We start from the raw sequence: 72,089 nt of genomic DNA on the forward strand, positions 1-72,089 counted from the left end.
AACAGACAAAACGCAACCCAATATTTCCTTTTTCCTCGAACTGTAAATGATTTTAACCCACCCGATAACTGAGCAACATATTCTAAACTCCAGGGATTAACGGCCAAACCTATTTCTTTTTATTGATTTTGTGCTTGTATTTCATGCCTGTATGTTATTGTGCATAAATACCTTACTTTTTATTTTCAATTTTTTGATGTTTGCTTTTTCGAGCAGTTCATGGCTGTACTTCATGCTTGTTCTAAATGTGTCATAGTACCACACCATTTTTTCTACTGTATAAATTATCCTCCTACGCCATTCCAACTCCTGTGCGACGATTGTTTCGTTTGTCATAGATTTGCTGTAAAACTTCTCTTTTTTGATGTTTCGCGTATGCCCATCCTGCTTGGGCTTCGGCATGCAGTATTCCTGAAATAAACTAATATGTGATAAATGAGAAATACCCACTACACCGGAAGGAAGCTCTACTGCTTTGTGCTTTACAGGAGCTATGAAAAAAATCTATATCAGGGACGATGTTTGGGGCAGAACCATGATTCGTGTCTTTATGGTTTGGTTTATGGTTTATGAGTGGTTAACGCTTCCAAAGCGACTCGGGCTATGAGCGACGCTGTAGTGGAGCGCTCCAGAAATTTCGACCACCTGGCGTTCTTTAACGTGCACTCACATCACGCAGTACACGAGCCTTTAGGATTTCGCCTCCATCGAAATTTGACCGCCGTGGCGGGATCGAACCCGCGTCTTTCGGGTCAGCAGCTGAACGCCATGAACACTGAGCTACCGCGGCGGCGGGTCTTTATGCGCAGGGATCCCGGGAGCCCACGCAGCGCTCTGCTGGTATTTTTTTTCTTTCTTAAATGGGCAGGTAAGGAGGGCATCATGAAAAAGGAATAAAAGTAACTACCCTGAGGACCCGAGGTGTGGTGGAGCAGAGGGCAGCAAACAATTGGGGACTGCCAGATGCTGGCAGCTGGCAGGATATCCGGCAAATGCATAGCAACGGTTGAAAGTGGCACACACAGTATCAGAAATAATGACGAGGGAATAGATTTAACAGAATAAAAGAAAGATGGCGCGTTTTATTCATGGCACAAGAGATTATTCATTCCATGCGACCGCTTTCTTTTCGCTGCTGCGAAATATATCATAAACAACGAATTTCCACGGAAGCCCCGATATACCTGCTGACTACGTCCTATACGAATATGCATGCTGCGAGAAGAGGCAGTGTAAGGCCGCGCTTCACCAACGAGTACATTTTTTTTATTCCCTTGGCTCTCGGTCCCTTCGGGCCTCCGGTGTACGCTCCCCCCCCCCCCCCCTACCCGCGTGACTCCCCCTCCCCCTACCCCCGCAAGCAGTGGCAAATGCGCAGCTGGTTTTGTTAAGCGCACCAGGAAAGCATGCGAGGCCACAACGAGCACGTGGAGCCGCTTGGTCTTAGGCAGCATACCCACTGCGGCAGGATGCGGACCACCTCGCATTCAGCGATGGGTTCTTTTTTCTTCTTCTTTTTTTGGCATTCTCGATGGCACCGAAGCGTCGCGGTTCCCCGCCGTCTAACATTCCTGGGGCGAGCCAGTGGGTCAGTGGTCCCGCCAATTAGCTGAAAACAACTTTTCATCCTTAGAGAGGCGCCGCGCGGGCGCGGCAGGGAAAGGGAAAGGATCAAGCACTAAGGCTGAGAACTCCCCTCGGGGAGAGGGTTTTCGGAATGTTTTTGTACGTGTTTTTTTTTTTTAGCCAAGCCCTGGGCTCGAAGTTGGGCCCAACCTTCAGGGGCTGTGGCTACTTCCATTGGTTATCGAAGCTTAGGGCGGGCCTCGAATATGACCGCCCTAACTTCTTTGTTTGCAAAAGTTTTAAAATTGCATGTAAAACCATTGTAGGGCAGCCTTGTCTAGTCTTGTATAGTTGAGCTAGAGGCTCCGTGCAGTGGCACGTAATTGTACAGACCTAGACTCTAACCTCGGGTCGATGAGTAAGGTCTTGTCGAGTTTCTCTGTGTGAGATCCTTTCTTTTAAGTTACAGTTCGACTGTCTGTGTGACTCAACTTGTAACGCAGTTTGCCCTTGTACATCCTGTAAATATATTTTCTCTTTGTCTTCATCATCTGGCGTCAATCATCGTCTGCTCCTTCAACACCGTCGAATTCACGTTTGGAGAGGTCCTGTGCCCCTCCGAAAAAACGCAAAGAACCATCTTTGAATTTACTGGCAGGTTGACTCGTACTCCAGATTCCCCGTTCTGAATCGCACAAAATTGCAGAGAAGAGATAACGAGCAAGCCAATCTTTTCTACAAGCGGCGAGAAGGGCTGAACTCTTTCAGTATGAGATGCATAGGTTGGCAGATGTTATCACAAAGATGCCCTGAAGCAGTGCCTAAGACATAATGAAATGGATGTGGACTGGTTTCTTTGTAAAAATTCAATGAAAAAGATACATGGATTGCGCACGAACAAGGCATACCACGTCATAACTTAGCGTAATGCAAAAATGTGCTCAATTCAACAAATCAGCATTGAAAAATAATTCAAATATTCACAAATAGCTCAGGAGAGAGATAAAGCTCAGATAAAGAAAGTACTTCCACTGGTGAAAGCAATGCAGAACAGAGCCGTTGGCAGGGTCATTGGCCTGGGAAGAATTGCTGGGTGCGAAGACTGCTGGTAGCACGCTTTGCAGGTAAACACCCAGGTAAAAACCAAGCAAACAAACAAACAAACGTTTGCCGGTGGCCAACGAGTTTAGAGCGGGGTGCACATCCAAGGCGCGTGCGGAAAAGAATAAAAGCTTATAAATGTAGGCAGAGTTGAATTCCTTATAGCTTGCACTGCTCACCATTGCAGCGAACCCGATCCTCGATGACTAAGACTCAAGTGACAGGCCGGGAAAGAACCTAAATTCAGGTCGTACTCTCTCGAATTCTAATAAAGTAAGCAAGCAGAAATGAGGTGTCTGGAATGAACTCGACTGGAAATATGCAGCAGGCTTTCTCGGTGGATTGTTGTCTAGAAGGGTATTTTGTGCCGAAAATTAACTGCGCTAAAGCAGACAGTGTGATTAAGTCCTCACGTGGGCTAGCATAATTATTTCTCACTGCACCTGAATACTGCGCGCACACGGAGACTTCAAGCGCAAAAACGGGCCACTTAAGCTGATACGCAGTTTTTTATCCCACATAATGTCTCAGGCGCTTGGACACTGGCTGGCTTCACTCACGTCCCTACAAAAGCAATCATAAGCAGATAATAAATATGTGTCAGAATACAGATAAACCGTGAAGAAGACTAACGCATGGCTCTCTACTGATGTCAATCCTTCAGTCGTCGTAAAACAACGCTCGAGTCTTTTCGTCCCCTTTCCAAAAGACCTTGCAGTGCTGCCTTTCTCCGCTGTTTCTGCTGCTCAAGCTTGTCAGTGTCGACAAAAACAAAAATTTTGATGGCATTCACTTCAAAAACGCGCATTTGCTATACTCTTCACATAATCAATACTTCAAATATGCCAGCCGCACAAGCACAGAAACAATGCCTAAAAAAGGTAAAATTAAAAGCGCAGACGACGATTAGTGACAACCGCTATTTTCTGGCGTTACCAATTAATAAATCCGTTGTTTTCGAGGATCTCCAGTACTTTAATTGTGTCGGACGAAGAAAAAACACTATGCATTTTAAAACTTTTTAGTTCATTGATTACTCAAAGTTGTTGTAGTTTTATTTGCTTTTTCGTATGGCGCAATCCCTCAGTCTCATCGTGCAGAGCACAGAGTGAGGCCTAGCAGACGACAAGCAGACGAAGAGTGGAGGTGACAGTGATGACTTAAAATTTCACTCTCTAGCGGCTGAAATCAATTAGCTCTGATGAAAAGCGAAGAGGTATATCGTATCTTAAGGTGGATAAGACAGCCGAATCTAAGTAAATCGTGCTCGAAATGGATTGCGGAATACTGCCAAATATAAAAAATGATAATATCTGAGTTTATGTGTAGTCCAGAAGCAGGATATGCATCCAGGCTGCAGAAGCCCTTCGTGCAAAAACATCGCGCTTTCCACATGCTGGTGGCGCACCTCTCGCTAGGAGGTGCTAGGCCTAACACACTTTGTATCGAAGCAATGTATGCTGCTTTTCAACTAGCTGCAGCCTATCATAGGAAGTATATTCCTGCTATCAGTAGACAATAAATAAAATTATTGCCTTTAAAATTAGAGAACACTCGGGTTCATGCATGCGTTCGGCGCTAAGCACTCTAGGGGTTGGCCGTAGCTAGACTTCTGTTCTGTTACTTTCAACATATGGCAGCGATGTCGACTGGGAAATGAGTACATGGGACCAAAGGCCTACTCCAGCGCACCCCACTTTCACCTCGTCACGTGGCTTCACAGTGCTTGCGTTGCCAACAGGTGCTCCTAGCCGTCGAGCAGACATTTCTTTACGTGCGAAAAGTGACCTAAAAGCGAGCACTACTTGCAGGAGCGTGGGGTGTCATTCGAACATCGAATTACCGGAGAAAGTAGAGTTAGGTAAACTGCGACAGTTTCATATCCTTTTACACTGAATGCTCTAGGGGATATAGGTGCGTTTCATAGCCCAGCAATTCGAAATTTCCTGAATTGATACATCCAGACTGAGCTGTACAACTTTTATGATCAGTTCGGATGACAAAAGGGAGACCAGCTTTGATGCAATTATCTGAAGGATAGTCTCGTCCTCACCATGCAACTACATAAAGCTGACAGCTAGACCTGCGGCCCATCATCGGGCGGATTGCTTTGGTACGAAAAGCAGTATAAAACTGCGGTGCTGATTTCGACGCTCATGTTCAAGAGAGAGCTCAGACACCCCGCATCCTGTTTCACTGCACTTAAAAAAACAGGAAGAGCTCGAACGCGGAGAGAGTCAGGTGTGTTTTTGAATTCACATTGTTCTCAGAACGCTGTGAAGGTTCTTTGCGCACGTGCAGTCATCCACGCAGCTGTTTAGAGCGCTCTGGCAGCGCGCTCGGTTTTACATTTTCTAGAAGCCGCACCCTGGTAGGCGCTATACAGCGTCTAAAGGAATGACGAGTTAAACGCCATCCATGTTAATGTACATGCGTGATGCGGTCTCGTTTCGAGCCCTAGGCCAGTCGTAAATTACGCCAGTATACCACCTGGTGCGTCTTTCCAGTGATCTACGCAGGTCCGTGGACGACTGCACGTGGACGATCAGAAGCCCTCCCAGCTCTGCGTCACGAAAGGTGAGGATCGCCTCGAAGACATATACTTACACAAAGCGTTCGACACCACTAGCCCATGGACGCAAAAAAGTTGTTTACCTTTTCTGAAACTGTTGCACTGAATATATGTACACTCCGCACCTTTTAAGAGGACTGAAGAGCTAACAGTGTTTAGAAATAAATAAACATCTAGAAAATTGCAATGACCATTTCTCAGCTAAACTTAAAAGCGTCATTTAAACTGGCAAATTTGCAATCTGTTAACAATAAAATTTTGAGCCACTATTGAGAAATAATAAACCAGGCACACTTAAAAAATATTCTCAACATCCAGCCCCCTGCACTTGGCAAAGGATCGAAGAGTGCGCGCTTTTTTTAATATTGCCACTAGGTAGCTTACACAACATGTACAAAATACTTGTATAACTGTAATGGTAGAAAAATTTTCTAAGCGTCTGCGATAGACAGCTGATTGTCTTACGGGTTCCTAGAGGTGCACTTACTGATCGTTCCTTGTTTTTTTATTCGAAGCTCATTGGGTAAAAATGTGTTCTACATTGCAAATTTGCATTTCTCGATTTCGCAGTGCTTTTCTGTTTACTAAAACTGCACGGTTTAAAATGGCGGTATTGTAAAGTCATATTGCAGCATAGAACGCTGAATCACAAAAAAAATTAATGTATAAAACACGGAAGTAGTAGGTATGCATGAACCATGCTGCTAAATGTTGTAGCATGTCACGTTGTTTTGTTCCATCTAACCAGAGGTACTAAGTGCGTGTCAAACGGGAAAGTGAATATACAAGCATATGATAGTATTTCCATATAGTTTACATCGAATAGTTACCAAAGCTATGTATTCTCCATTTAGTACCTTACCCTCAGGGCCCATAAGGTACTTTAAAGGGGGGGGGGGGGGGGGGGGGTCGGCCGAGGCAGTAAACAAGGAAACAGAAAAACTATCAGTCTAAAAAATACCACACGTGGCGTGTCTTACTGTATACGACAGTACGCCGTTCGAAGGTTGCAACATGAATCTTTATTGCTTCCGGCTCGGAGCGTATATATACGAAACAGAGAGGGGGGAAAGGGGAAAGGGAGAACAAGGGAAGGATATCAAACGATAAACGCACGTGCCGTCAGTGCTTGCAAGGCAGTCTGATTGCGGCTGACGTCACTTTACAACATCTCTTCTTCCTTAAGAGTGAAGTCGCTGTACTGGTTTTCTTTGACGTGTAGAGCGCCGCAAGGCTTGGGGTGATCTGACGGGTTCAGCGTTGCTCCCTGCGAGTTCCGGCTGAAGTTCATGCTCAGGTTCTGTTATGCCCCCTTGTTCGGCTGGCGTTCTCGGCAACAGTGGGTAGTCGCTAGGAGTACCTGTTCTCGAGTCGTTTTGCCGCTTCTTGGTCTTTACCAAACGGTGGCGTCGCATCTTCCCGGTCCCGCACCTGGTCAACATGTCTTACTGATCCGGCTGGTGTTCGAATGCTCACCATCCGAGAGCCTGTTGTAGACTCTACAATTCCTGGAGTCCATTTCACACCCCTTCCGAAGTTGCGGGCGTACACGGTAGCTTCAGGCAATGGCAGTGGCCACTCGTCTGCTTCGTTCGCTGGCCCTGCGTGTACAGGAGGGAAACATGTATCTAAACGGGATCGAATTTTATATCCGAAGAGCAGCTCTGACGGCGATTTTCCAGAGCGGTTAGGTGTCCTTCTGTAATTGAAAAGAAGCTTGTTTATATTATCTTCCAGCCGCCCCTCATCAATCTTCTTGAGGCCGTCCTTAATTGTCCTGACAGCCGTTTCTGCTAGGCCGTTCGATTGAGGGTGATATACAGCTGTGCGCAGATGCGTTATGTTGCTCCTCTTGACTAAAGTAGCGAACTCGTTAGCGGTAAACTGCGTTCCATAATCGGATACGATGGTTCGTGGCACGCCAAATCTGCAGAAGATACCGTGCAGGCAGTTGATTGTGCATGAAGCGTTTGCTTGTCGGAGTGGCACAGCTTCAATCCACTTACTGTATGCGTCCACGACCACGAGTATCATGTTCCCTGCAATAGGTCCCGCAAAATCGATATGTACCCTTGCCCATTATTCAACAGTGGCGGGCCAGCCTTTTGGCGTTGCTGTAGCTGGCATGGGCAGGTTTTGGACACAACTCTGACATGACGCTGTCACTGCCTCTATTTGGCGATCTAACCCTGGCCACCAGAATGACGATCTAGCAACCGCCTTCATAGCGGACGATCCCTGGTGCGTCTCATGCAAAAGGTATAAGATGCGACGTCGCGCCTCCATCGGAACGACTACTCGCCGGCCCCAGTATAACAACCCGTGGGCCAAAGAAAGCTCCATTTTTTTTTTGTCAAAAAAAGGTGCGACACTCGTGTTGAGGCTTTTCGCGCAGGGCGGCCAACCGTTCTTGGTGAATCGCATAACTTGACTCAGAGCAGGGTCGCCCGCAGTCAACTGCCTTAGTTTCTCAACTGACACAGTTTCCTCATCGAACACACTCAAGGCCAGCAGATAGTCTGGTGGGTCCGCTTCTGGTGGCTTGGGCCCAGACGTCTGTTGTGGCAGTCTACTAAGGGCGTCAGCGTTGAGGAGTTGTTTACCAGGAGAGTATTGAAGCTGATAGCGGAATCCGCCTAAGTACAGCGTCCAGCGCTGTATTCTGGCGGCTGCCAATGCTGGAGTTGGTCGATCCGCCTTCAGCAGGCCCACGAGCGGCTGGTGGTCGGTGACCAATACAAATTCTCGGCCTACGAGATAATCACAGAAGTTGTACACTCCAAACACAAGAGCAAGGGCTTCCCTCTCAAGCTGGGAATAATTTTTCTCAGCCCTTGTTAGCGTCCTAGAACGGAACCCGACAGGTTTGTTTACCTTTCCGAATGTATGGAAAAGCACGGCACCTATTCCGTCCTGTGAAGCGTCACACTCCAGCTTGAGGGGTCTCTCGGGATCATAGTGAGCCAGCACAGCCGCTTCCCGAAGGAAGTTTTTTGCTGCACGAAAAGCTGCTTCTTGCGCATGTCCCCAGAACCAACGTGTGCTGTTCTCCAATAACTTGTACAGCGGTGCAAGTACGGAAGACATGTTGGGCACGAACTTCGAATAAAATGTAATCATGCCCAGAAACGACCTCAACTGCTGAACATTTTGTGGGTTGGGGGCTTGCGCGATTGCTTCAACATGCATCTCTATCAGATGGAGACCTTCACGATGAATTTTATGACCCAGATACGTCACTGCCTCTTTGCGAAAGCTGCATTTCTCAAGTCTGAGCTTCACTCCATGCTCACGAAAACGCTGCAGTACTTGTCGTAATCTGTCGGTGCTACCAAGTTTTTCTGATACCAAAACGTCGTCAAGGTAAGCCTGAACACCTGTCAGGCCCTGCAGAACTTTTTCTATTTTCCGCTGGAAGATGGCAGGCGCGGAAGCTATGCCGAACGGCAGTCGGTTGTAGCAAAACAACCCGCGGTGTGTATTGATTACGCACATCTTCCTTGAGTCCTCATCGAGGGGGACTTGGTTATACGCGTCTCTTAAATCCAGCGTGCTGAAGTAGCCCCCACCGTTCAGGCATGCGAAGATGTCATCAATAGCTGGCAACGGGTACTACTCCAGTTCACAGACGGGATTCAAGGTCACCTTAAAATCAACTCAGATTCTAACCTCGCCGTTCTTCTTCATTACAGGCACAATGGGAGTAGCCCATTCGGCGTGCGTTACAGGTGACAGTACTCCAAGCGTTACGAGCCTATCAATCTCTTTGGAAACTTTGTCGCGTAAAGCAAATGGAAGGGAACGGGCCTTACAAAATTTCGGCATGGCGCCTTCCTTGAGCTTCAGATGAACAGGGTGTCCGTCAATTAGACCCAGCTCGGGGCTGAAGACGTCTTTGAACTCTGACAGGACGGCATGCATGGCGGGGGTATGGCTGCTTTCTGGACCAGAGTTTTGTTGCACTGACACGTTCAACACCGAGGTTCCTGCGTCATTGAACTTGGAAATCAGCTCCCGTCCACAAAGGCTCGTACCTGAACAGTTCAGAACCATCAAGGAACTCTTGACCTCCTTGTCGTTGTAGGACACTGACATACTCAGTTTCCCTAATACTGGAAGTTGTCCAAGATAACAGGACAGTTTAATGAATGCGGGTTCTAATTGCGGCCAATGTTCACGGTTTTTCTCAAAAATCTCTTTGGACACAACACAGACGGGTGAGCCGGTGTCCACAATCATAGGTACGTTAATGCCACACCATGTGAAAGTACGAAGAATAGGTGGTGGTAGCCGACCATTGAAGGGTGCGGTTAGTGTCCAAATGTGCGCATCGTCTCCATTTTCCTCAGTAACATCCGCTGTTACTGCAAACGCTTCTCCTTGCCTGCATTGTGAACGTGCCTTTGGGCGTCCTTTCCGCACGTCGCTTTGGCACATCTTCGCCAGATGGCCGTATACACCACAGCGGTAACACCTCGCTTTAGCCCAGCCGCAGGCGTTTCTGTTGTGTTTCTTACTTCCGCAACGCCCACATACTGACACCAGTTCATCGGCTTGTCGTGCATTGACCTTGAGTACGGGTTCAATGTCAGAAGACATCTTCTTTGTATCGTTTTCCGCTGCTTCTGCTGATATGGCAATTGTTTCAGCATCCTTCAACGTCAAATCTGTTTTCGCTAATAGCTGCTTCTGAATAGCGCTTGACCTCACGCCACAGACGATTCTGTCGCGAAGCATCCGGTCTAGCATGTCGCCGAAATTACAGCCATCCGCAATCCGGCGAACTTCAACGATGAACTGTTGAATGGGCTCACCTTCCAACTGGCAGCGATTGAAGAACCGATAGCTCTCCGTTATTTCATGACGCTTGGGGTCGAAGTAGGCATCCAAAACCTTGACTGCTTCCTCGTACGTCAGCGAGTTCGGCTTCCTCGGTGCAACCTGTCCTGAGTGCACTTGCACGGTGCACGTACTCAATGCTGCTACCAGCAAAGCCCTTTTCTTGCCCGAGTCGCTGACGCCAGTTGCCTCAAAATAAGCTTCTACCTTCGTGATGTAGGCCTTCCAGTTGTCAGACTGGTCATCGTATTCCGGTAGTTGATGATGAGCCATGGTCGGTATTTCCGCGGCCGCTGTTTCCTGCTTAACTGCCTGGCTTACATCATTTTTCACCTCAAGGGTTCTTTCTGGCCTCGTCGCTACTGTTACATCGTTACTACACACGTGGAGTGTCTTACTGTATACGACAGTACGACGTTCGAAGGTTGCAATATGAATCTTTATTGCTTCCGGCTCGGAGCGTATATATACGAAACAGAGAGGGGGAAAGGGAGAACAAGGGAAGGATATCAAACGATAAACGCACGTGCCGTCAGCGCTTGCAAGGCAGTCTGATTGCGGCTGACGTCACTTTACAACAGCAGGCAAGACGATAACGCAGCAAATTCATAAATGAGGTGAGCTTAAGCGCGCACTGCGTAGTGATAGCTTTTAGGTTAGTTTCAAGTGTGCGTCTAATCTGGTAGTTCATGCGTGTGTTTCTTCCTAAATGTTCTTATAAATTGTCGCTATGCAGCACAGCTACATTCTTCCACTACTACACCAACTAGTCCCAACACAAGCTGTATTTAATGGACTGTGTGCGGCCCTTCTTTGTAAAGCCCTCAATAAGGACTGAATTTGGTAGGTAGACCATGATGGTTTCCCCTAAACAGAATGCCAATGTGGTCTTACACAGCTTTTTTAATCTGTGCAAAGCGAAGTTCTTCATTTGAAATATCAAGACGACTTTCTAGCTGTCTGCAACGTCATTGCGAATTATTGAGGGAACCATATTGATTGAATAATGTTTTCTTCAAGCGTGGGAGCTGCATCGCATACAGCGCCCCATGTGCCAACGTAGGCGGGAAACTATTTCTTGTGCGATGGCTTGTACAGCATATCTTTAATAGTATTGTGTCCCACAACGATCCACCCGTGGATCCTTCCCATGGTCACATGACAACCCTCTGCACGTGCCTCACGTTGCCTTTATCGTCTAGACGGGGTGCATGCTAGAGGGCCTCACTCTGCGGGAACCCGCCTCTCACTTATTGCAGTCTTTGACGTCATCACGCAGCCAGCGGGATCCTGAGACGCCCCAAACGCTTCAAAGCACCTCTCAGACGCCGCACGCAGCAAGGCGAGAACCCAAACATATGCGTTGAGTTCATCATAGGTAGCTTGCACTGCGGACGCGCTGCCCGAAAAGGGATTATCGCCTGTCTTTGAATTTGGTAGTGCGAAACACCAGTTTTGCAAAAAAGGAGCACTTGCATAACACTGAGTAGCAGTGAAAAGCACACAAGCTTTAATATGTTATTTACATTTTAAAGATAACCTACTATTTTTATTATCTTTGTTCTGTTTTCCTAATTTCAACACTTTTTTCCGGCGAAGGGGCTGCGCTAGCGCTTGGCTGTGACGATGCCTGAAGTATGTCCGTTTGCCAGTGATTATTCTGTCTCTAATGATAATGAATATTATCTCGCGATGTTTTCGACATGAACTGTTCAGTATACGAAAACAAAAAAAAAATCGAAAACTCGCGTATTTGAACGTAAATAAAAACTGGCTTTTATATGGTTTTTTTTTAGAACATTGCCAAGTACAAGGTTAGGATGAAAAACTCATCTAGCTCTATCGGAGCAATAAACCCCGTACGACCAGCGAAAACAGGACTGCCTGGCTGCAAAGTTCATCGAAAAACCGGGAGTTTATAGAAAAAGTTTCAAGAATGTTACTACAGCTCTCATATGGTTAACTAATAACCATTAACAACTATTTAATATCAAGGAATACAATAACCTTGTTGGTTACCTCGTTTTTCTCGCTTTTATTGGCAGCATTGAGTTGTGGCGCCGTTTGGCAGCCTTCTCTCTCCGTTTCATAGCTATAAGACAGATATTAAGCAATGTTTTGTAAATTAATATAAATGAAAAATTTTATTTCATTTTCTACGTCGTACCATGCGTCTCGCAATTAATACGGCTATGATCCAAAAACAAAGGACGAGCCCAACGCGAATTCATGTGGTAAAGGTATATGTAATCAAGAAATGCTTGAAAGCGTTTACTGGATTACATAAAACACGAAATCCATCAATAACTAGAGTAAGGATGGTCATTTTCCAGAAACCTGCGCCATAGCACATCGTCCTGAATGCTCTCCCTCGCAGTACATTCAAGCTGCTCACACAAAACACGTGTTGTTACAGAAGGGTACATTTTTTTTTAGATGTATTAGTGTAATGCGTTAAGGGTTCGTCATTAATGAGACCACGGTGCGACGAAAAGAAGGTCATTTTACCCACAGCTGCTTTTGGCGCTTTCAATGGGCTCACTGAGAAAAGGAAACGTACCGCCGCTTCAGAAAGCGATGTGCTACCGCGATAAAAAATTTACGGGACAAGAGTGTGTGGAAGATTTATTGTAGCGGGAGCTACACTGAGCTACCAGTCGAGCATTTCGTGGTACATGGGAGAGGCAAGTTGTGCGGGCGCGCCGTTACCATGGCAACCGAAGAATAGCAAAGTGCGGCGTGCGCTTCGCCGTCGAAAGCGGCCGCTCGCCCGCTCCCCCGTCAAAGCCGAGCGTGACGTCACGCGGATGAGCAGTCATGCGCATGCGCCAGTACCATGGTAACCGAAGAGAACCCACAGCGGCGCTGCTTTCTTCGTCGCCGCCTCGCCGCACGCCGCTCTATCACCCGAACGCCGCGTCGCATGCGCAGGACTGCGTATAAAAGGCGGAGGTGTAGTGGGCGTCTGTATGACAGCGATTGGCATGCATGCAGAGAAGGAGAGTCCAGCCGCTGCTAAACGGCGTATATAGACAAAAGAATATAAACTCTTCTGATTATGAGGTTGTCTCCTGGCAGTTGACTTGACCCAAAAAAAGAACGCTGGTGTCTGTGTGTACGTGAAACAAGGTGTCACCACTGTCAGACATCTCCCTTCGATCGCGCGGTTAATAATGGTGAAGCCTACTGCGTGCAGCTTCTGGAAAGCGGCATTATCATACAAGGAAGCTACGTGGCACCCGGAGCACCTGTAAAGCAGACGACTGATGTGGTTGCCACGTGTATACGAGGCTACTGCATGGTTTCACAGTTGTGTGTGACTTTGGGTGATTTGGCATGAAAACAGGACACTCTTAGTCAGTGTATGAAAGAAAAGTGACTTTAATTTAGCTTCGGACCCATACGTCAGGACTACACAATGGGGAACTACTATAAAGGTTGTATACTAAAGAGGCTCTACCAAATCGAAATACTGTATCGACGAAATTGAGACCGCTGCGTGCTAGTTCACAGATCATCGGGCAGTCTTCGTCTCTTTCAAGCAAAATGAATAAAAGATGTCTATACTCAATATTTCTCATCGCTAAACATAGTGACCTCAACAAGCTCAGCCAGGGAAACATACACGTCGCTACGTATATCCTGGCATAACAGAGCTAAGCCACTGAAATTTTTTTTTTCTTCGCAATCACGCAATCTAGTCGCCTGAAATGTGTCACAGTATCATGCGCAAGTAATGTCTATCGGCGGACAACAATACCAGGCGACTGTGTGGCAATGTAGAGCTGCAATAAGCGTTTCTCAGAGAACATGCTTCTGTACCATTCTGATAGCGATAGCACTTGCCACCTGCACTGCCCATTCATGATAACGAGAATCGCAATTGATAACAATATGTGAAAAAGATTGATGCCATGTTTTTATCATTGGTGAAATGCGCCTGAACTGAAGGGCTTGTGCTAATGACCACATTTAAACTTTGTTTGCATGGAGTTAGCATTGCAAGGCACAATGAATTCTTTTTTTTTCAGAACTTTTGTCCTGAAGCTGCCGTGGCCGTCCGCAGCGTGGTGTACTGCTATCCGTCCTACTTGGTCCCTTGTGCTTCTTATTTGATCCAGTAGGACTGCGGTGTACTTAACTCTGATTTCAGGCACTAAATCTGCGCAAGTATGTTTATAGCTGTCCTTACGACGTCGATTTCGGCGTGCGTGCTGGGCTGGCTTGCATTGTTCCTTTGGAGGCGGCGAAGACGCGTTCTGCAAGGAGCAAGACTGCCTCCGATGCCACCGGCAAGCTCTATTTTTGGGCACGTAGAACTGCACCAAAGAGATTTTCATCGCACGAAGGCTATAGAGTGGGCCAGTAAATACGGCTCCATCTTCAGGTATGAAGCTTCTGAAAGAGAGCACTTTGAGGTTGTGATCTTTACAAGTGAACAGCTTGCTTACGTTACTACGTTTGCGTCTGCGCATTGCCCACAACCAGTCATTTTGTAGCACACTACAAAGGTTACAGACTTTATCTCATATGCTATTGATCGTAGAATTGCTTTCAGTAACGATTGTTGGGTGCAGCAAGCTTGATTTTTCGAGTCAAAGCCCATAAAATGTTCGCCGAAATCAGCAAACGGGGACGCCAGCACAAGCGACAGCCACATATTCTTCGCGTGCAGTGAAGAAACTACGTTCAAATTGAATTTATGGCCATGGCGCCTCAGGTGGCATGGCAAAAGTTGCTGTGAGGTCTTGTCAATAGACAAGGAAGTCTTTTCACTACCAGGCATGCAAACAAGAACGCATGCAGTGAACAAAAGAGGCACCCCTAACATTTCGAAGTGTTGCGAGACTCACCCTATTGGCGCAAACGATGAGGGTTTAGTTTGGTTTATGGGGGTTTAACGTCTCAAAGCGACTCAGGCTTTGAGGGACGCCGTTGTGAAGGGCTCCGGAAGTCTCGGCCACCTGAGGTTATTTAACGTGCACTGACATCGCACAGCACACGGGCCTCTAGAATCCATCGAAATTTGACCGCCGCGGCCGGCGAACTATGAGGACCTTTATTATATTTCATGACAGGTATACGTGAAGAACATATCCACGCGCCTATTGAGCGTTTAGTTTTTGTTGCTTTGCGTTTGGCACATGAGCGAATGTTGAAATCGAATGAAATAAGAGAGTCGTGGTGACCTCACTAGAAGGACATTATTAGCTATGTGGGGAAGGCGATCATATCGGTAATATTCTAGAGAGCATAGCTCGATGATTGGAGTCTAGAAGAAGTAAGAAGGTGAGGTTACTGCAAACGTAGTTCTATGATTACTCTGTCCCCTTTTGCGGACACCTTAACCATAGTGAAATAAAACTGTTACGTGATCCTCGGTGGATCGTTCGAGTGCATTGCAGTCAAATGTATCTTACGTTCCAAGTTAACGCACTCGAGTTTAGTATATACGAGGTGCTACACTCTGAGTCTTGCTGCACCTCAGACAACACACGAAAGTTAGTTTTACCCGAGTTTAAAACATCAAAGTTTATTGTATCAAAGGTTACATATGCAGGTTCAGTATATTCTAGGCTAACACTCGAAAAGTGCTTATGTCCAAGCAGGCATACTGAGGCTTGTTAAATCTTACGTGGTATAATAAGCTCTTATGAGTAGTATACCAGATACGTTCGTAACCCGGTGAGCAGAATGCCTCCGGTTCACTGTGGAAGATGGACCACCTGCACTGCCACCATTTTACGCTTTCAGTGACCCCTCTAATGCTAACGCATTAAATGTATGCAGGAGCGTCAAAAATTTTAAACTAAGTTTTCCCGCGGCGCCACTGCTCTGGCTCGAACTATTCGTTATTTTATGCGGCACAGCCACAACACAAATTCTCGTTGCATTTTTGTGTCGATCATCATTAAAAACAAGCACACCTTGTTAATAATGGGTCGCCGAAAGTAAATGAGGGTGTCAGAAGAATTGAACAAAAGACTGCAAATGAATGTGTAAAATGTAGCCAAGAGTACTGGCCGCCCTGAATACTAATGCCTGCTGATTCGACAGTGCCGGAATCTCGCCAAAACGATAACATTAGACCAGAAAAAAGAGGCGTTAAGGACTTAAAAATAATATTCTAATCACCATCTTGTCCGTCTTTTATAATAAAGTTACTCAGACAACTTCTGCTAGGTCAAGACGAACTTTAGAGTTCAGTGAACCAAGAACCGTCGTGACTATAAGAATTTCCTATCCGACAAGCTGCAATGTTCACAAGAACAAATAAATGAAATAAAAGAACACTGAATGGAACCAGCCACTATAGGTATTTTTCGTATATTGCGAGAACGGGTATCACTAAGCTGAAGTTCTCCAGCCAAGGACGCACTTCCTGATAAGTAATTTGAAGAGGAACATGTGAAGTTGCTGAAAAATATCTAAACCGGCTCCACAGCAACCGGAGTGCGGAAAGCGAAAAAATCTTAATCTTCAAGGGAGTTAGGCAAGGTGGCAGCATTTTCAAGTACTGCTTACCGCGTGTTCACAAGAGTTATTCTATAATAGCACTTGAAAGAATTGGGGTTACAAGTAAAGAAAGAATAGCTTAGCAAAATTGAGATTGCTGATAATATTGCCATGCTAGTACTAGGTTGGCATGCGGATGAATTGCAGAGCTTTAGTTCAGAGGACCAAGACAGGGAAATCTGAACGCTGGCAGTTTAATGGCAAATGTTTTTTATTTTGATTGCTCGCGAGACTGAGAGTTTGCCTGCAGTGGTAGCCTATAAGCCAATATTTTCAATTGCAATCAACTGATGTCTTGTGTAAGCAGCGAAATCAGAGAAATTGAGCAACGGTCGAAGTATTTTGCATCATGAAAACAACGAATGCTTCAGGCAGCTGTTTTTGTTATCTCTGCGTAAGGCAGAGATTTCTTTCAGAGAGCTTGGGTTACCAGCCAAAATTTTCGCACAATCTTTTCGCTTGTTTAATTGGGTGGCTGTCAGGCGTCGGCGATTTACCCAATATTTTAGCGTGGCAGCGTTAAGTCCCCCGTTCTGCAGAAAATCTGGCGGCGTCGTCGCCTGCTTTGAGAGCGGAAAATTACCGAAAAAGCACCATACGTGGGCCGCTTAGGTCACGTGGCTTTGTGACATTTTCACGAACAGCCCGCCGGATTGCGAGCGAACTCAAAACTGTGGCAGCTGGGAAAATAAGTCATGGTTAGTCGTGAAAGGTTGCTCAAGTGAGAGCAACTTGGGTCTCACAAGCCACGCCGGGGGCTGCACCTGCCACGGCAAGGCAGCGGCGAATGGGTTAACTGTCACACCACTGAGCCAGGTGTGGTGTGAGGACTACGTGATCTATGAATATAAAGTAGAGAATGACCAATTGCGCATATATGGTCACTGACGCATTGACGCTATCGCATCACAGCATTACGGTTGAGCTTGCGTGTCCCATAGAATTTTTTTCTTTGCCTAATGACTAGGTGTATTTGTAGAAAAAAGATTGTTCGTAACAATGGCCTTCCACGCTGACGTATTCAGCTGTTGGTGTACGTTTTTATGTGTATCGATTTAAGGCTAGCACATACGTGAAATATTTTATTGGAAAATTTATTCTTACCAAATTGTTAATATCATAATTGTCATTGATTTTTTGAAGTTTGTTATTGTTTGCAAAATCGCGCAAGCGTAGACAACAGACGTAATCGGTTAAATTGGATGTCTTTATTTTCAGGCGGAAATAAGCAAAACCTTAACGCGGCCCGTTCTACTGTAATCTCTCTCCTAAAACAAATTAGAACCACTGTCATAATTTTAACGATAAGAAAATATTTCAGCAAAGTTATTAAGAAAGAGCACATTCCTGAAAACTGGATAAACAATAAAAATCTTTTTAAAAAAACCTCTGTTTCGAGGCATAATACAATATATTATTCTTTGAAGGCTTTAAAACGTTCCGCTTTATATAGCATCTCTAAAAAGAACACTTTTAGAACACAGGCTACGAACAGCTAAATTTATTTTGCACTTTTTTAGCATTTTATTTGTAATTTACACGACATTTTATTCTTCTTAGCATACCGCTAATGAGTTTTTGTCTTTATTTTAGCTTCTCTTTTTGGAGCACAGGAATTTGTTATAGGATATTTGGAAGTTTTTATTTGATGAAATAAATTATAAGCTTTGCTAGTACGCGTTGCTTAGTATGCAGGCGGTCCACTGAACATTATAAAATTCAGCGATAATGCATTTATCTGGAAAGAAAATATTGCGCAATATTAAATAAAGCACGTTAGAAGAAATCTAGGACAGCTCGGAGCTTATTCCGCGAAGTCGTTCGGCCTATTGCTCTTGAAACGAGGAAGTGTGTTCGTGTAACCAGTTGTACAGAAAACGGAACGAGTTTTTCAACGCGATTTAGCTGCTAAGTAATCTCTCTCAGACGTAAAAGACAGAAGTGTCTCTGTGCCTCGTGAAGCGCCGGCTGAATGAAACGCAGGCTTTATCAAAACTAAGAAAATTTAGTGCACATTTAGGTGGCATTAAATGTACTTTTGAGAAGCTCTCAGCTTGCAACTGCGACTCTCGGACTGCTTTAAAAGAAAACCAGGACTGAACTTCCCGTTGCTTAATGCACTGTTTGCCGAAAGAAAGAGAACGTTAGGTAAAAAAAAAGCGATTTCTCACCTCGAGTAACCCATGTGACACTGTACTGTTCTATTCCCATGCATCCGAATGTAAATACATAAATATCTAGTAGTACCAGAGTGTCCTAATGCTTCACAGCCCAGGTGAACGGGCCCTTATATCAAACCTTTCATTTCATCAATTTTTTTTCTGGGAAAATATATTGCCATTAACTTCTTCTCATACACCTTACAGTGGTAAAACTAGGGGACTGAACTGCTTTTCATAATTTCTTGTACCGATAGAACAGTAATGGTTCTGGACGAAAATATAAAAAAATGCCTAGCCAATATTCGTTTTGACATCCTTCAGGCATTGGGCGTAATATGACAAAAATGAATTCATAGCAATAGCACTCTTTCAATCTTGTTCCCTCTTTATATGCTCTTGTTTTCAGACTGAGAATAAACTTCACGGACGTAGTCGTGATGAACGACATCGAGAGCATCAGGAAGTTCGTCAACCATAATGAGCTTCTCTACCGCGCCGATTGCTTTCTGACTCCACTTAGCCCTAACCAAGGTAAATGCGCATGGAAAAAAGTAACCTTAGCCCAGAAATTGTCTGCTTTGTCTTTAATTTAAAGGAGAATAAAAGCAATAAAAGTTCGAAGAGATTTTTAATATTAGCAGCGCTTCGAGATTATGGAATGGTTTGATAAGGATACCGTTTGTAAAACAGCCATCGACTTCGTTATTAATGTCGCAACAATTGCTTTCATAAGTAATGCTACTGCTGATCGATGCCGTTAAAATTGTTTAAAAATTCACAATTGGTATTTTAAAGGGTGTACATGGCTTGCTCCTGCAAAAAGCTGTTTGCGGAAGAGAGGTCCCCATGTTTTCCTAGCCACCGTTTTTTTGGGCTCTGTCTGCGTGTTTGTGTGTGTGGTTCTCGCGTCCAGTATCATTCGTACCTATGAGTAGCGCACTAATAATGTTAAGTTTGAACCAACTAGGCCCATTTGCAGCTTTACTTATCCTTTTGAGCTCACGTCGCTGTTCGTGTGTGGCAGTAAGATCAAGCGGCAGGAACGCTGTGAAGTGCTTTACTGGGTGGTAGTTTACCCTTTTTTTTTTTGCTATGCCCTGCCACTGTGAGCCGCACGTGGAGAGAAACCGCTTGTGGAATTGAATGAAAGAACGAGGTGTGGAATTATCGAAAGGTAATACGCGCGTCGCAGCCACCGCGTCCACCGATGTAATGAAGATGGTTGCTTCAGGAACAGGTACCGCCATTCTGAATTTCACCATCCTCCACTGCGCCCTTGCAGAAGCGCGAGGCTCGTGCAGAGTGTGCAGCGCACCTGTGTTCACGTCTAACAGAAGGAAATTGGGGTTAAGCTTTCTATTATATGTACCGAAGTGGTGACCGCAATCCAGGGAACAGAACGACCGCGAAAATTGCGTGTAATCAAATCTTTTTATCAGGGCTGACTCGCACCCACAATGGACGGAAGCACTCGGCGGCGGTGTAGCAACAAGCGTGCTCGGCGGTCGTCGAACAGAATGCCCGCCGCTGTCGGCCGTGCTCAATAAATTTAAAGCTGATAGCAAACTTTTGAGTTAAAGCGTGCAAAATTACTAGAACGTTCTGGAATGAGGTAGAATCGGCTACGCTTGGGTGCGATCAATCGAGATAAATCTGGTAGCGTCTTGCATCGCAAACAGAACGATTAAGTGCCTTGCCGGCAGCTTTGAAGAATAAACAAACTACAAAGATTGACAGCAATAGGTTTGCGCAGTGGAAAAAGCCGGTAAGCACAAGCGTCTCCTGTCTTGGGAGCGGAAACAGCGATAGCCAAAGGACAGAGACACGCCCATACCGTAATTTGTGAGGTTTTCGTCTACAAATAGCCCCAGACTTCGTCCAGACATCGCGGTCCTTTTTCTCAATACATTGAAGGGATCTCACCTATGTGGATGGAATTAAATGCATGCAGTTGAAGAAGTGTCTTACACTTTTATTCCACCCGGCAAAAATTTCTTTGCTTTATAAAGAAGTTTGGTTGACACTGTAATGTAGAAGAGTATATATATTCCGAGAAGAAAAGCTTAATAACTGTTTTAAACGTGAATTCTGACTGTGCTGCTCAAGAAGCACGTACAGTTTTTTCCATTATGATCAGTTCTTTATGTTGTAAGAAAAACTTCTAGCATCAAGGACCTAACGCCTATTGGCTTTTATTCAGGGTCATAATTTTCTTGGCCGCGCTGTAGAAGATAAAAGCTAGTAACATCTCTTATTACCATTAAGCAACAAAGCACGACCACACCAGTGTGCTGCTCCATAATTTAAAAAGCCTTGAGTATTTAATCACGGTTGCTGCAAGATAACACCCCGCCTCTTTATCTTCACAGGATTAGGAGTCTTGAACGGCGCCGAGTGGAAAGCAAATAAAAAGTTCTGCATGAGTATGCTGCGGGATCTAGGATTTAACGAGACGTCACTTGAACGCCGAATGATGGTGAGAGAAGGATGGATTTCAGCTGATCATAGGGTCTCAGGAAGAGTTTTTTTATTTCGAATTAAGAACATCATACAACGTAGCCTATATTCAAATCGAGCACTAGGACAGTATCGGTTGACATGAGAGACGAGCATGTAAGTTGTTTTCCAAGCAGACACACGTCCACGCTACAGCCTTTTTATCTCAATATTTTTACAGCAGACAACTTTGTGGGGACATTAAACAAGCCTTGGGTGGTATTTATCTCGTCTGTCATAGTCTGGTAAAAACCTAAAATTAGAAATTGGGGAGACATACAAGTTGTCTTCATAGAAATTTGATGTGTTATAAACAAGTGCCGATAGTAAGAACGGTCAGTGTTTGTCTGCTCGTACTTCAGAAGAATGTCAGTGTATCTTAGGCTGTTAGTTAGCGGTCTCTATTGCTGGTTAGCTTTTGTCAGCTCCAGGAGACGGAACCTAACTGCAAGCATTACTTATGTTTTCTAGCCTTGTACTTCCGGTTTAGAGAAAAGAATTAGTGTATTGTGAGGATACTCTTCAAGTACTTATTAGGCTGGATCTGGAGAAGAGGCAAAAAGAGGAGAACGGGAGGGAAATAAACGCATTGCAATCAAAAATGGGATCAAACCGAAGATGACTGGATGGCACTCCTGACTAGAAAAAAGCAAAAGAAAATTCTTTGGTTTTCAAGGTCGAAAAGCTCTATGAACTAATTAAGGGACTGCCACCGTATACTACACCTCGTATTTAACTTAGCAGCCTCCTCTATAATAAGGCCTCTCTAAAAGTGAAAGCAAAGCATTTTGTTTTCCTCTTTAAAGGGGAGTGAACGACCCGCTATTGTAATCATTTGTTGTTTGTACATGAAGCTTTCCAACAATGTTTCGTTTTCCTTTCATTATGTCGCCTTAAAGACCCCGTTAGGGATATTACATAAAGGGTGGGCAAAAATGAAATAAATGATCTCTTTACACACAATGCGTGGAAACACTTTCACGGAACATCAAGAGACACGTGGTGGCACCGATGTGGTGAGGGAGGTCGTTGTAGTCGGCTGCTGTTCTTGGAAAGAATGACGCTGAGAAAGTAGTAGTACGGGTACGTGGTAATGAAAGTTGAAGGGGATGAGCAGAGCTGGCAGAAAAACGTAAAGCAGGGGCGCCGTTATAGAGTCCCTGACGAAGTGCAGGAATGTAAAATTTGTAACAAAGCCAGAGGCTGGCAATGCGCCGGCGAAGTGAAAAATGCTGTATATCTGATTGTTTTTTGGGGGGGGAATAAAATGCTAGCATTGGTGAGTAGCATGAATGTATGTATCAAGTGGCTCTATTTTGAACCCCATCAAGGGTGTTAGCAAGATATAATTGGTGGCGATTCCAAACTGCAGATGAGTATTCTAATTCGGGACACATTGCTGTCGTGCAAGCGAGTTGTCTTATATTGTGAGGAGCAGTACGGAGGTGACACTTGAAAACACCTAATGAGTTATTAGCGGATGAGATGTTCGTTCGTTATATGTTCCTGCCATAAGAAATTGGAAGACAGAGAGACGCCCAAATATTTATATCATGGTACTCGATGAATCTGGGCACCTGAAATTTTATAAGGCAATAAAATATGGTTAGGGCTGCGGTGAAATGGCATAGTCTCTCATTTGGTAGGATTAAGAGTCGTTTGTCAAGGACTGCACTATGCTTGTATGTTGTTTATGTCAGTCTGTAAAGAGTCTTGAGCGGAAGAGTTATTCACAGGCCGGTAGATAACACAGTCGTCAGCAAACAAGCGAATATGGCCTGACACATGGAGGGGTAAGTCGCTGATGTGGATTAAAATCAGTAGGGGCCAAAGAACGGACCCTTGGGATAGCCTGAAGTAACTGGTAAAATGTATAGGTTGGGATTGTTAACTGAAACGAACTGTGAACGATTAGACAGAAATGATTTAATCCATTCAATAACATCTTTGCGCAGGTTTCAGTTGTAAAGTTTTTGGAAGAGACGACTGTGCGCAACGTACCTCATCGAATGCTTTCGCAAAGTCGGGAAAGATGGCATCGGTTTGCATGTTAATATCTAGGTTGCTGTGCAAGTCATGAACAAATGGTCAGCTGAGCTTCGCATGACAGGCTTTTTTGAAATCCGTGTTACGAGGGAAGGAACAAATTATTTGATTCCAAGAAATCCATGCGCGTCTATAAGGGGCACTTGAAAAGATACCTTCATTGGAAGCGGCTAGCGTCTTGAGAACCGTTCTTGCACAATATCCTGACAGGCGATCATGCCAGTGACAATGCAATCAACACGCCTTGCTGTCTATGACAAGGAGTGGTCGTTTATCCTCTAGGTACCCTAGAATAAAAAGCCGTTTTCTTTCCATGGCATTAAGATGCGCTGATTTTATGGTCACTGTACTGTTTTATAAGTATACCATGTTAGAGTGCTCTGTAAGACCGACTGTTAAGCCGCTAGCCTGCAGCTGTCCATTTATGTAACCTAGCAATGAATATACAGTCAAACGAATCGCCCAGGTCCATAATCCAGGCTGAGATATCTGTTATACCATTCAGTATTTTTCTTTGCACTTTGTTGACGATTTCATCTATTCTAAAAATTGTTGAGAAAGATGCGCCACCAGTTCCCAGTGACAATAGCTGTAATGCCGAGTTAAATGACCGTTAGGAACTTGTAAAAGAGTGGTATGAGTCGAAAGCGCTCATTATACTTTATTTGTAATCAGTTGCATTGGTGGATCAATTGCACCGCAGCCAGCTCTGCCACGCGAGTGCGCTTGGATCTCAGAACACTTAGCTTGTCATAGGTGGGAATGTAGAATGCCTTACAGAACTGAAAAGCAGTAGTGGAAGCACCTTAAACAGGGTCCTTTGTGTAGCAACTTCATAAGATGCTGTGAGTGCAAGATTCACTACCTTTATTGCAATGAGGTGATGTTAAACTAAACTGTAGCTCCTGCTATACTTCTTGACTGGCGCCCAGACTGACATTTTTTCTGCACTTTGTTTTTGTTTTCACAGAAGGAATATTGCAAACTGGCTGATCGCATCGATGAGGCAAATGGCAATCCAGTGTTTATCTTTTCGGATATCTTGGCGGCTGCCTCCAACAACATTGCCTCCTTTTTCTATGCATCTAATCAGCCGGAAGAAGAAGCGTGGCGGAAAGATATGAACCGGTTTCTGAGCATGATTAATGCAGTCATGATAAAAGCAGGCGTCTTCCAGTTCCTTCCTCGGTTTGTACGCCGAATATTTCAGTATATTCCATTTACCGTCGCCGGTAAAGTTAGGGCCATCATGGGGGAATTGGAAGACACAATCATGTAAGTCATGTCCTAATTTACTCATACTGAATATGCTCCGTAGGTTTGGCTGATTTGTATAGAATAGCAGTAAACTGCGAGTTTACACCACTGAAACCATCCAAGTGGATTTCAAAACCGTTTGTTCTACTCAGCGGCTTTGTCTACAGTATACTAAGATATTTAATTACTCAAGAGAATTAGGTCCATTTTGTGCTGTAACTTCAGGAGCATAATGTGTCTCGGAAGTGTGCCGATAAGCATTAGAAAGATATGGCCAGGAATGTTTGCAACAAGGTAAGCTATACCGACACCCTACCAATTGTTTAACAACGTCACTCAAGTGTAGAGTAAACGGCAATAGAGCGGCCCTTGTGGAAGGCAGGTGGTGAAATGAGCTAGAAAACGCACATGCGCGCAAAGTTTGTGTCAGTTTCAGCCTTTTTTCGGCTCCGCTTGATCACAAACCTTGTTACGGTCGTTTGTTCAACACTCGGATCACATTGTTAAAGAAATAGCCTGGTGTGCCTTTTTACCGTTATTATACGAATGCTCTAAAAAAAAAAAATAACCCGTGAGAGCAGGCTCCTTTTCGCGCTTTTTAAGAGTTAAATCCTTTATCTCAGTAGCGCAGTGCTCACGGCGTGGTTGGAGTGTCCACCGAGAACCCAGTTACGGTGCCATTTGTTACCCCCCTCCTCCCCCTCCCCCTCTAAAAATAAAATTAATTTTGAGAAGCGCAGTCCACTATGTGCTTTAACGTGTGCCGTGGCTGCAAGGTTTGCGCCAGAAGCTGAGAAAGCTGTATAGATTTCTTTTGTTGCCGTACGGCTGCGCTCGGGTGGATGTCAATGAGTAATTACTCCCCTATTACAAATTTACTACCACTTTGGGGATATTCTTAAACATTTGACCATGGCAGTTTCCACTTCGAGTTATTGATCAATTCTCTCTCGCCCTAGCACAAGCTTGCCGTCCTGGTCAGCTCACTTGGTAGAGCGACTCCCCCGGTGAAGCGGTGGTGCCTGGTTCGGACCCCAGACCAGGACGAATTTTTCTTTAACTATGAAGTTTCTTAGCAGGCTGTATAGCTTTCATTTGTAGCCGTATGGGTGCGCTCAGGTGGATGTCACTGAGTAATTACTCCCTTACTACAAGCTGGTGATGCGTCATGCAAAACGAAAACACGTCTTTCTTCAAGGGCAGTAAGCTGTGAACATCAAAGAACAGAAGAGAACGCTTGCTTTTGTTTTGTTGAAGAAATTGCTATTAGACAAAATTTGCTCAGACCCTAGATTCATTTCACTTGTCTGCGCCAAGGAACGATGTTGTACATGCATCGCATTTTTAGGTTTGGTGTTTGATTGCACTTCCATGCAATGGCTGCTTGAAATCCATGTGTATCAGTTTCTCAGTTGCTTAACACGCGCTCGCTTTCCGCAATGTATCAGCAGTTTTTGGTTTGTCCCTCAAGGCCACCGTATAAGTATTTGGCCTTTGGGGACAGCGGGTCTTATATGAAGGACTTAGTTCTCTGAGATTACGTACGGGAGGGCTAGTGCGAATAAGTACCTTTTGAACCTGACGCGCGTTCTTCTACAACCTCCTCAACATAAACACGGAAGCCGCACCTTGATGCAAATATTACTGCCTTTTTTTTCATCCGGCCGCGGTAGTCGAATTTCGATGGAGGTGAAATGCTAGAGGTCCGTGCATTGTGCGATATCAATTCACGTTAAAGGCCCCCGGTGGCCGATATTTCCACAGTGCTTCACTACGGCGGCCCTCATAGCCTGTGTCGCTTTGGGACGTTAAACGGCCATAAACCAAACCAAACTTTTCTTTTTCAAAGCTTTCTCGAACGTTGCTATCGACACCTTACTGCTGAAGCCAACGAATAATAAGTAAGTAAAAATTACTAATTGTATTATAGGCTAGGTAGAGGGACTCCGAAAATTTATTAGTCGGTTTCTCTTGCGTAATGTGCCCCACACTTTTGTCTGTGGTCATTGAAGCTAAATTAATCCGATTGTGCGGTGTATTTTAAGTGAAGACTTAGTACCGTAGACAACATGTAGAATTTAATGGGTTTTTCCTATTCTAACTTTTCATAGCTCGGCAAAATATTGTGATGACGTCTCAGTTTTTTTGGGTCATTGTGAGGCTTCAGCATCTGGACGCGCAGGATAGCTGAAGGTCAAGCTCAGGTTATTTCATTGCGGGCCAGTTGCACAATTTATATTACTACGCCGGAAGTGCAGGTCTACGTCGCGTCACTTTACTGCAGAAAAACATGAACGACTGTGAGTCACAACATAGACCGTCGTAGCAAAGATGAGTCATTGCTACAGTTGCCATGGTCAATTAATTTTTGACACAGAAATACCTTACACGCATGCTGAAATTGAGATATTATTAACGATCCAGGATTAGTGTAACTAATCCCGCAAGAAGACAACTCTAAAAGCGACCAGAACTGAAAGGACTGAGCCTAAAGTGGAACAGCAATACTGCCTCTTGGAATGGAAAAACTAATTTACTACGTCTGTAAATGCTTATCGCGCCAAACGAGGCACTGAAAACCGTGTCACAACGGCAGCGCCAGGTTAATACGCGCCTAAAGGTCAATCATTTTAATGCAAGCAAAGCGGAAAAAAGGGACGATAGATATGAAGGAACACACTTCGAGCGCTATACAAAGACGTTTATTCACATGCTCAGTATAAACAGGGAGCAAGAAAACCAAGATAAAGTCAGAAAGGAACACAAACAAAAATAAGAGATTAGGCATTAGAATCTGAAAAGGAAATCTCTTTCGCCGTCAGTGCAAGGAATGGATCGCCGACACAATGATATAACCTGGCAATGTAGCAAGCTTTAATAACCTCCGGAGTCTTCCGATCCAGGTGTGTGAAGATTTCCTGGAACAAACATCTTTAATGTTTACATGTCAGGATCAGAAGAGTCAGGAGGTTATGGAAGCCTGCTGCACAGCCAAGTGAGATCATTGTGTTAGCGATCCATTCCTTGTAGTGAGGGGAGATTTCATTTTTAGATTCTAATGGCTTTTTATTTCTTTTAGTTCATTTCTTTGTTTGAGTTGCTTTTCTTGCTTCATTTTGATATCGAGCGTGCGAATAAATGCTTTTGCTGGTAAAAAGCGCTCGTGATATATTATTTGAAGTCTCTCGTAACTTTTTTTTTGCACTGTCTTTCCATCAAAATGAAAGAATGCCGACGTGCACAATTTTTCGCTCTGCTAAACAACAATCGCATTGCGCGGCGGTTCATATACTAAACACCTCCCGGGAGGTTTCAGAGATAAACAGGCTGTAGAGATTTGGAGAACTCAGTAAATGTACTTTGTGCATTTGTGTACGAACGAACGCTAAGGTAGCCCGACGCATCGCTGTTATGCAGCTTTTGCCCTCTGTGCGCCAATTCCTTGCCGATGATCGGAATATATTCCGTATTTGAAGCTCAAAAACCTTCAAAGAAATCAGAAAACCTCCTCACCTGTTTATATGAACGGGCCTGGCAAGGAGGCCGTAAATGATTGTATTGGTTTTCCTGATAAATATCTGACAACATTTGGGAAGCTAGAGATTCTGAAAGTCTCAAGTGTATTGTAGCACTGTTTTGTTTGGTTTGTTTTGTGGTGTGTAACGTCCCAAAGCTACTCAGGCTATGAGGGACGCCGTAGTGAAGGGCTCCAGAAATGTCGACCATCTGGGGTTCTTTAACGTGCACTGACATCGTACAGTACACGGGCCCCTAGAATTTCATCTCCATCGAAATTCGGCCGTCGTAGACGGGATCGAACGCGCGTCTTTCGGTTCAACAGCCGAGTGTCATAACCACTGAGCCACCGTGGCGGTTATATTGTAGCACTGTTTATGGAGAAATGCTGGATAATGAGACTTTTCCACAATGACCACTGGACCACTGTTTTGCCTCTTGTAGGTCTCTAGTGGTAGCGCGTGGAATCTATCTATTGTCGCTAACTGTATCCACAAACGGTGTTTAACTAGGTATTTCTGTAGCACTTGCTAAGGACCATGTATCATGTGGAAGAGGCCGTAACAGCCCGCGCACGAAAATTTCCGTAATGATGAACTAGCATGCAAACGACTGGAGCAGACAGCAGCATGGCCGAAGCGGTCAGAGAGACACTTCTGGAAACCGCTTGTTCGAAGCCCTTTGAGAGAAAGGTTTTTAGAGGAAGCTAGAAAACTGAGGAATTGCGTGAGAACTATTGCTTACCATAATCCTTGCTCTGACTGGAGCTGATAATGAAGAGGTTTGCGAATTCCGAAAGAATATTGTGTAAGCAGGAAACGTTTAGTTACGTAAAGCACTCCGTTCGTATATTTCTTGGTGCTGTCGCGCCAAAATGCAAGATAATGTTCGCATAGAAGAACGGAATCTGCATGTTCTGGCAGGCACACTCCTTACTTACATAAAATCAGTTCAAAAGGTCGGCCCAGTTCAAAAAGAGATAACAGCTGCACAACGGAGCACAGTGGCGCACAGTGGCGGCATTACATAGGTGACTAATTTCAATGATGTCGGCAGAAAGAATAAATGTAGAAACCCTTTCGCCATCACCGATCTGCAGCAGAAGAAATCCCAAGCGAATTTTATGCTAGGGTATTGCATTAAAGGAACAAACATAATTATAAAACAAGGAGTTGAACTACAGGTGTTGTTATACGAAGCGTGACACCAACACGACACATAGTTACAAAAGACGAACGGAAAACATAAGTCGAAAAGAGAACTGTTATCTTATGCGCCTTCCTAGCTAAGAGAGCGGGCCTGCCACAGTCTCTATTTAGGGGATTTTTTTTTCTCCTTTCGTCTGCAGTATTGCTAAGCTTCGTCTTTTTACTCTTGTGATCTTGACTTTTCCTTGTAATGGCTTTTATGCTTCTTTTTCTTTCCATTGAATGCTGGTGGTCCAAAACTTCGTACTGAAATAGCCTACGCATTTCCCCACCTTGAAATTCGAGATCAAATACTAAGTGATCTATTTGGCACATCATATATAAAAGTTGCACTCGGTAACATTTCTACGAGGCCAAACTTCAGAAGGAAATGTGAAAGGAAAGATGCTTTTATAAGACTACAAAACGTGCAAAGATATGAAGACAACGCACCCCCACTGACCGTATTTAACGGCCAAGTTGTAGCAATGCTTATAATACTAAACTGTTCACACTAAAAAACTTGATTGATGGCCGAACAGCCGCGATATGCGTACAAAGTGTTTAAAACCATATATTTCTGTTAAAGGAAGCAAAATCAAAAGTTTCTCACCGAAGGAAGCAAGGAATCAGAGGGAAACTTCATCCAAGCTTACATGAAGAAGATTGACGAAGCAAAACACGATGCAAAGGCGGTGTTTCAGTGTAAGTTTTTTCAGCGCTATTATGCGTTCAACAACAGCGTCATAGTATTTTTTTAGCGCTGATTTCTCTACGTCCAATTGTGTGCAACGACTATGTGGACGACAATCTCTTTACATTATTGCCACCACACGGATCTTCTAGATAGGGGTGCGCCCGGTATGAAGTGGACTGGAAATAATTGGCAAAGGCGGCGCGGCGCGTCAGAGTTAGAAAGCTGGTTGAAGTACCAGCCACTAGAAAGCAACATGTAAGCGTGGTCCGCAACGTGCCTCTAGGTTAAATATTCATATTTCGGAGATTTTGCTTGAATATTTTCAGTTCAAGTAAAATTTGTCCAAGAGGATGCTCTACGAATGATGCCACAGCTACTCAGGAGAATCACCCCGCGAATCCGCCTAATAAATGCATATTTATTTCCATCACGGTATAACTAATTGTGCCCCGCGTGCCAAATGCGGATTATAGCACACACACAGGGGCCTATTTTTACCTGAGGCTGTTCACGCTTTCTTCTATGGCTGCGAGACGGTTTCGAACCCGCTGCGGCGCGAAGATATCAGTTTCGCCGGCCACTGCATTAGTGCACTACTTCATCGCGGCAGCTGGACATTCGCGTATTTAACTGTCACGCCTTCGCGCTGTGCTTGGTATGTTGTCGTCTTCACTAACTTCCATCAGTGCTCAAGAGATCCAGAACACACCGCTATCGCATTGCTATCTTGATACGAACCTCAAACCAAAACCGGAACTGAAGTGAAAACCAAAGTGCGAACGCATCAAAATCGCATTCGGCCTCATTGCAAGAGAGCTAGATATAGACGCTCTCAATACTACGCTCACTGCAAGGAAGGTAGATAAGTGTCTGATGCTGTACCCTTGCCGAGTGCACTTCTCAAAAATTGCCCTGCTCTCTTCTGGACCTAGGTCTCAATGCTGCTGTGTCACTCTATTGAGTTGTTTCCTTCAACACCTTTTAACCAATAATAGTTGAAAAAGTCAAATATAAAGATTTTAAAGCCTTTAATAATTTTATCTCATGGACAAATATACTTACATAGTTGTATGCTGCCGGCTCGCCCGAGGTTTCAGTCGTTGTGTGTAGACCGTGGTACGTTTTTAACCACAATGGCGCACGCTCAAATGGGAGCGATGAAATGAGGTTGCTTCAGGAACAAACAGGGCTGTGGCCTCGATGGCGGGACGTGTTCTGAGCGCTTATTCCTACTACGGCAAGTATTCCCGCTGGCGCCATCAGGTCCAATGGTGTACTGGTGGGTAATGGTGTACCAGCATTGCTATTTGTCCCTTGTGGACCTTCGTACGGGAAACAAAAGATATGTAGTCAGTACTGAAGAGAACTAACTAAAAACACTGCCAAGTATTTACTTTCTGCGCAAACAAAAACAGCGTGAAAAACTTATCAATTTTATGAGTTAGCTAGTATCTTCACAAAGTGAACCAGCAAGATCGCTCAGGAAGTCGGGCGGGAATATGCTCAAAAAATGAAAGCTACCAAAATCAGCAAGAAAAAATAAATCATTAGTAGTACTTTCAAGTATATTCTCAACAACGTTACCGAAAGCACATGAGTGCCGTAGACATTTCTTAGGTGAAATATTTGAAATTTGCTCGGAACGTGCTCGCCAAGTAAGCTATTTTAATCGAATTCATTTTAATTAAAATGCCGCGTTGTTCCACCTATCTTCTTGCATAATTTTTATGTTTCTCCATTTCCTATGTAACAGTTACTTTACTCGTGAGCAGAAAACGACACATGCTTTCAAATGATTAACGTTGCTTATGTTTTGTTTCTTTAAGCGCCCTTGTTTTGACTGTATTAGTAAGCACAAACGAAAAAAAACGTAGTGTTTCCAATCCAACCATATGTGAAGCGATTTTATCTTTGGCATTACCATTGAAGGGGGTAAAATCATTGATTACGGGGTACAGCTGAGACCTATTACATTGTACACGGGCAGATACGCTTTAATATTGAATATTTTAGCTGGAAAATTGAGCACGCACTCAACTTAGTTAAGCTTCTGTTTTATAATTTGTGTGCATCCTCGCGTTTTTGCGCTGTCATTTAATGCGGTGCACAGTCTATTGTACACACTTCTGGCAGTGCTATCTCAAAACAGAGAATACTTCATTTCTGTAAATCCATTTATTGACCATTATTGTAGGTGCTTTCAACATAGCAAGTCACAACGATCTGCGCGCATTTATTAAAAATTATCAGCATTGTGGTACTTGCTAAGAAGGCGACCACTGGGGCTAGTTGGTATCCCATAGCTGTAGCACAAATGCGCTCAGTATTACAATGACAACACGATGAATTCCGTTTCTTTTATATGTGGTATTTTGCATAATGAAATTCAGTTATTAGTTGCGCTTCGTCCAGTCGTGTCTCGTGTTTTGATTGTAATACTCGGCGCATTTGAACTAACAGTTGCAACACCCCCTCCTAGTTTGCCCAGAGCCAGCCAATGTCATTCAGCGCAATTTACGCCGCCTCAGTTGTTCTAGAATTTTCCTCAGAGTGTGCCAAAAGTTCTAGCTAAAGCTATCTTCTATGAATTACACTTTGGGGTAATGTTTATAGTTGCACAAGATTCACAAGTCTGTGAAACTTACATTTAGCCAGTTTAAATGAAAATTGTTACACTGCAATTGACCCTAACTTGAAAGATTTTGTAAAACAAAATCATTGTAGCATAACTAAAATCTTGTTTACTATTATATTCAACAATATGTATATATGAAGACAATCTCCGAGCATAGCAAAGCCAAAGAGAACCTTTATGAACAAGTCTTGAGCTATTTATTTCGGGTTTTTTATAGGGAAGAAAATTGGCAGGATTTAGAATGCACAGCTAAGAACATTGAATGAATGCAGGCCTTATTCTTACTGAGTGTCGCTATTTTCGCGCAAATATTCGCGGACTTAAAGAAAAGGAGACCACATGAGAGAGATTCAGACCAAGCGCCATATAGTCTTACTGTTGGGCATAGAGCACACTGAATGATTTCTTTAGGACATGATTTCTCAACAACAGTTGTGTGTTTCTCTTCACGCAGACCGATTTCTGGTGGGAAACATAACGGCCTTCATCATGGCAGGAACATTCAACACGACGATAACACTCCTGTTTCACTTGCTGAATTTCGCCGCCCATCGAGACACAATTCAGGCCCGCGTGCAAAAAGAGATCGACGAGGTTATCGGTTCGCAGAGGCTGCCGACGTGGCAAGACAGGAAGGACATGCCCTTCACACTCGCCTGCGTGTGGGAGATGGATCGATGGCAGACGGCAGCTCCTGTCGGACTGCCAAGGGTGTGAGTGTCTTTTGCTCCTGGCTTTACTAATGACGTCAGAGAGAGCGCTACGAGAATAAAAACAGGGAATAACGCTGCAGTGGTCCATGTCAGCAGCAGTCGAACGAAAGTAACCGGGCCTGACTTCTACATGTTGAATGAAATAGATGTTGGCTGCTAAGATAAAAAAGGACAGGTAAGAACAAATGAACCTACTTGGGGAGAGAATAACAGTTATTGTGGTCCTTAATTTAGCATCCAGATTCAATAAATGGAAAAGTGCATTTGAGTAGGACATTTCTTTTACATATTCTAGAATTTGCTCACACTGCACTTGAAACATAATAAGTAGCGCAAGATCAGCTTTCCGTCTTTTAGAATTTCGGAAAATTTCAACCCGTGATTTAAACCCTCTATCAAGGTTTTAAACCCCATGCAGCATAATAGAACTATCGCAAAGGTTGATCATGGTGTAATGGCTAGATGTAAGTATGAAATGAGTTACAGGACCGGCTTACCACATTTTAAACGGTCCACAAGTAAGAATCGTTTAAAAAGCCGAACTTATTAATTCGGCCTCAACTAGAACTCTCGGCTCTTTGGACGGCCTCCGAATTCAGCCAAATGTTTTCTTCGTAGTGTGCAGTGCGGTTCGTCACGCTCGCTGCTGCGGTGGGTTCACGAGCCTCAATCTTCATCTGCTTCTCGCCCAGCTGCAGTGGTTTCTAGAAGAGTAGTGAGAGTTATGAGCGCGAACAGAGAAGTGCCTCACGCATTGTATGGACAGCACGTCCCAGCGAGCGCAGCGCTTGATGTACCGCGCAAAATTCGCGCGGCTTAGCTGCTGAACCATTGGATCCATTCCCAGATGAAGTCTGCGCGATCTCTGCTTGAGTTTTGTGGGCAATAGAATGCGCCAGTTGTTAACAAAGCCGCGGAAAGTGAAGGGCCGCTTGGTTACGGTGGTTTGCATTTCGAGAGCGATAATCTGATGGCGCTTTTCAGCCGCTTATCCACTACGTATTCCTTTAGAGCAAGACCGCTGGGACGATGGACACGCACGTGCTTTTGTGTTGAGAGGCGCTAGGGATGAATTCAACAAGAAATTGTGGTAGCTTGAGAGTAACCCATTGCGCCACGGCAGCTCCGATTGCGCACGCGGCTGTCCAAATATTTTTCTAAACCATAGAGTCGTTCTGACACCGTCGATGGAAGCGGCTGCATTTGCTACCTCTTCTAATGGGAACAGTAGGGTGGTTTGGAGAGTAGAAAAAAATATCACTTCTCAAGATGAAGAAATAGAGATGAACGTCGCGAATAATTTGGTGCGCTTAGGAAATACTGCCTAGTGCTTTAATGTTTTTCTTCTCTCACTAGGTGAACCGGTTTACTTAAGGCACTACTGTAGCTGATCGGCTGCTGCGGAAGCAGCTTAAGATGTAAGAAAGTAATTAAATTAGCATACATTCGTGTTCTTGAAAAATACGGCTTCAATGCCGTGAGCTGAGAAGTCTCTATCTTGCAGGCATTATAATTTTGAATCAATAGTTTTTTTCGGTAACGTAATCGGTTCTAAATATACACAAAAAAATGTTCTAAATTTTCGCGTTATTACGTCATAATGCCTGTATGAAATAGGTAAAAGAGTTGGGAATTCTTCTGCGGTACTTAAGAAGTTTGTCGAAACATTAGCATCGATGTTTTTCAGTTGGAGAACTATCGCTCTCGAGCATGCGAAGAACTCAGCGCTCCGTAGGGCGAGTTATATGAACTATTGTCGTCTCGTCTTATAGAAAGCCAGTCCAGTAGGCTACTCTGCAAGACGAAGCAACCTATGACGACGTGACGCTGACTGTAGGCGTATCCTGAACAGCTGAAGCCACTAGTTCCGTGCATTAAGTCACTCACAGCCAAGCTGAGCTGCGCTATTGACTCAACTATCTATTGCCGTGTTCACGCTCATGAATCTTATGACTGTAAATTATTTTCTGGATCTTCTCCATTGTCACCCTTCTTCCTTGAGTTGAGGCGCTAGGATTCTCAGCCATCTCTGAGAAGTTTTTCGGCGCCGAATCAAGTATACTGACCGCGCAGCACAGCATGTGATAAAACAAGCCCAGTAAAAAGAAATGCTGGACAATGAAGCGCCGCGAGGATGTTGAAGGAATCGGTGCCTAGAAAAAAATAGGTCAGATATGTTGGCAGAAAGGAAGACTTCACAGTGAACTTAGTTTTGACTCAAGATACAATACTAACAATGCTATGAAAACATGATTTTATACAAAGGTATAATATTTAAAAAATGAGACCAGACCGACGACCAAATCCTTCCCAGAATTACTCTATCTATGAGATCATGTCATAACATGCGAAACGAAACTTATGCTTGTTGAATAACGCTGCTTTTATTTAAAAACAAAAACAAAAGTTCTGCAGGATGTAGTTACCGATAGCGAGACATAAAAATAGTGCAGTTATTATTTTTTTTCATAGTTTGGGTTCAGTAAAACGTCCCAGATTCACTTCATAAAATTATACAAACAAGGTGGCATTGTCTCCTTTGGTTGCTGAGATAAGTATCAGAAAAGGCCATAAATAGACGCAAAGGATAAGGTTGAACCTTGTACTTCAAGATTTTTTTATTAAGATTGTCTTGATCAGTCGCATTGAAAAATCACACTTGATATATTAGAATAAGTAGTCATCCAATGGGCTAATACAAGAAGCTGAACTACTGTACATCGTTAGTTAAAAAAGTTCTCAAACACCCTCATTGAGGTTGAAAAAGAGAAAACGACCTTTTTTTTCGAACTACGACACAAAATTCTGTATATGTTGCAGGGACGGAATTTTCTGTCGCGACCACAATCTAACGTTTAGTATTACAGCGTGACCTGACGACCGGGCTGAAGTCTACTGGACGCGAATAAGGAACAGGCAAAAACGACGGGGAAACGAAGCAAATGCGTTTGGTCTGTTTTTATGTTTATTGTTCTTTGGCCGTCTTGCGGTTAGCTCCTGGATCGAATATTGTTTGGAACCCTGCAGAGCGAAAAATTTCAAGTGGCCAATTCGGCTCTCCAGCATAAATTTCGGCATTGTAATTGATTTATATACGCGTTTAATTTTGTTATCTATATAATTTTAGGAACAAGCTTGTCTTGTTAAGATAGCCAAGTATAGAAGCCCTGAGACAATGACAAAAAAATCGGCGATAGGTTTTCAGGTCCACTAATGATTTTGATATTACCCCCCCACCCCCCCATTGTGATGATAGACAAGGAGCATCAAAGGCTTCCTTCAACACCGTTATTTGTAGCTATGACGTGTTGAATAAGAAGGCACGTTATTGTATGTAACGACTTTATGTATTGGGCGCTCCTGTTAAAAAAAATACTCTTTCTAACTGTAGATCCAAAAACTCAGACCGCAGCGCGTGTGCCTTCAAACTGAAAAATAAATTTTCAATATAGTTGCAGTCTTGAACACTCATTGATAAAATCGAAAGCGAAATCATAAAAAAATTGCTTGCTTATGTTTTGACAGAGACATGGCATTATGTAAATAACGTGATCCGGAAATATATTCGATATGGCAGCAAGGAGTGCGAATATCTCGAAATTCATGACTAAAACTCGCATTTGACTTTCATGTCAGAAACGAGATGTGCGATAATCGTCCTAATGCAAAGACTTCTTGGTAGACCTGATTAAAATAAATACCAGCGAGTATCTTATTATCGAAATGCAATGTGGAACGGGATTTTTGCGTATTACCACTTGCGTCTTTTAGGTACCTGAACACCGAACACAAGGACTTGCTTTTGGGGAGCACATGCGCATCATGACACTCTAATTTCTGTATCCAGATTCGGACTATAACTGTCTGACACCATGTTCTGTTTATATATATAGAGCAGGGGACGACATCGTGGTGGATGGACTGTTCATACCAAAGGGCACTGTGGTTCTATTCAATATATGGGCGGTACACAATAATCCCGCATGCTGGGACGAACCGCAGCTGTTTAAACCAAGCCGATTTCTGAATGAAGACGGGTCAATAATGGACCGAAAACCTCCAGAACTGATACCTTTTTCGCTTGGTGAGTGTTTTGTTTTGTTGCTATTACTTCCAGCATTGCACTTAATTCGTCGGAGCATGCTATACTAGAAGATCACAAAATGAGATTCAAAGAAAAACAAATCTGTACAAGCAGAAAGAGCGACCGCGTTGAGGGAAAGAGGCTACTTCTTAGAAGTAACATGTCAGGTTTTTACAAGTTAGCATGGGGTATAGGAGGGCTCAATATAACTCCATTAAAAAAACACCCAAGCTGCACATCTGGCTGATAAAAGAGCGCTTCAGCTCTTACGACAACGGTGGTTGTTATGCCTGAGTAAAATCTTAGCGTCGCGCGAACAAGGACGAAATTAATAGAAGAAACCGTTCCCGGCAGGCTAATGCCACACGAGCGCTGGCTGACATTGAATTCGAACACCTGGACACAAGATGGAAAGCACACTTTTTGAAATTGAGGAGTTCAACTTGGAACACCTTAACTCACGCCGATATGTCTATATATAAGCAGACACCCATATACATGTCAGTTAGGAGAGACCACAGAACAGAGAACTCAATCAATAAAACACAATTTTAAGGAAAGTTCTCAGATGTGTTCTAATACCATTCTTCTTGCAATCACCTTGTATGCGGCGCCATTTCGAAGCGGGTACGTGCAGAAACGGGACAACTTTGCAACCTCTGAGTAGTTCTCCGCTCTGCGTCGTTTCCACGTGAATACAGACCTTTGTTTTTCCGTGGCTACAAGAACCATGTACACAGGTTCAGCGTGCGGGTCAATGTGGTTCTTTGGCGCATCCAATAGGAATAATGGACGCCATTTTGGTGGCTGACTATGGGCCTCAGTAGCAACAATGTCCAGTTTGTCAAAATTTTGTCTAAGCACCCTAAGGTTTCCGCTTCCTTGTTAACTTTGTGTTGTCAGTTTGCAAAGAGTGCAGTGTTTTTGTTTCAACACTGCGCACTTTACCTCACAAAGAGCAACTCTGTATGAATCATTTGCTTGAGAAGTGTGGAGCCGTGAGCAAAGAACTGTTTGTCCCCGGCCATCGTGTAATAATGAGTGGAACTATAAAACGGTTGTCATCTGGACGCGGGAGTGCGTCTAGGCAGCATTCGAGCGTACACCTTCTCTCAATGCGCCCTATCAAAGCTATCGTTACGTGTACACGACTGCTACAGAAGGCGAACGAGCAGCAATATACAGAATGTACTTGCGACTGCTTCCCGGTAGGCTGCGGTTATTTTGTAAATGACAATAAATAATGGCTAGAGATGAACACGCTGTGTCTCTCGTTGCATGTTTGCACTGCCTGCTTTTAAACAATTTTGGTTTATTTTCTTCATGGTGATAAAGCTTACACACACAGAGCTACTATATATCGTTGCTACCATTGTAAAGGCAACTTCCGACACACTTGTGCGTTAAATTAGTCATCGTGAGCCTAAACACTCATGACGGTTTTCGTAATTGAATAGCGCCAGCTAGCACTGAAGCCATGAGCACGAGGCGAATATTCCTTGTGAAAATAAAACACCTAATGGAAGAAAGTAAATGAAGGTATATTTTGTTTCTCCACTAATATTTGGTTTTTATGTCAAGTCCTTGCACACCATGCCAAAATGCTTGCTTCTGGTCTTGCTATTATGCACCGAGTTACAATGTGTATTTTTATTGTTGCGCTTTGCTTTTGGTGTGGCGACATTTAATTTTCTTTGCTTTATCATACAACTTTTTTTTGGAAGCGTCGAAGAAAATTCTTACTGTGAAGTTCCATGACAGCCTAGATGAGCCAGAATTCATACGTAACATGAAGGCAAGAAAGCTATTTCTTAGTGGCTAAGACGAGATGATCTGGATGCGCTATGCAGTGCCACAGATAAATTGAAAATATATTTGTATTCAAAAGAACCTTGCGACCACGGATATGTGAACGCAAGCAGGTTTATGTTAGAAGGGAGAAGTTTGTTTTTAACGTGTAATAAAAGATCGATATTAGCACTACGATATCTGCTTATACCAGAAGATAAAAAAGCACGCTAGTTGAGAAAAACGCAGACACACCGCATACCATAGAACCTCTACTTTTCGCGCATTTTGATTTCGTGGTAGTGGCACTTGTGCTCATGCTTGATTTTGTGGTTATCTACACGCGAATCAAAGTTCTTGAAGACAGGCTATTTATATTTTAGTGTAGTATAATATTATACTTTATAGATATATTTTACACCTTCTTTTGCATTCATTTTTTCTAACGCTCTCTATTCCTGACTAGAAGCAGCATTAGCCACATTCTCTGTCAGATGTGTGTGAGAGCTATAAGATATGTGTAGGCCTATTTTTGTGTGTCTGCGATACTTCTTGAGTTCGACCATTCGTTTCATTACTGTGGTTATCGTATCTCTTCACTGCTCTGCAAATATGTGTTTTAGCGAACTATAGCTACTAGACAAGTCAGTTTTAGAACGTAAGCACTTCTACGGTGAAAAACACTCGTCAGAACGTTTACATGCATGCTTTCGCAGTATTTCCTATTCTGTCCTCGTTTTGCAATTTGTTGTTTCGGTCTGACCTCCAGGTCGGAGATCGTGCCCCGGAGAGATGTTCGCCTCAATAGAAACCTTCCTGCTCATAACGCTGTTGCTGCAACGGTATGATGTGGTTCTGGATCAGCCCTTGAAAGGCGACCTGAGCGACCCCAATTCAGCGTTCGTTCTACTGGGGCAAACGAAGCTTCGCTTTCTGCCCCGAAATGTGAATAAAGTGTGACTCCTTTACTGTGTTCGGAATTAGATTTTTCTCATCACTGCTTTTCGCGGTGGCACAAAGGCTCTGAAGCTTACGTGCTGATCTCAAGGTCGTCGGTTTGAACCTGTTCGTGGTCACCGTTTTTCGATCGAGGCGAAATGCGAAAACACCCATGCGCTGTGCGATGACAGCGGTAGTTATACCCGAAAGGGACTGGCCATTAATCCGTAAATCTCCACACATTGGTTCTCATGGCCGTTGTGTCACCTCGGTACGTTAAATTTATCAAGTCACAATTTTTTTATCATCTCTTCATCAAAAATTTAGAAAGACATGATGCTCATCTAAGTTCGGTTGTGGGCTTTCACCTTGATCTTAAACCGACACAGAGTCAGATAAACATGAGTGACGATTAGGAAAGAATCTCGCATCATTGATAGCTTATAGGGAACGGAGGAAAGACTGTGTATGGCGGAGGAGGTGAAGCAGAGAATAGATAATTCTTGGACATTGTTATTGCGCTACTCCTTGTTTACACAGACAAGTACGACACATACAGACAGGGCGCAATTCTCGCATATGTCGTTCTTGTCTCTGTAAACCATGAGTAGCGCAATAACAATGTCGATGATTACAAACCAACTAGGCCCATTTGAAGCTCTTCTAAGATAATTCTTGACTTTTGAAGCTGAGGGAGAGGACATCCACTGAGGTAGAAAGTCGCCAAAGGCTGGGACAGTGTAGCCGGTAACTAGGATGGCCTGTCCAATTCCAGGTTGTGCGTAATGGACTTAAGTGCTGCTTAAGATGGAATGCATAGGGTGCTTACCAGTGCGTAACGCGGATGTTTTTGCGTTACGCGAGATGTGAGAGCAAGGAACTTTTAAAAAAAATACATCTCGGTACTACCGGCTGCACAAGTCCTGGTGAGCTGCGAAGACCACCAGGTTCATCATCGTAGTTGCTTCGCCGTCTTGGCGAACTGCCATGTTACTAGGCGAGTCATCGCGGCTGTGACTTTCGCAAAACACAAACCTATCTGCCACTACTGACTCCGGAGGATGTATACATGCTGCTAATGTCAGTGATGCGGACGGCGCCTACAATGGCGAAAAGCTGGAATAATAGTTAAAGGCCAGCGCCCAAAAAGTATAGTACACCACCAACAGGAGCACTAGATAACACGAAATTTGATGAAAATCATTACTACGGAAATGAGGACAGCTATTGTTCACCCGATAATACCAAAAGGCTGACGTAGGTAAATGCTTCAGAACAGCGTGCACATTCGTTGATTGAAAAGTTTTGCAGTGCGTAAGAAGGAAATCTCAGAAACTCCATAGCACCTCTTTATTATATCGCCAATACAAAGAAATAGGCATATGCAGCTTTTAATGCTTTCTCCTAAGGACGACGCTGGAAGAGATCACATCGGACACATTGTAGGAAACAACTACAGCACTTTTTTTAAGGTTTTTAAGCTACTTGCATGGGCACTGAGTTCTGTAGACTTCTTGTAGTTGTAGAAAAAAGAATTTTTTGAGGTATGGGTTTGAAAGTGAAAAAATAGCAGCAAATTTTCTTTCAACACGAGGACGGCAGCGATATCCTCCAACCATTTTCTCTTTTGTGTATGCTCGTTTGGACTGTGCTGTGCTTCTGTCAACACTTCCCTCCGAAACACTCCGGTATTGCATTGCCAATCTCAAAGCCAGAATCCTACCAACTCCCCAGAACCCACAGCACTACTGCCGGCAATAATACACCCTTTTCAAATCGCATTTTAGAATATCCGTGGTCACAAGCTCTGCTTTGTTAACACGACATTTACCTTGCGTGTGTTGCTCTGCAGGAGTCCTCCGCTTAGAGGTATTGGTCTACTCAACTCACAAACATGAACATTCCGGGCCCTCGCTGGGCTCCATTGGCTTGTGTGTTTTAGTGCGCTTGTACTTATACTGACCATTCCACGCATTTAGTCGTTTTGTGTCTGTTTGTCTGAAGCCTGCCTAAACTGTCAGGCGGCAGCTGAATTAATCTTGAGATGCTGCTAGGGAAGAGGAACCTAGATCGCAACCGTGCCAACCAACCAAAGTCCCACCGATGACATCACCTGCAATAGAAGGGCAGTGGCGCATCGCTTGACCGCTGCAGCACTGGGCCAGGAGTGGCAGGAACCACCCAAGGGATATATTAATATAGTGAAGACCAATTCTGCAAATATGAACCTTAACCCATTATCGCTATTCGGACAACTATCCTGCATGAACAATGGACCTGAACCCCTAAACCGAAGAGAAAACCGGACTACTATCAAATCAAATCAGATCTTTATGCTTCATTTATGCGCAGGTACGTGAAAGGGCTGCGGGAAAAAAGTTGCCCTCTGGCAGATTGGCTGGCCCGCTGACCTCGTCGTTTTAATAGCAGCGGGCATATAATAGGAATGAAGATTGCATGAGATAGCACACATTGCAGTAATGACATACCAACTACTGCGATGAGAAAGGAGAAAGAAAAGAAAAAATACAGTAGCTCAGTAGAAGAGGAATTCCAAGCCACATCTCGAACAGCGTGCACTACAAAAACTGGATTCATCGAAGAGAGAGCATATATATATATATATATATATATATATATATATATATATATATATATCCTTCATAAAGGAACTATTTAACACCGAAGGTAGCATATAACACAGCTGTTGTTTACCGGAACTGAGGCGAATCGTAGGGATAACCCACCCTACTGGAGATATTGTAGGGTAAGGCGTTGTTTTACGGTGCAGTAGTGTGCGAGAGTTCAGAGATTAGATAAATTTTTCTGTACCTCACATTTAAACTTCACTTTTAGACGGTATTTATATAGATCAAATATCTTTATTATGCGACATTTCCAGAAAAGATTCCTGGTAGTAGATGCATATGGTTTATTGTAGATGTGCCCGGCGTAGTTTTTCTGCAGGAATTGAATGTGCTGTAAGTTTGAGAAACAGGTTGTTCCCAAACTAAATGTCAATAATTAAGGTTGTAGGAGAAAAATGCATTATATAACACAATTTTTTGTATGCATCGTCATAAGATGTCTAATCCTGCCTATAATACTAGTTGTTTGTGCTAGATTCTTCATTATATTCTGTATATGTTGTTCCAAAGTCATAATATACGAGAATATCACTCGATGGTATTTATAACTGTCGACTATTTCTGTCTTACATGGATTTATTATAATAACGTCGAATGCTGTCAGTACTTTGTTTTTCTGCCTGAATATCCCTGCCTTAGTTTTATTTTCATTTATACGCATGACATTTGATGACGACCATCTTTGCAGCATTTTGATAGTGCTAATATACGATGAGACTGGATGAGAGATATTGGATCCTGCAAAAAGTATTGTTGTGCCGTCTGCGTGTTTTACAAATTTTGCTTGAGGGTTAATATTTAAAATCCCGTTAATGTATAACGTAAAAAAGAAGGGCCCTAATATAGTTCAATGAAATACATCGCAATGCAAAGCTTCCATGTCAGATTTTTTATCATTTGCCTGCAGTATTTGTTCTCTGTGTGATAAATAAGACTTTATTAACACAAATGCTTGCCGACGAATGCATTAAAGTTCCAGTTTTTCTATAAATATATTAGAGTTCACCAAGTCAAACGCATTTGAAAAGTCCACAAACAAGCAAAGCACCATTAAATTATTCTCGACCTGCTGTATAATATTTTCCTGTTGATGGAGCAAAGCTAACTCTGCCGATTTGTTTTTATAAAGCCGAACGGAACCGAACTAGCGGACCTAATTCGCATTTGTCTCAACACGGAAATCGACCATGATTTGATCAGGTGACTACTCGCGGGTCACATGATCATTTGATGAGTTATTGGGCGCACCGCTTCAGATTTGTGAATCATGATGTCTTCACTCACAAGACACTTCGACTACTCTAACCCCTTCTGAGAATTCGTGACGTTGGGATCGAGGATATACAAGATTGCATTCGCATTCATGTCATCATTAGCTCCTGCCGGTTGCATGGAGCGGTGTGAAGTTGCAGGTATCTCTGCAGCTGCCGCTAGCATGCAGCTGTACGAGCTCCCAAAGAAGAATTGAAGCAGCTCTGTGAGAAAGATCACACCTTTCGAGTCGCCAAAGCGGAAGCGGAGTCTCCGTGGTTTCCTATCTAAGGGGGTAGTGTCTAGAAGAGGCATGTCTGGCGGTCTTTGCGGTTGCGGGATAAGCTTACTAAGCAGAGAGGCCGCACCAACGTCGACCGCTTTATTGCTTCAGCTTGCAATGAATATTAATAATGAAGAAGGGAATTTCTCGATTTCATTGGAGAAATCACCCAACAGCACTGCGATATAAAAACGCGTTACCAAGTATCCTAATCAAGATGTAAGGTTTTTTTTGTATCGTGGAGTCGGTGGCATTATCGCGCTGGCACGTACAGCACTCGGTGGATAAATCTGCACGGTAAGATCTGTAATTTAATTTGACAGGAAGCAGTATGCCGCATTTCGCCATAAGTGGTGCTCAAAACTCTCCCGAAACAATTCGGAATGATTCCTGCTAAAGTTGCCGGTTATCACTCGGTTCCACATGGCGAAAAGAATAATGGTTCGCTTCCGCTCCGGTTCTGGGCGAAAGTACGCGCTCGGTTCCAGTTTATGGTTCAATTCCGGTTCTAATTCGACACCCTGGGGCTTGTACAACAAAATATCGTACAATTTATTATGCATGTGTCAATGTGATATGTTTCCTTTCAACGCGAGGCGAGTGAAGGTGCCCGTTTCGTTTGCGATAATTGTTTGTTCACCTCATAGTTAAGTACCCCTTTGACTCATAAAGTACTCGGGCCTGGCTTCGGGATTTCGTAATCTCACCTGTTTTGCATGTACAGCTCGGGTTCTTTGCTTTTTTTTTTAGTGAATTTAATTTCTTCACAAATGCAAACGTGAGTGCAGTCCTCACAGGGTATTTTGTGTTCTGTACGAAGTAAACTTAAGTCTTACATGTTCACCAGACTCTTGTGGAGCTTGTTTACAGAGCGTCGTAATCACTAAAGCCATAGATAACTTTTCTTGGTTAAGTCCCGCTAACACCTTTAGTAAAAGATCTGCAGGAATCTTACTATAATAAGATTCTGGCAGCTCCTGTCATTGAATGACGGGACCCAGCATTGATTGCAGTAGCCGCCACGGAGGCTCAGTGGTTATGGCGCTCAGCTGCTAACCCGGAAAACGCGGGTTTGATACAGGCCGCGGCGGTCAAACTTCATTGGAGGCAAAATTCTAGAGGTCCGTGTACTGTGCGATGTCAGAGCACGTTAAAGAATTCCAGGCGGTCGAAATTTCCGGAGCCCTTCACTAAGGCGTCCCGCGTAGCCTGAGTTGCTTTGAGACGTTAAACGCACATAAACTAAACCAAACATTGAAAGCACTGAGATGCATACAATCGTGCCCAGCTTACATTTGAGTTGATGCTGCTGACGTGAGGTAAAATTCTCTTGGATGTTCCCATGACAGAATTTAGAGATGTTGCAGTGGTTCGACTAGAAAGGGGCCCGGTTTCATCGACGTATATCTATATCTGGTTGCAAGTGAAGCATGAGCTCTGTAGCTTATTCATGAAGGACGCTTCTGAACGTATATAGTAGTTGCATCTTGAAGCCCTCCCAAGTCGCCGGGCAATTTCATATTTTTAAACTAAGTTCGTTCCTGGCCACCTGACGCGAAATAAACGTTCCGGAGCTTGGCGTTGCTGTCCGAAGCGTTCAGTGCTATTAACGGTTGAAGGCATCCAGCCATTCGTGTATGCTTTCAAGCAGTTGGCCATGAATATCTTCGCCTGACGACACTTGCAAAACACGAAGACAGTTCGCTGTCCATAGATTAGGCTGTATGTTTGGAAGGACAGAAAATGTGAGGTCGAGCACTACCACAATATGTCACGTGGTGGTGACAACGCCGTGAACAGACGGACGTGCCAAACAAGCTGTCAGTAGACTGACTTCCTTCCACTGCCACTTCAAGTGCTCGGCGGAGGCATGGTTCATTCAGATGCTGATTATACTGCGCTGATTACTTGCAAACCTGTGTGAAATATTAGTATTTCTCATAATTAATTCTTTTTATTTCACTAATGAAGTGTTTGCAGTAACGTGTTACAAGTAACGGCGTTACCGGTAGCGCGTTAGTTTTTTCGGTAACCTAGAAACGTAAGCGTTACCATCTGATATCTGTAACGGGTAGCGTACTTGCGTTAACATTTTTCGGTAACGGGAGGTGTCGCGTTCCTAGTTAATTTTTGTTCTAGTTGTCCCCCACTCCGCCCCCTTTTCCTAGAAGAAAAGGGCAGAGCACTTAAAGTGATGTTGCAAATAAACAAACAGGTGTTGAGACGACCTTTTCTGCGGCTCGCATGCATGCCAGAAAACAACTGCCCTTGACGAGGCACGCAACTAAAAAACATAGACAGAATAGCCATAAAGCACGAAACACGTGCATGAACACGCATTCTGACGTTTGCCTTCGCTTAGCTCCCCTTCCCAAACCACTCACGCGCACAACTCTCCACAGAGTGCAAGCATGCCGAGCGTTTTGGAACCTCACATTTTTCAGAATTACTGTAAACTTGCATAGAGTTCAGCGATGTTTTCTTTGTGAAGTTAGAACTCATGATGAAGTGTCATTTTGTGTTTAATGTCACAGTCAGAAAATGGCTTCACCATGCGCCCTGGAGTTAGAATCTATCACTTGTAACTCTACAGGATACATTAGCCCACTATAACATTGCTAAGCTCCTGGACATTTGTGCAAAGTATTCTCGTTAAATCAGAACATCGCGTAAAACGGTTGGTTGGGCTAGCAGTTTTATAAAAAATATGAGCTTTATAAATTATAGTGTGCGTTTCTAAAGCGAAGACGCACTAATTAAAAGTTACGGCCATGAAGTGACCGCAAAGTAACATGCGGTACTTTTTTTCGGTAACGGTAACGCCGGGCGGTAACGGGTTCCTCTTTTTAGCGTAACGAGTAACTTATATACTTACTTTTTTTTCGTTAACGCCTATAACACTACAGTTTTGCAGTGTAGTTTTTGTAGAATATGACACATTGTCATACGCGCCAGTACAGGATCGAAACAGTTCAGCTGTCACTGAGATCATTAGTATGCGAAGCGAAAGGAGTGAACCGCTGGGCACAGCGGAAGCAGTAATTTGCGGTGTTTAAGCTGATGTTTATTTTGAAGCCGTACGTGAGGGCCGCGAAAGAGTTGGCGCTCAGAGTTTTTGCGCGGCGGAATAAAAGAGTTTCATGCTTGCACAAAAATGGATATTTGGGACTTTTTAAATAGCTGTCTCAATAATAGTAGAATAGCAATGTAAGTAAAAAAAGCTTACATTCAGTCTTTACGGTAGTAACATTTGATAAATAATATAAGGAGAAAAGTTTATCTCCTAAAGGTTGGGTTTAAAACATTCAAATCAGTTTAATGACGTAAGTACTGACCGTAGGCATTAGGGATTTTGAGCTAAGTGAAGTCAATGTTGCCTGCAACTCTAGTACTCCTGCTATGCAATACACTGAGGTAAACTTGGTGGTTATATTTATTTCAAATGATGATGTACGATTGTGTTGCGTCGATAACGTTGGAAAGAAGAGACGATCAGACTGAGCTTCAGTAACAGTTTACAAACTCGGCGGTCGTTGAAGAACTGATTGAGAGTCGCAGTTCATCATGCTTAATTTAAAAGCAACGAAGAACGTTCGAGATAAGGTGTGCACAGTGTATACGACAATCTCGATCACTTTAGAAGTAGTTATGCCAGCCTTCAATCTAGAAGAATAAGTGTGGTCGCTTCTGTTGTCAAAAAGAAAACAGATACTGCGCCGTGCAGGAGGGTGGGACCATGTACTAAGAAGCATTTAAAGCCCCGCTCCAGTAATCAGCCATTGAAATTTTGTCTCAGACATGATGGGCGATGGCAAAATTTTCAGCGCGTTCAGAAAGGTGTTCTTGACCGAAGTCCACTACAGAATGCAATTATGCGCAATATCATTTTTATTTACAAATACAGTACAAGGAATGTAGATTTTTAGAATAAGCTCATGAGTCGGACACACTACGTAAAACGATATGAAGGCGGCAGCCTTACTTGTCGAAGTGAGCAAAAACCTGTCTGCGTGTGTGTTTGTGCGTGTCAATAACCGATGGTACCCATAAAAGATGGCGTCCTCATGCTACCTGACTGCTGGCGGAAAATTTAAGATTGGTCGCTTATGTAGAGTTTCTTGTGTAGACGAAAAGGATAAGAGCCACCTTATGAGCTGCAAGAGAGAGCGTCATGAATTTGCGAACAATAATCAGGTAATATTACCAGAAATCGAGAGAAAATAAATTTGGGCAACGGGTACTGTCACCCAGAGTAAAATGAAGGTTTGTTTGGCAACAGAGTGAATTCCAAGGGCAGGAAAATATAGCTGAGAACAACAGATAGTTGGGTGGAGAGATACAATTAGGAAGACTGCTAGGATTAAGCGGCCTCGGGTGGTCCAGGGCTTGCATAAATGAAGAAATAAAGCAGACCTTTGCTTCCGAATAGATGTGATCTGCCTTGTTATTACGCCATTAACGCTAAAAAGCTAGATAATTTGAATGTAGCAATTTATTGACGTTCAAAGTCACCGTGTACGTGCTCAATATTTCACTTTTTCATATGGGCTAACTGCTGTCAGCAATCATAGGGGTCCTAAAATGAAATAATCCTGCACAAATAAGTGCTGTCATGTCCATAGTGTTTTTATATTTAATTCTTAAGTCAGTCTTCAAGATCCTGCACATAATTTTATTAATGGCCATTTTCACGTGAATACTCACTGATGTGACCCGTCGTGCTGCTGTTCTCTCATCTTCAGAAAGTTGCCCTTATCCTAAAGGGTAGAAAAAAATATGTGTATATTTTGTCAGCATTTACGGACTAGCCTAAAGCAAGGACAGTTGGCTATCCAACTTATTTATGTTTGTCTTTAAAATCTCGGCTGCTAACAATAGCTGCTACAAGATGTGCATTGTTTCAGCAACCACGTCAACTGTTGCAAAGACATTGTTATATCCGCAGTCTAAAAGAACTCTAATATTTTAAATGTACATTTTCGTTAAGACTGGCAGCATTCTGTTTTATATTGATACAAGAGCCCTCACTCAGAGATGTAAAATTATATACAGCACCCATGGTTTTGACAAAATAAAGCAAGTGGCTGTTTGTACTCTAGCGAGGTTTGCACTGCCTTTTCCAGGTACAATGCATGGTGAAATATTTTATTCAATTTTGTTTTGATTGAAAATTGTCGCTTCTATTTTTAAATAAAAAAAGGGTGTTGCAATCACCTTTAGTCATACCTGGTACTTATATCTTGATACCCTGGGCTTCCACATAAGGATACAATGTACAAGTCCCATTTGTGATTATTTCATCAAGCGGACTAATATTCCTTGATTCCAGAGTCTTGCACCATGAACTCGCTACACGCACGTCCCCCATAAGTTCTGGAAAATATCTAAATGAGCCCATTCGGTGCAACCGCAATGAAGAAGCGGACTGTATTGCGGGCTCTGTATTGGCTGTAAGTTTGTGCCCAAAGTTTTTTCTTTCTTGCCCTCTAAAGTGAGACTTCAGTGCGGTCAAGGATCCATGGGGTGTTTCACTAGCTCTTATCGTTGAATGATTCTCGTATGCGGCCTAGTACCCGATATCTTGGCAGTCACTTCACAAAATAATTCATATTTTTGTGCAGAGACCAAAGAAGACGATTGAAGTTTAAGAAAGCACGTGAAGTAGGAAAGAAAAGCCCCCATGCAAGGTCTTTGTGGAAAAAATCAATCTAGAGACATCAGGGCCAGAAGCTTCGCTCAAGGACAGAAATAGTCATCTAAAATGCATCCTTAGAAACTTCATTCTGAAACAGTATGTCAGATGCTCACATGTTTCACTCGAAGCAGCGTGTAAAGCGTTTCACCTCGGTGGTATACCATAGGTATCGTCTGCTACTGCTCTCTTGGGCCTTGTTTACATACCGAAAAAAAGAGCGAAACTACTTCAAACCACATCAACACACCAATTTGCCTAGGTAAGCACACAGTTATATGACAAAAATGTTGTTATTCTTAGCTGCAGAAAAAAGTAACGTCTCGCAGTAATCCAGCCATAAAAGGCTTAAAAAAAGAATATATGTCAAATACGTCAAAGCAAAATCAAGATTTAATGTTTCTGAAAATGATGAAAGGAAATCAGGGTACTTTCAACGAAGCTTCCATACACCTGACTGAAAATATACGTGTTTCTTTACTAAAAAAAAAATATTTTCCTGGAAAAGGGCTTCTTTCTGAGCCAACTACGGTCTTGATTGCTGAATGAGCTGTATGCACGAGAAGTATAGCAGAAAAGCACGCTGCAACAGTGTCAACACCTGGACCTTTAAAATGGCATCCTCTGAGACAGTTAGTTTAGTTACGATTGAAAGAGAGGTTGACACTATGGTAGATTGCTCCCTTCCTATATGTGCATATAGCATGGCCATATGAGAAATCACATGAGAAATGCGCAATCATCACGTGAAATACATTTGTATCTGTGCGGGGCAGAAGTGTGTGAGTTGGTGAGCAGTGCTATTTAAAAAATGAGATCCTCACATATTCCACACAAGTCAGTGCTCCAGCAGCGATCAGTGGATGACGGTTACACGGAACTGTTGAAAGAAATTTTTGCGTGCAATATTTGGACCCAAATTATAGGTGTTATAGTTTACGTTTTATTTTCATGCGCACTCGGCATGTAAAACGAGAACAAACTGGTTTTTTCCGCAGAACAGGCGTTTTCAGATATGGGCTCATAAAAGGACAGTCCATTTCCTTTTTACTGTTTAGCGCCCCGGGAATAATTAACGAGGGTGTTAACTGTGATTTCTTAGCAACTGTAATGCATAGCTTAAAATAAATACATTTCTGAAAGCAGATCAAACTGTTACTTATCGAGGCTGAATTTCGTTAGATATCATGCACAAATAAACAGAACACCAAAAATCGCAGTGTTCCGTTTTTAATCAGTCTTCGCTTCAGCAAGAGAAAGCTTACCTACTACGTGACGATGCTGACGTCACGAATTGGTTCATTGCCATCTCGTCGCCACTGTTGGCCACGTGACTAGAAGCATGCGTTTCGCCATGGGTCCCTACTAATAGTCTTATGACTTCATACTGGCACCAAATAATATGAGCCGCCACGGTGGCTGAGTGGTTACGGCGCTCGGCTGCTGGCCCGAAAGACGCGGGTTCGATCCCGGCCGCGGCAGTCGAATTTCGATGGAGGCGAAATTCTAGAGGCCCGTGTACTGTGCGATGTCAGTGCACGTTAAAGAACACCAGGTGGTCGAAATTTCCGGAGCCCTTCACTACGGCGTCTCTCATAGCCTGAGTCGCTTTGGGACGTTAAACCCTCACAAACCAAACCAAACCAAATAATATGCTTTACAGTATGCATAGACATTAACAGCCGGACGTGAACGTCAGCACGGAAAGAATAACACGAGAAACGGTGGTTTTCGCGTGACTCCTGCTGTTAAAACGATTATATCATTGAACCAACTAGTTTAGTTTCCGCCCCTTGTTAACGGTAAGTGATAGGCACAGCAAGTAAAGAAAAGTCACAAAGCGGCAACAGTTTACTGCAAGCTTAGCGCCTTACGCTGTTGCGCGTAAACGTTAGGTATGTTGGCTCCCTGCAGAAACAAGTTACCTCGGCTACTTTACAAGATACTTTTAAGAGCGTTATATTTTACTCATCACGTTTCGAGATTTCGTGTGGTCTGCTACCACACTGAGATCACAGCGCCATCTGTGGCAGCAACTATAAAAGAGCATATCTCGCATGCAGACTTGTAGCGCCATCTACAATAGTATTGCAGAAACAACCACCTGCCGCGTGCTAATGATGACGTCCCGGTGCAATATGGTGGAAGGGGGTTGAACAATGTGAGAATAACGTCAGGCGAGGAAGTTGCGGCATAGTTTCGGTTCCTCGAATTCAAGATGACGGCCATTAAATTTGGTTGTGCCATCCCACCTCTTTCCCCTTCGCCCCCCCCCCCCCCAAATATCCTTCAACGGGAGGAAAACTGTCCAGTTACAGGACTGCTGTATGTGTACACATTCGTTCCGCTATGTATACTCCGACAAGAGGCACCCATCCGGAGACAGTTGTGTATCATATTTGGTAGGCAAATTTGGTGGGCAAAATTTATGGATTGTGGTATAGAAATAAAACCAATTTAAATAATAGGTAAACATTGTATACATGAAATTCGTAATTGGAGAGTTACGATATCGCTCCGCAAGCCGAATTTTAGGCCTACCTTAGCCCCCAAATGAAGCAAGTTCCGTTTGGGACATATATATTGAGGGGATGTAACTGCACAACAGGCGCGTTCTTCGTTTTCTTCGTCTAGTAAACCAAACAGCTAACGCTCGTTATTTCAACCTCTTCCAGACGATGGCGGCCTTTTATTCTGATTAAAATGCGAAAACAAAGAGAAGAATGTTGTTCTCTTTGGACAGAAAAAGTTAGCTGCTCGAACAGCCGCTGCAAAGCTGACTGAGATAAAAATTGTTCAGTAAATGTTAAGCCTATAAAAGCAGTGGCATGGTGCTGAGCTAGAAAATGGCTTCTGATAATTATTTACAAACATGCGAAGAACTGACCATATTTAAAGCAATAAAATCATTCCATATGGACTTCTGATTATATATGCGTCATTTACATTCGAACTTTATATTATGGAGCAGAGTTTAAAGGACCAAACTGCTCTCAGAGAAAGCTTGACCTATCAAAAGTATTTCTGCGTACTGTAACCGAGGGCCGGTCGAGCGTTAGAAGGCAGGACCAGTACAAGCACGGCAGGCGCACGCCGTACTCAGCCAATGCAAGCTTGAGCAAATAACACAGGCGGGTACCAGGGCACCGCATGGCGGCGCCACTGAACGGCCAACACTGGGCCTCTTCGACTATCCGCCTCTGGAAGTCTGCGCGCTGCCTGCGGGCTGCCAGAACGCGCAGGCAGGCACTCGATTTTCTCGGGCTGCTCCGCACACTACCGATGGCTGCCCAGAACGCGTTCGTTTTTCTCTGGCTAGGTGACTTCGGGCTGCCAGCGGGCAGCCAGACTCGCCACGACAATTTTGTTCTGGCAGCACTCAGGCTATCAGCAGACGACGGAAAGGTTGTATAGTAGCGGGAAGCCCGCGCGCTCATTTTTATATGGACTAGGAGGACCGCAGTTCTTCATGCGATATTTTGCGCGATGCAGGCGCTTGTGTCGACTTAATCACGGTGCATATCGTCTGTGTCGCCTGCAATGGCGCCTTTTGCGATAGTCCTCACTGTTTATTTATTTCTTTTGCGTACGTATGTGTAATCGCAGTTTGATTGTCTCAACAGCTCGCAAGAACAAATGCTCGCTTCATGTTACGATCGCATATAGTTCTGGCTCGCAAAATCTTTCGGCTGTTGATTTCGTGCGCCCGGCTGATATTGCGATGGTGTTCGATGCCTTTCACGAGAGCGGCCGCAGGCTTCAGCTCCGAGTACGCGCTCAGACGCGCGCATTGATATGCATGTGTTGAACGCGTTTGGCAAGGTGTTAGTTGAGCGCTATACAAGAGCGTTTGGTCTTCATTGCGTTCTGTGCAATGCACAGGCGGAAATGATTTAAGAGACGCTTGATTGATTAACACATGTCCTTTATTAGAAGCCTTCACGAGCACGCTGCTCGATGCATCTCTGCGCGCGCATGTATGTGGCCACATAATAATATCTCTTAGTTACGGCAGCCGATTTAGCTAGTGTTGATTCTGCCTTCGCCAACTGTCGCACAGCTTGATGCTGGGGCCTTCTGCCGCAAATACTTAAAATATTCCACAAGAACTGTATGTATAGATATCCCCACGTCTGCCTCATTTAAGAGATAAAAGCAATTTCCCAGCGCGGATCATCATGCATGCAAACGCGGTACGTACGGCGCCGACACGCAAGCTCGAATTGTAACGCCTTTCATTCGAGTGGCAGCCCTCTGCGGTAAAGCTGTAGCATTAAAGATACGATGCGTAGCTAAATTTGTTCATGAGACCTTATGAGACCTTATTGTTCTAGATGAACGTTCAATCAGCTGATCGTTTCAATTTTGACAAGATTATGCGTGCATTCCTTGCCGGCGGCAACAGCAGGCGGCCGACAGAGTACAGTTGAAAGCAACTTATCCCATTTCTTTTCTTATTACAGCCCTCAGGAGTTCACAAACGTAGAAATCGCAACGACCAGCGCAACACGCGACACCAAAGGGCTTTAGAAAACTGTATAACGTCCTCCCGCAACATTTCGTCAACCTCCAGCCCTATCGCCTAACGTTCTTTCACCGACCATCCATAGAGGTTTTGACACCGAGGCAGCTCATCACTAAACGCATCGAAATAGACTACGGACGTATTGATCAGAAAATGGTGGTATTCGGCGCTAAATTTGTTGACTATAAGCTGAATTCGATTGGTGTGCAAGGCAAGGTCTCCACGAGCGACGCAGTCTTGGTGGCTCCGCAGCAGGAATAGGTTTGCTTCTGCGATGCTGGTGGTCGGGCTTGGGTTACCACACTAGACCGTAACAAACAAGCTGGAATGCGGTGGTAGATGGATGTGGACATCTGGCACCTGAAAAACTGCCCGCCTTGCTCACAGTAGTCGGCTAGGGCACACGGGTCAGAGAATGTCTTGTGATCGCTGTGGTCGATGACAGCACCATACTCGCGAAACAAATCCAGCCCGAGGTTCAGCTCTTTGCAGCACTGAGCCAAAACAGCGAAGCAGCCATTGAAGACATTGCTGATAGTCTACATCCTCTAGTGCAGACGCCGAGCGGCATCATTAAATGGCCGCCAGCTCTCTGATTGTGTTCCGTAGCAGGCTGTCAGGACCTTTTTCAACAGAGTAGCAAAAGCACGACTCATAAGGGAGAAATTTGCAGCGATATTTATTAGGGCAGTCACATGGTGGCTGTCAGCAACGACTGTCATTTCGGCAGAAAGGAGCTCACTTCCTGCAACGTGCCTCATGGAAGGATTCGAATTTGAATGTCGCTGCGTTCGTCGAAATGGGGTGTCGAGGACAGGCTGCTGTGGGCATCGGAAGGTGGTTGAAGCGTGGTTTGGAAGATTGAGTTGAACCGTCAAGTCGGCGAGCGGAAGATATTTTCCGAAATGGGGTGCGATGGCAGCCCGACCACCAGAGGTCGCCGTCCTCAGTGTTCCTGGCGCGGACTATATCAAAGCCGGAGGGATGACTGGGGACCTAAGTAAGAGTATTTGGGGGCCTGGAACCCCTCAAGTCGGCGTAGAACGGCTTTTACCTTGGCCTCCTGTGCACTCCGGTGTATGAATAAAATATGAATGAATGAATGAATGAATGAATGAATGAATGAATGAATGAATGAATGAATGAATGAATGAATGAATGAAAATCGACGCGGAGGCTGCGACCTGAGTTGTGACGAAGGAGCAGGGGCCGGTTGACTCTCAGGTACTGGTCGATGTCACGGGGTAATTGGCTATGATGTGGTCGGAGTGCGTCTGGTGAAAGCCCTTGCAGGCCCATCCGGTGATACGAGCAGTGACGCAGTATGTAGCTTGCTTGACCGCTATGGAAGAACAGTGCCGGGTTGTTCGATGTGCGCCGCAGGTTGGCTTTCGTGACGGGGGGGAGTGCGTCACGGAGAGCAGGTGAACTCGGGAATCCTAGGTACGGTGCGAGATGAGCAGGAGAGTACAAAGCCGGTGGTGATGGCGCACAGCTGCGTAGCACTTAGCTGTACGTCGCAATATAGAGCGCCGGAGGCACAGGCAGGACTGAGAGGGCATAGGCTGCACCACTGAACGTACTTCGTCACAGAAGACATCCGAGGTGGTCCGACACCCAGGTGCTGCATGACAGGGCGAAGCTTCTCTAGCCCTTCGCCCACGACGCTCTTGTTAAACTCACGAAGAGTCTCATTCTCGGTGCCAGGCAGCGGCAAGTTGCCCTCCATAACAGTTATATCCGCCAGATGGCCATAATGCGCAAACCTCTGCTGTGGGCGCGCCTCATGCTTGTCCCCTACCGAGGAAAATCGGTCACAGTGCTAAGAGAGTCGCGCACAAGTCCGACGAAAACCTGTTTTTTAACCCCTCGCACAAGGTAACGCGCCTTGTTCGCTTCAGACATAGAGGGATCTGAGCGGTTGAAGCGCAGCAACATGTCTTCTACAAGCATAGCGATGCTCTCATTTGGACACTGCTCTCGGGACGGCAGGACAAGTTCTCCTCACTCCTTCCGTTCGTTGCTGCCGAAGGTGAAAAGCAATCCCCGACGGAAGCCAAGTCTTAGCGGCATCCACGAGGGCAAAATAGGCAATGCTTAGTTTGCGGTCCTCGTCATACAGATTAAACGCAGCTCACTGGTCATAGCTGTCCAGCTAATATTCCATGCCTTCAAACTTGCAGCCACGAAATGATTCAGACATGCGATGCGCATGGTGAAGCAGCAGTGGGGAACTCACCGCGTTGTAGATTGTTTTGCTTGCCGCCGTGGACGTCATATTACGGGGGGTGTCGTTAGAGGGCTAAAATCGGTATGCAAATTCTCAGGCGGGGGCTTGCCTCGTGGACAGGTATACTGTCAACATGGTGTAGCTGCGCGTCGCAAGCTCCCGGGAGTCTTCGTACATCAGAGGAATACTCATCTGCCCCAACCAAAATGTCACCGTGAACCGGCAGAGCGTTAGAAGAAGGCAAGACCAGTACTAGTACGGGAGGCGCCCGGCACACTAAGCCAATCCACGCTAGGAGCAAAGAAGACAAATAGACAGTCTGGTGCCAAGGCAACGCATGGCAGCGCCAGTAAACGGCCGCCAGTGTGGCAGAATATTAGCGTCGGCCCAAAGTGTGCTTGTGCATCACAAAAAGAAATCATGATCGGTTCTTGGGGGGGCGCAATCGAAAATTTTGCGCACCGAAGTGATCTCTTACATTTCGGCCGCACCTGTACAAAACGTGCAGGACACAGCGCCATGTTCAAACCGAATGGCAATCAACAAAAGGAAAACATCTTAAGTTTTGGTTCTCTCTACAGTGCCTTCTTCACGGACTATTGAACAACGCTCCCGTTTAAAAGAGAAAGGCAGCCAAGTCATGGGCTCTTTACGACACAAACATGATCCAAGGGAACAGTCACTGAAGACAAAGAATGGCATGTTTCTATGCTCTTTTTTTCAGTTCCTGGTGATTATACATTGAAAAATTAGTAGTGGAACCATACTTGCTCGAAACAAAATTCTACACAAAGCGGGAAAAAGAGGGACCAAATGTAGCCTGTGGGCTCAAAGTCCGCTACATAGGCATGAAACGAGCGGTGCTCCAACGAAATGAAATGTGATGGAGGTGCTGCAACCTTCCACATTAGAGGGTGCAGCCCTTTGAAAGGATTGAGGATGCGATGCTATTCCTCTTTCGAGAGGTTACGGTCACTGACGATGCACAAAGAGGCAAGCAGGAGGCCTCACGAGGAAATCTCTTGAGTTGTATTCTTTTCACGGGACGTACTTCTGTTGTATTGCAACCAAACCATGAGCATTGCCCTCAGCCATAACGATACATGTACGAACGTCGAGTTGCATGCACCAAAGGTTCATCCTAAAATGTAAACAAACGATGAGCAGGCCAGTTGCGCAACAACTTCGCTTATAATATTAATTGGTTTGTGGCAAAGGAAATGGCACAGTATCTGTTTCATATATCGCTGGACACCTGAACCGCGCCGTAATGGAAGGGATAGAGGAGGGAGTAAAGAAGAAAGGAAGTAAAAGGTGTCGTAGTGGAGGGCTCCGGAATAATTTCGACCGCCTGGGGATCTTTACCGTGCACTGACATCGCACAGCACACGGGCGCCTTAGCGTTTTGCCTCCATAAAAACGCAGCCGCCGTGGTCGGGTTCGATGCCGGGAACTCCGGATCAGTAGCCGAGCGCCCTAACCACTGAGCCAACGCGGCGGGTAAAACTTCGCTTCGGGCAAACTTCGGCGGGTAGAACTTCTCTTTGTTCAATACGGCATCAAAATTTTGAGACTCACGTCTCTCGTTAAAATATTTACTGGACAATAATTTAGCAAGAGGAGGGAATCGATTTTGCCGTTAAATTATTGGTACACTACCAAGTGCCTAAAGATAAACTCCAAAAGGCGTAAAAATGATCTCAGAGCATTTGTCTCTGCTCTCCTCTACATCGGTCACTGTTGGCTTTGGTAAGGGCTCCTTTTGATTTTTTTCTGAGAGGACTGCGCGTTACGAAATAAAAATAACAGAATGCGCGAGCACATAATATACTAATACTGTCGAAGGAATCCGTGCTTGTGGTGTAAGCAGATGAGCTGTGGCGGAAACTGGCGAAGCCTCAAACTCAACCATAGCATCCATTCGCTCTGCCGAGCTCGAAAAACCGAAGAGCGCTTAGATCGGCACATCCAGCAGCCGAAGACAACCTTAATCGGTCATCTTGGACTATTGCGACAATTGTTTCATGTGGTGTTATTTAAACATATTAACCATTATTTCTTATGTTGGGAAATAAGTAAGATTTTCTTGAAATTCAACACCAGGAATGTTTTTTTCTTTTTCGTAAACAGCGCTTTTGATCATTCAGTGTGATGCTGAGGTGAGGTGTAACTGCGATTTGTGAAAAAAATGCACAGACATTTCTTAACTCTTTTTAAACCTGTCGACCTGCAAATTTCTTACCTACTAGCTTAATCCGGTGGTCAGATATGCAGAAATCACGCGTTTGAAATATATCCGAATATAAAAAGAGAGAGAGAGATAAAGAGGATGAGGGAGCGTAGTGATGTTAACCGGAAGGGTGTTCTAGATAGATACACTGCTCTGGGGAAGAGGGATGAGGGGCTTGAAAAGGGAAAGAGATAAGGGGCCAGCGGCACTGTCACAGCTACTTCCTCAAGCCAGTGATGGTCTCGAAGCAAAGCAGCGCCGTGAGGGTAGTCGTTTGCTTTGGCCACGGCCATATCTAAATAACATTATTGGCAACAAAGTTTTACCTTATAATTTTGCGTCGCATATCTCTGAGAGAGAAAATATTGCCACCAATCTTTGATGTGTTTATTTGTTCATTCTTAAAAGCTGCCGGCACGTCGCTTTATTGCTTTGTTTGGGATGTAAGACGCGACCAGATTTATCTCGATTGATCGCATCCAGGCAGAGCTGATTCTTCGTTGTTCCATAATGTTCCAGTAACTTTGCGCGCTTTATCTGGAAAGTTCGCTAACATCTTTAAATTGATCAAGGCCGATAGCGGCTGCCATTCTGTTCGACGACCGTCGAGATTGCTTGTTTTCTCGCCACCGCCGGGTGATTCCGTCCACTGTTGGTGCAAGTCAGCCCGGATAAAGAGTTTTGTTTCGACACAATTTTTCCTGCCGTTCTGCTCCCCGGATTTCAGTCACCACTTCTTACAATATAATTCTACTACACAACTCCATTACTCATGCCTTTATATATTTGTACTTTTAAGGCGCCAAAACCGCACACGCCCACACAAACGCACACACACAAGAGAACAGTACTGGACATAGCGCCACTCACAACTGGCTTAATTTGCAGAAACCACATGCATGCATATATATATATATATATATATATATATATATATATATATATATATATATATATATATATATATATATATATATATATATATATATATATATATATATATATCAGTCAGTCAGCCAGCGCCTGCGTAAGGAGCATGTTCAGACATCAAATCGTACATGATAAGCATCTTTCAAAAACTGCTTTTCCGCCTTGTTCTAAGATATTTATGTTTCGCTGACGCACAAACTGCCTTTCTTGCTGATATAGAACACTTCGATCAGTTCTCTTGCTTTTACAATGCTACTCCTGGCCAGAATCCGCACCATTGAAAAACATGGCTCACAAGAGCGTGAAGGGCTGTTTAGTTAAATTTGGGACCTATTTATTTTGTTGCACGTTTCTTTCGTGTTCCCTGATTCGCTCATTGACACAGCCTCCAGTTTGTCCTATATAGGAACGATCGCACAAGAGGGGAATTTCGTAAACTACCCCTTCGGTACATCTCATGAGTGGTCGCCTATGCTTCGTACCGCAGCTTGCTTCTTTTTCTTTTTGATTTCTTCTTTCCACTCGAGAGCAAACACTTCCGAGCTTCAGGGGGCTGTGAAGACGAGCTCGACCCCGTGCCTTCTCGCAACCTGTTGCAGGTATTGGGCCAACTTGTGCACATACTAAGGGGTAGTTTACGAAATTCCCCTATCGTGCGGTCGTCCCTATATAGGACAAACTGGGCGTTGTATCAAAGAGCGAATCAGGGAACACGAAAAAAACGTGGGTCAAAATGAAGAGGGCCCAAATTTATTTAAACATATCAGATCCTGCCCTTCACGCTTTTGTGAGCCATGTTTTATAATGGTGCGGATTCTGGCCATGAGTAGCAATGCAAAAGCGAGAGAACGGAGCGAAGCATTCCGTATCATCAAGAAAAGCAGTTTGTGCGTCAGCGAAAAATCGATATTTTTGTGCAAGGTGGAAAAACAGTTTTATGAGTGATGCTTGTCGTGTAGGACTTGATGTGTGAATATGCTCCTTGCGCAGGCGCTGGCTGACTGTATATATATGCATGTATATGGTTTCTGCAAATTAACCCAGTTTTGAGTGGCGCTCTGTCTCGTACTCTTCTCGTGTGTTTGTGTGTGTGTGTGGGGGGGGGGGGGGGTTGGTGCCTTAAAATTACAATGATCAATTACGAACTAGCTCAACATGAAGTTCTCTTATGCTATAAAATGTACGCACAGTCTGAAAATTTTCACGCAGAAACACTCCATTTGAACTAGACCGTTTTATGTGCAGCATGCGAAGCAATACTTTGAATTTCTTGATGACTGCGAATAACGGAAAACTAGAGCAGAAACAAAAAACCATGTGTTTTCAGGAATGCTTCGTCTTGTTATGGTCAATGCACGAGCCTTGAATGGGGACATACGGAACAAGCAGCTGTAAAAGATCACAAACACGTGCTTAACCTCGGCGCTTCGCAACTGATACTGAGTCTCGGTGGGAATAGCACCTGCCATACGGCGCAGTGAGTGCCTCTGACATGTCTCATAACGTTGTTATTGCCTAACAACTGAGAACCTCAGGTATCTAAGAGGTTGTAGTCTGGGTCTGTGGCCTCGACATTGCACTCCCGCTCTGACTGTGACTAACGGGCTATCCAATAGGTCCACAGACATGTCATTGTAGATACTAAACAATGTCCCTTTGCGACCTATCTTATCTTTAAAAGTATTTTTAAGAGCAGCTCAATGGCTGTGGTATTCCGCCCACTGGGTGGCTGTGGAGCAGGTCCGTGATAATTTAAATGCATTAGCTTGAAGACTGGCAGTGACTCAATGGCTGTGATATGGGCTCTATGCTTTGTCGTTTCGTTGCATCTTGGGCAATAAGTCAGTATCTGTAGGATGCATGTTAAAACAAATGGTTGCTTACAACCTCTGGTTAAGACAATGTGGCTGCGGATGTGCCATATAATGTTCGACTGCTCAGCCATTTTGGCGTTGCTTGGGTCTGCCCTCGGTCCCCCTCCGGGAAACCAGGGCCATCTCTGGGAAACGCTGAGGCCTGCGGGTGTCTCTGTAGGCGAAGAGACCGAGGGCGAAGCGAAAGCAGAACTGGCGCTTGCTTCCTTTGAGAGTCTGTGAGTAGTACCGCTGCGAGACCTTAGGGGTATGGAATGAAGCCCACACTCGTACTTCCCGGTACGTCGGCGGTAGGTCCTGACTTAGTACACCAGGGCTGGCGTCAAAGCCAAGACTCTTAATAAAAGTTGGTAGAATCGGGCTCTCGCTAGGAGTGCAGCGCGAAAAGATTACCCGCAGTCGAGGGCGCTTCGGCGTCTGGCAGGGTTGCGCAGCACGGAAGCGCAGCACGGGGAGTAGCGACCCCGCATATCCGACGCTCCTGGGTTGGACCCAGACACGACCAACGGGGTGGCAGTAGTGGGTCAGCCCGCCACGCTTGATGGGAGGGCTTTTGGGCCCGATGATGACCAAACCTAAATTGGTACAAGAGCAGTCTCTGGTGCGGGGACCCACCAGTTGTGAGCTTGCTCCAAATTATGGGACTTGCTTCTTTGGAAGTGGTCTGGCCCCGGCCGATTCCGTGTATCGCTGGGGGGAAAGTGTTTGAGCAGACCGAGAGAGAGAGAGTAAACTTTATTGTTCCAATTGAGAGGTTTTGTTGCGTGCCCGGAGACTGCCGATGTCTTCCAGGCTGAGCGTGGTTGGCGCCCCTCGTCCAAGGCACCACTGTCCCTGGCCATCCGGCATGCGTGGCTCACTAGGTCCCTTTGGACCTTAAGCTGGCTGCTGGTTAGCCGGTCCTCGAAAACTTCTTGACTTCGCAGCAGCGCGGGCGGCATGGGGAAGCTTAGCTGCCAAGGTGGCACTTCAATTGTTCCATTCGGCGACTCAAAACTGCTCTTATCAGCCGCTTGGGCCGCTGCAAACGCGAGAACACATTCTGCGCGATTAGATACCCGCGTTTGGCTGACAGCATTCACTGCCTAGCTTCTCTCGGCGTAGCCCAAATAGCTGACGCAAGGCACGTGCGCCTTCGACTGAGCGCGGCGGCTCACACCATTAAGTGCTTGAAGGTGGCGCGGAAAATACTACAGGTACTACCCAAAACTGCTTCCTCTTTTTGCTAGGCAGTGTGTTATGGCGCTGCAATCGGCACCGCAAACTTCAGCGCAAGTTGCCCATAGACACATCGTGTGACGCTTTTCTTGGAATTGTTGCAGCGCTCACTTCCAAGGCTCGTGCGGAAGATAACGACCAAGGTACCTGCGCAAGTGAAACTCGCCCACCAGGAGAAGCTACTATAAAGGCAGCTGGAGAGCGGCGCCGCGGCCACTTGTCAGAAGTGCGGGCGTCACAGACGCATCCTCTGACGCTTTTCTTGGCATTGTTGCAGGTTGGGAATAATTTTTTTTCTATTACTAAATCTCTGTGTGTATTGCCGCCCTGTCTGCTGCCTAAATCCTGTGTCGAGTGCTGTGCATTGAGCCACTAAGGTAAGCAGCTCGAGATGGCTGAGCTGGCCCAATTTCGTGAAGAGTTAAGAAAGGAGATGGGAGAATTCAAAGCTAAGATGGAACAAGATTTAGGGACTGAAATACAGGAACTGAAGGCAAGCCTCTCGTTTCTAAGTGATCAAAACAACACTCTGCTCTCAGAGAACTAGACACTCAAAGAGCAAAATGAAAAACTGCAAATTGAATGCCAAGATCTGAGGAAAGTTATAAACTTGAATGAGGAGAGGATCCCGGCGTCCGAGCAGTATTCTAGGGTCTGTAATCTTGAACTAGAAGACATGCCTCAACAACAGGACGAGCATCTTCGTAAGATTCTTCACGACATTGGGGAACTTCTACACGTTCCCATTGCTGATGATGACATTGAGATTTGTCATCGTTTGCCAACAAAGAACTCAGATGCTGTGCCGAATATTGTCAAATTCCGGCACCGCTCCAAACGTGATGCAGTGCAACAGAAGGCGAAAAAGATGCGCATTTCGACAGAAGATCTTGGCCACTCCCCCGGCGCCCCAGTTTTCATCAACGAACATTTATGCCCGGTAGTTAAGCAGTTACTTGGAATGGCCATATCAAAAAAGAAGGAACATAAGTGGAGCTTTGTTTGGGTCAAAAACGGAAATGTGCTTGCAAAGAAAGATGAGTCATCTGAAGTCGTTCATATCCGACAAACACAAGGCATTTATAAGGTCGTTTAAATGATAATGGCGGTGCCCCCACCTGATGTAAATTCCGTTGTTCCTTCCTACAAAAATATCAGTCTGACATGCTTTCACCTTAACATCTGTTCCGCAAGACATAAAGAAGAACTGGATACTTTTTAAATGAATTTTGCTTTGACTTTAACGTGATCATGTTAACAGAAACATAGTATACCTCAAAGGAAGAAGTATACAAACCCCAGGTTACCAAAGCTTTTTCCTGAACCGATCACACAAAATCGGTGGTGGTGTGGCAATGCTCGCAAAATATGGGCTAAGCCTCGAACTGATTCCAGAGTTCAGCGTTATCAATGAGGATTTTGAATGTTAAACTTTGAAATCTCGTGGCTACATGTGCTGTGTAATTTACCAACCTCCTGATTCTAATCTAAGTAACTTCTTCGTATTCCTTGACAATATCCTGGAATCGGTTAACAAAATCGGTTTCAAAGTAATTCTTGCAAGATATTTTAACATTGATGTCCTTAAACCCTCTACTGCTCGAACAGAGTTCTTTTCGATTCTAGAGTAAAACGCACTCGCCGTTTTTGCGGAAACTGCGACTCGTGTCACCGTCCGCACAGAAACTTTAATCGATTTATTTATCTCGAATATTGACGCAAGCCATGTGCATTCGGGTGTCCTTTGTAGTGATATTAGTGACCCTTTTACGATTTTCATGCTCATAAAAGACACTCATAAAGTAGTACACGACGAACCTTCCTTTACCATAGAGAACATTACACCTCTTACACTTGACGCATTCCTAGCGAGCATCGCAAACATAAGCTGGGATTATGTGTACCACTCTGAGGACGTGGATGCAGCCTACGAGTCGTTCATTTCTATATTTAAAATGATTTATGAACAACATTTCGAAGAAAAGACTGTAAGGATAAAGAAAAAAATCGCAAGCCCTGGATTACTAAAACCCATTTAAAGATGATAAAAAAGAAAGCAAAGCTATTTAAAAAATTTCTGAGTACTAAATCTTTGAGCGACTTGGCGAACTATAAACAATATCGGAATAAGGTGACTGCTCTTTTAAAGCGCGTGAAAAGGGCATTCTTGCATGATCAATTTGAAGCCTGTAAGGGAAGCAGTGACGTTTGGAACAAGCTTAATTATATATTCAGTCGTGCATCAACTGTATCTCATGTCAGCGGATTAATTCATGACGGGCACTACATACAAGGATCAGAATGGGCAGAAGCATTCAAGAACTTTTTCATAGACATTGCCGGTAATGCGCCATCGTATGATACTGTTGGGCAAGATATAAGACGTAATATTGACATTATTTTTCTTGGACCAACTGATAAGCATGAAATGTGCAGCATTTTTACCTCTTTCAAAAAGAGTAAAGCCTGCGATATTGATGGCATTCAAATACGACGTATGAAACATGTTATCTGTCTGGTAGCTCCTGCACTTACCTACATATATAATCTTGCTTTGTTTTCTGGGCAGTTTCCCAAATTAATGCAGATTTCTAAAGTCATTGTGCTTTTTAAAAGTGGAGACAAAAATAATATGTCTAATTATAGGCCCATATCTATCCAAACAGTTTTTTCTAAACGTTTAGAAAAGGTTATCCACAGTAGACTAACGAAGTTTTCCGCTAACTTCTTACTTTCTTCATACCAATACGGCTTTCATTCATTCATTCATTCATTCATTCATTCATTCATTCATTCATTCATTCATTCATTCATTCATTCATTCATTCATTCATTCATTCATTTATTGTACCCTTAAAGGCCCTTTTCGGGCATTACAGAGGAAGTCTACTGAAACCGCCCTCTTAGTGCAAAAAAAATTATTTTGAATGCTTTAGAAAAAACAGATCTGTTTAGTTGTATTTATAGATTTTTACAAGGCATTCGACCGCCTTAATCACCAGCGTTTATTAAGAAATTTGGAAATTCTAGGCATTCGTTGCACTCCTCTATCTCTTGTAAAGTCATATTTGCAGCATCATCTTCAATGTGTAACGATAAGAAAGCCGGCCTGATATTTTTTTACTGTTAAAACCGGTGTTCCACAGGGTAGCATTTTAGGTCCGCTATTGTTTCTTTCGTATATAAATGACATCACGAACATCGACAACATACCGGAGTACATAATATAAGCAGACGATACAACTATGCTTTTTAAAGGCGACACTCCTGATTCAATAATTCCTGCTGTAAACAGTACACTAGACAAACTAATCGCTTGGAGTGAACAAAATTCTCTAATCATCAATACGCAAAAAAAAACAGTCATATTCCACCTCAGGCATTGTGTAATTCTTCAAAACCTTGATTTATTCATGGAGGACTCCATTGTAAACGTTTCACATTCTATTAAAGCACTAGGAGTCATTTTGCACAAAAATTTGAGTTGGAACGCTCAGATTGGACCAATGTTGAATCTAAACTTTCAAAATGAACGGGTGTTCTTGCAAAATATCGCTCCTGTTTACCAGTGCCAATCAAACTCACATTTTACAATGCACTGTTTTTTCCCGATCTCAGTTATTGTCTTTTGGACTGGGGCAGTACAACGGAGACAAACATTGAAAAACTTTTTCGACTGCAAAAGAAAGCAATTCGTTTTATTGCAAATGCAGAATACCGAGCTCACACATATGAGTTGTTTACCCGTCTCAATATTATACAAATTCCGAAACTCTACGAATACTACTTAGCCACAAGGTATAAAAAATCCCTTCACCATATCCACGATAGCTTTCTAGACATGTGCGCGCTAAAACCAAATGATCCGACATATACTCTTCGAAATCCTGAGTTTTAGTGGATCCCCTTCTCACGCACTATATATGGTCATCAAATGCGGCGCCATAACGTTCCAGTACTGCTAAATAAACTTATTTTGAAGAACGTCTGTATTGACACCTGCAGTCCGAAAGACATCCGGAACATAGTTTTACCATTGTAATGTCATTTATGTTGTTTGTGCCTGAGACCGCTTTTTTGATCACTTGATGCACTTCTTTTTGCGGTATATTTGAGAACTGTGACCGCCTTGCTTGACATGTTTCTTGATTTACAGAATGTACATCTCAAGTGCCAAAATGTTTTGCGTTCTATTTCGCACGCAAATCTATGCCGTGTTCTCTTTTTTCTTCTTTGCACATGTGTCCACCCATGCTGCAAGCCATGTATACGTGGGGTTCCGGCTGTTTCAAGTGGAAGTTGTTTCTACTTTTTGCCTGAACCAACCCTCATCATTTTGTAATGAAAATAAAACTATTGATTGATTGATTGGCTACTAGATAGGCATGAAAAAGAAATTATGCGTCCACTGAATTCAAAGCACCTCAAAGTATAGTATAAGGAAATTGTTCTAATTGTTTGCTCTTGGAATGACTTCAAAGACGACCGATAACAATTTAAAGTATTTTTGTGTCTATAGATCCTCGCAGTAATATGACTAAAAGAGGACTTTCACTCCAAGCGGACGCAATATTAGCAAGAAGCACTCGCCAGAACCAGCCATTTCAGCGAGCAAAGGGCTCATATGATCAGAAAGTTTCTCAAATTAAGTGCCATTGAATCTAAACACTGCAAGAGTAACTTAATTTCTACGTTACCATCAAGAAATCTGTTTGGATCTTCATTTTGCGGGATTGTTGGAGTTACAGGGAAAACCTTTTTTTAAAGGATTAAGTCTTCTTGGTACATACGTTTTTTGCTGCCAGATAAACATCAATTAAAAAAAATATATATATTGGAAAACGTTTTTTAACACAAAAGATTTTTTGAGCACAAATGTTCTAATTGTCGTGGTTTGTCTTTTAAGTGGACGTGAAAAATAAATTGCCAGTTGGCTCAAAATGTTCGATTTCTAAATTTATTTCGATTTTACCATTCTTGGGTCTTCATAAGCTTCCTAAAAATATTTTAGGAGAATATGCAACAGATATGCTGAAAATCGCGCTTTTTTGCGAAGTCCAGCTTTCTCGGGCAAATATTTTGATCACTGGGAAATTGTAAGACACTGTTATGAAAATAATGAAGATAATGGTTCATTATTCTGATATGCAGCAAAATCGTTCTTTTAAAGTGTTTCCAGCGACCACATCGAACTGTTAAGACTGCTAAGAAAAGCAATCAGGAACGGTTTTGACGAGAGAAAAAACGTGAATAGAAAAAAATACTAAACTGCAGTCTGGTGATCTGCGTATGTACTGATTGTTATAGGGACATCTTAGTGCTGTAAATAAATGAATAAATAAATAAAAAGCGACCATCTAGGACTTTAATTTAAAAAAAAACTAACCGCTCCACGCAAATTCCTACGGCCTACTTCCTCAATAACGATCTCGTAGAACTTATAACAACTTAAAGTACCTAGGAGATCAGATTCAGTCTGACCTAACTTGGCATGACCATATTAACACAATCTTAGCATCAGCAAACCGCGCACTCCGCCTTCTTAGGCGTAATCTCAAACACGCGCCTTCACACTTAAAAAAAAAACTTGCTAACATCACGCTAATCCACCCGAAAGTTGAGTACGCTTCTGTCACATGGGATCATCAACAAGCATACGTCATAAACAACGTTTAATCCCTGCAAATCCGTGCTGTTCGCTTCATCTCTTCAGATTATTCACGCTTCACCAGAGTCACGGCATTATGTAATGCCCTCGGGCCATTAAGGAGAAAATAAATGAAATGAAACGTGCCGAGTGGTAACCAATATCATGTCGAAGCCATTGCGCTCTCCTAACCTTACTTCACAATTTGTATCATCATCCCACCCTCTACGATGACATCCTTTTGCCACCCCTTGCAGTCTTCCCTCGCCGTAACGAAGATAACAAAATAAAAAGCGTGACGTACCGTCCGTCGCACTAAGCCAAATCATTCATTCGACACACCATATTAGACTGGAACAAACTGCCATCACACATAGCTACTGTGGTTAACTTACAATTCTTTCAGCATGTGTTAAAGCAAACGTTGGAATGACAGATTTTGTATTTTGTTGTACTGTGTGCATTGTATTATTAATGAGTAATTTATTTTGCGTTGTTTGTTCTTTTATTCGTGTACAATAGTGGCTTTATTTCATACTTTGTTATTACTTGCATTATCGCAGATTGTGCACATTTTTATGACAGAAAACAATCATAGCCAATAATAGGAGAGATCAGAGGTTCTGGGTGTTGCAGAAGCGCATATGCCTGGCCTAATGGAAAAGCATACCAGGCTACAAGCGATCCAAAGAAGTGTCTAAAGGTTAAGGTCGCTTCTTTCAAATGTCACTTTCCCTTGGATAGCTATCAGTCATCCGCTTCACCTTTCGAAACTAGCGATTGTACAATAATCTTGCTTTCAGCGTGAATGGTAGAACACGCAACAGTGCAATATAACTGAGTTTTTTTATGTTGCGTGTGAAATGGGTTTGGAGGTTGTTTTTTTTTCTGCAACAAACGTTTGCATACATTATGCATGCCCAAATATAGATTTTATTTCCATCACTTCAAGGCAACTAAAATTGGACACTTGCTTTCTAATTATGTGGCGCCCGTAGGAGGAATTTACGAGGCTGATAGAAGTCCCAGAAGATACTCATCACTGTTGAAGTTGTTTAGAATGCACGCGCAAATAAAAAGAGCAGTTTAAATGACCGCGATCTCTTTTAAATCAAATATGTTCGATTGAAGAGTTATAACCTTATGAGCCAGAACAGGATTTTGAAATTGGCTTTGGTTTCTTCTGCCATCCGGTGACCAGTCAGGCTCGCCAGACTGGCGTCAGGCTCGTAACTACCTGCCCGTTCCTGTAGTTGTGGTGCTCCAGGTTTCCACAAATTATCAGAACTTTCTGCAGGTGTAACAGCGTAAGGGCAAGGACATACGGAAAGTAGAACACGAGGCCTGCAACTGTATATGGTGCAGTGAATCCACTGTTTAAGAGATCATGGCAGTGAATCCATTACCTCCTTTTTAGCGCCTTGTTTACTGCAGCCGTTAAGAGCGCTAGCACTTCTATTTTATCTTCTTTTAATGGATTTGAATCTATTGTTCAGGGATAGAAGTTCGGAGAGGTATAATGGGTTTAAGATCGTATATGCGGAATTAGTGATTCTTTACATTATTTTAATAGATGCCTGCGAGCCCTCGTACCAATTCTGGCAGAGTGGTGCAAGGTATAAGCGATGCGCCACGGTTCTGCGATGGCAGGTATTGTCATAGGTGGTGCTTGTGACATCTAAGTTGCACTTCTCAAGCAACCTCCCGGACCAATCACAACTTGAACTGCCACTTACCTCGGTGGGCAGTTTTCCCATAACGTGAGGGGCAGTTGAAAGTGGGCGACTAACCAGGTCGATATACCAGGCGTAATAGGAAAGCCGGCGCCTAATTTTTAAAAATAGGGTTTTTTGAAATAAATACGTGTTTTGCAGTTTTGCAATACTTGACTTGGCGGACATCACAAAACATGTTATTCACATTAAATGGTAAAGATAACAACTAAATTGTGATAGTTGAATTTTTATATAACCTATGGGCGCCTGATTTCAAGCAGATAATTGCAGCCAGCCGTTTGTAATATGCATATCAGTTTTTATAATTTCTAAAACGTGATTACCCTCGCGGCGCTAGTTAACTAAAGTAAACCTTTTTCGCACCTTTCGAGAACAGCGCGGCTGCACGAGCGTAAAGTGACCTGACCCCGGTACCACGCGACAATCTCTGCGCCACCTGTGCTGCGGTGCTCAACGCTGCTGGCGCGTCCGCTGCTCCTCTGCGGGAGGGGCAGAGATTGTCGCGTGGAATGTACATCATCGAAGGACGCGATTTCATTTCCGTCGCTTTGCGCTCCTGGCATCCGCACATTTTTCCAATGACCCGAGAATTTGCCCCAAATAGTGTTAGCGAAGCGACGAGGCTAATCGACTTTTCTAAACTCAACAAAGTGATATGGATATTACTAACGGGCGGCTAAACATCTCTAATCGCAATCTGCAGCCTATCTGAAGCAGACAACTAAGTGTTAGATATTAGTTCACCACTTTGAAAGTTAAAGTGATTCGCTTGTTTTTTGACGTCCGCCAACATCGGTATTTTTACGTCTCTTTACCGTAAAAAACTTTTTGTTTTATTAGTGACGCGGTCCTTTGAAACACATAGTTCATGTACACACCTGGGCAGTTAGGTAGCCGGCCCCAAAGCAGGCCTCAGACAAACAAACAAACACACACGCGCAACGAATAAATGCGGCGCTTTATGTTAGAAAGCTCAAAGACGACATGTCGTGGTCGGAAGCGAACACACGACTTCCACATCTTTAGTGTAGAACTTTACCAATGCGGAACGGAGGCTCTCCAATTTACCTTCGAGGATATCTAAACTGTTTTTAACATGATGTTTAGGGTGTTCATCCCCACCACCCTACACGATAGTGGCCGACGCAGGACTTTCCTGCTGTACTGCAAGTTCCAAGAAGACAGTGGTTGTTGCTCTGGAATTCCCTATCGTTGACTGGAAAATGGCTAAACCAGGTTCTTGTAAACCAGCGCAACGGCTCGAAGCCAAACAGAAAGGGACAAAACACAGCGCTGTGGTGTGCGCTGGTTTACAAGAACTATGTCTGACCAACTCGCCCACCAGTTCATGTTGAAAGGCTATACCAGGGCCTTGGCTCTTGCACTTTCGTCGACATTCGTCCTCGCGTTTTTCGCGTATTTAGCGACCCAAAGCAGTGTAACTTCAACCAGACCAGCTTCCAGTTCTAAGAATTGAAACTTTCCGCTACGCTTTTCTGTAGTTCTTGCTCCCGGCCAAGTATTCATGAACGAGCACCACGTGACGAAGTGCAAAAGCTCCAGAACGTGCATGCTCATAAGCCACCCAGACTTGTGAAGGAAGACGAGAATGTTGCCCAGGTAAGAAAATTGACTTTTCGCGATCTCTTTTCAAGTGCAAAAAGTAGACATGGAAACCGTGCGCGCCGCTGAGTTTGAGAAGAGTAATTCG

The 72,089-nt window shown here is 44.0% G+C and overlaps 2 protein-coding genes across 2 annotated transcripts; one reads left to right on the top strand and one right to left on the bottom strand.

Annotated features, from left to right (window-relative positions):
* Positions 1 to 4,974: 4,974 nt before the first annotated feature.
* On the top strand, positions 4,975 to 40,155 carry LOC144132530 (cytochrome P450 2U1-like). Its single transcript, XM_077665011.1, has 9 exons — positions 4,975 to 5,244; positions 14,110 to 14,465; positions 19,163 to 19,287; positions 21,126 to 21,232; positions 24,269 to 24,573; positions 29,848 to 29,963; positions 33,045 to 33,303; positions 37,197 to 37,387; positions 39,945 to 40,155. Exons 2-9 carry the CDS (start codon positions 14,251 to 14,253, stop codon positions 40,133 to 40,135), a joined length of 1,509 nt encoding a protein of 502 aa, XP_077521137.1. The 5' UTR covers positions 4,975 to 5,244; positions 14,110 to 14,250; the 3' UTR covers positions 40,136 to 40,155.
* Positions 6,590 to 10,351, bottom strand: LOC144133954 (uncharacterized). The gene is made up of 4 exons (XM_077666998.1): positions 10,054 to 10,351; positions 9,052 to 9,180; positions 7,843 to 7,965; positions 6,590 to 6,840 (listed from the first exon to the last, which is right to left on the bottom strand). Exons 1-4 carry the CDS (start codon positions 10,349 to 10,351, stop codon positions 6,590 to 6,592), a joined length of 801 nt encoding a protein of 266 aa, XP_077523124.1.
* Positions 40,156 to 72,089: the final 31,934 nt, after the last annotated feature.

This window comes from Amblyomma americanum, chromosome 5 (genome assembly GCF_052857255.1).
Source record: "Amblyomma americanum isolate KBUSLIRL-KWMA chromosome 5, ASM5285725v1, whole genome shotgun sequence".
Taxonomy (NCBI): Eukaryota; Metazoa; Arthropoda; class Arachnida; order Ixodida; family Ixodidae; genus Amblyomma; species Amblyomma americanum.

Bases quoted from the DNA above. Each gene is read 5' to 3' on its own strand.
- LOC144133954 (XM_077666998.1), bottom strand. From the start codon at position 10,351: ATGGCTCATCATCAACTACCGGAATACGATGACCAGTCTGACAACTGG. The intron at 9,181-10,053 runs GTGAGCCCATTC...ACTCTGGTCCAG, and splicing joins CAATCGCTGCCAGTTGGAAG to AAAGCAGCCATACCCCCGCC. The intron at 6,841-7,842 runs GTAAACAACTCC...CTGTACACGCAG, and splicing joins TCAGCTTCAATACTCTCCTG to GGCCAGCGAACGAAGCAGAC.
- LOC144132530 (XM_077665011.1), top strand. From the start codon at position 14,251: ATGTTTATAGCTGTCCTTACGACGTCGATTTCGGCGTGCGTGCTGGGC. The intron at 29,964-33,044 runs GTAAGTTTTTTC...CTCTTCACGCAG, and splicing joins TGCAAAGGCGGTGTTTCAGT to ACCGATTTCTGGTGGGAAAC. The intron at 33,304-37,196 runs GTGAGTGTCTTT...TTATATATATAG, and splicing joins CCTGTCGGACTGCCAAGGGT to AGCAGGGGACGACATCGTGG.